This window comes from Cherax quadricarinatus, chromosome 4 (assembly GCF_038502225.1).
Source record: "Cherax quadricarinatus isolate ZL_2023a chromosome 4, ASM3850222v1, whole genome shotgun sequence".
Taxonomy (NCBI): Eukaryota; Metazoa; Arthropoda; class Malacostraca; order Decapoda; family Parastacidae; genus Cherax; species Cherax quadricarinatus.
In genome coordinates this window covers 38641821-38711820 of record NC_091295.1, presented here as the reverse complement: position 1 = coordinate 38711820, position 70000 = coordinate 38641821, and the positions used below count along the sequence as shown (strand labels likewise).

At 38.0% G+C, this 70000-nt stretch overlaps 1 protein-coding gene across 1 annotated transcript; it reads right to left on the bottom strand.

Annotated features, from left to right (window-relative positions):
- Positions 1 to 18614: 18614 nt before the first annotated feature.
- On the bottom strand, positions 18615 to 61290 carry LOC128684563 (phosphatidylinositol 5-phosphate 4-kinase type-2 alpha; the record flags this gene model as incomplete). Its single annotated transcript, XM_053770824.2, is given in 6 exon segments — positions 18615 to 42787; positions 52873 to 53005; positions 54784 to 54897; positions 57407 to 57575; positions 58890 to 59020; positions 61152 to 61290. Coding segments are annotated over 6 exon segments (874 nt in total), but the record flags the coding sequence as incomplete, so codon positions are not given.
- Between the last annotated feature and the right edge of the window lie 8710 nt (positions 61291 to 70000).

Sequence of the window (70000 nt, the reverse complement as noted above, 5' to 3'; positions counted from 1 at the left end):
GAATTAGTGGTAATAGTAGTAATAGTAATAGTAATAGTAGTAGTAGTAGTAGTAGTAACAGTAGTAGTAGCATTTATTTATTTTTTTTATATAATTTTCCTAGTTCTGTCAGTAATTCTGTAAGACACATATGCAACAGTTAGGTATCTTTATTTCGAAACGTTTCGCGTACACAGTAGGCTTTCTTCAGTCGAGTACAGAAAAGATGATAGAAGCAGAAGATACTTGAAGACGATGTAATCAGTCCATCACCCTTGTAGTTTTGAGGTGGTCAGTCCCTCAGTCTGGAGAAGAGTATTGTTCCATAGTCTGAAACAATACTCTTCTCCAGACTGAGGGACTGACCACCTCAAAACTCAAGGGTGATGAACTGATTATCTGTCTTCAGTATCTTCTGCTTCTATCAATCTTTCTGTACTCGACTGAAGAAGCCTACTGTGTAGGCGAAACGTTTCGAAATAAAGATACCTAACTGTTGCATATGTGTCTTAACAGCAACCTGTCGATATTTTATACCATTTCAATGTTCAGTAATTCTGTACCACAGAATTATTGACTTCACAGTCAGCATTTCTGTGACATGTGTGCATCAGCGGCCACCAGCTGTCACCCAACTCTGTCTTCCCACAGCACCACACAGAAGCTTTCATGGTGCAGCTGTCCTGGTGCCTCTCAGAGCCACGAACTCAACAACATGAGTCGTAATGAACGACCGACAGAGAACAAACAGAAGAATGATCGCTGGACCTGACTATCATTTATTACCACTTGAGTTTATATGGCCCTTGCCAGAAAAAAAAATCTAAATTTTCCCCTGCTCGATTTTGTTTAATATCTCCAGTACTTTTGTTTCAAAAGTCGCCTCTTAATTACCCAAATCCCTCATTATTTCCTGTATTTCCAAGCCAAATATTTTTTTCCCGAAATTTCCAGCCATTATTTCCCAGATATCTGGCCGTTGTTCACTAAATTTCTCCTCAGCACCGTGGAAATAAAGATCCCAGCGGAAGAGAAGCGTTTGATGGGGATTCTAATATACCAGTATCTTTATTACCATTTGTCTCACAAACAGTATCTTTATTACCACTTGTCTCACTACCAGTGTCTTTATTACCACTTGTCTCCCAACCAGTATCTTTATCACAACTTGTCTCAGTACCAGTATCTTTATTACCACTTGTCTCACTACCAGTATCTTTATTACCACTTGTCTCAGTACCAGTATCTTTATTACCACTTGTCTCACTACCAGTATCTTTATTACCACTTGTCTCACTACCAGTATCTTTATTACCACTTGTCTCACTACCAATATCTTTATTACCACTTGTCTCACTACCAGTATCTTTATTACCACTTGTCTCACTACCAGTATCTTTATTACCACTTGTCTCACTACCAATATCTTTATTACCACTTGTCTCACTACCAGTATCTTTATTACCACTTGTCTCACTACCAGTAACTTTATTACCACTTGTCTCACTACCAGTATCTTTATTACCACTTGCCTCACTACCAGTATCCTTATTACCACTTGTCTCACTACCAGTATCTTTATTACCATTTGTCTCACTACCAGTATCTTTATTACCACTTGTCTCACTACCAGTATCTTTATTACCACTTGTCTCACTGCCAGTATCTTTATTACAACTTGTCTCACTACCAGTATCTTTATTACCACTTGTCTCACTACCAGTATCTTTATTACCACTTGTCCCACTACCAGTATCTTTATTACCACTTGTCTCACTACCAGTATCTTTATTACCACTTGTCTCACTACCAGTATCTTTATTACCACTTGTCTCACTACCAGTATTTTTATTACCACTTGTCTCACTACCAGTATCTTTATTACCACTTGTCTCACTGCCAGTATCTTTATTACCACTTGTCTCACTACCAGTATCTTTATTACCACTTGTCCCACTACCAGTATCTTTATTACCACTGGTCCCACTACCAGTATCTTTATTACCACTTGTCCCACTACCAGTATCTTTATTACCACTTGTCCCACTACCAGTATCTTTATTACCACTTGTCCCACTGCCAGTATCTTTATTACCACTTGTCTCAGTACCAGTATCTTTATTACCACTTGTCTCAGTACCAGTATCTTTATTACCAATTGTCTCACTACCAGTATCATTATTACCACTTGTCTCAGTACCAGTATCTTTATTACCACTTGTCTCACTACCAGTATTTTTATTACCATTTGTCTCACTACCAGTATCTTTATTACCACTTGTCCCACTACCAGTATCTTTATTACCACTTGTCTCAGTGCCAGTATCTTTATTATCACTTGTCTACCTACCAGTATCTTTATTACCACTTGTCTCGCTACCAGTATCTTTATTACAACTTGTCTCACTACCAGTATCTTTATTACAACTTGTCTCAGTACCAGTATCTTTATTACCACTTGTCTCAGTACCAGTATCTTTATTACCACTTGCCTACCTACCAGTATCTTTATTACCACTTGTCTACCTACCAGTATCTTTATTACCACTTGTCTCAGTACCAGTATCTTTATTACCACTTGTCTACCTACCAGTATCTTTATTACCACTTGTCTCACTACCAGTATCTTTATTACCATTTGTCTCACTATCAGTATCTTTATTACCACCTGTCCCACTACCAGTATCTTTATTACCATTTGTCTCACTACCAGTATCTTTATTACAACTTGTCTCACTACCAGTATCTTTATTACCACTTGTCCCACTACCAGTATCTATATTACCACTTATCTCACTACCAGTATCTTTATTACCACTTGTCTCACTTCCAGTATCTTTATTACAACTTGTCTCACTACCAGTATCTTTATTACCACTTGTCCCACTACCAGTATCTTTATTACCACTTGTCTCACTACCAGTATCTTTATTACCACTTGTCTCACTACCAGTATCTTTATTACCACTTGTCTCACTACCAGTATTTTTATTACCACTTGTCTCACTACCAGTATCTTTATTACCACTTGTCTCACTGCCAGTATCTTTATTACCACTTGTCTCACTACCAGTATCTTTATTACCACTTGTCCCACTACCAGTATCTTTATTACCACTGGTCCCACTACCAGTATCTTTATTACCACTTGTCCCACTACCAGTATCTTTATTACCACTTGTCCCACTACCAGTATCTTTATTACCACTTGTCCCACTGCCAGTATCTTTATTACCACTTGTCTCAGTACCAGTATCTTTATTACCACTTGTCTCAGTACCAGTATCTTTATTACCACTTGTCTCACTACCAGTATCATTATTACCACTTGTCTCAGTACCAGTATCTTTATTACCATTTGTCTCACTACCAGTATTTTTATTACCATTTGTCTCACTACCAGTATCTTTATTACCACTTGTCCCACTACCAGTATCTTTATTACCACTTGTCTCAGTGCCAGTATCTTTATTATCACTTGTCTACCTACCAGTATCTTTATTACCACTTGTCTCGCTACCAGTATCTTTATTACAACTTGTCTCACTACCAGTATCTTTATTACAACTTGTCTCAGTACCAGTATCTTTATTACCACTTGTCTCAGTACCAGTATCTTTATTACCACTTGTCTACCTACCAGTATCTTTATTACCACTTGTCTACCTACCAGTATCTTTATTACCACTTGTCTCAGTACCAGTATCTTTATTACCACTTGTCTACCTACCAGTATCTTTATTACCACTTGTCTCACTACCAGTATCTTTATTACCATTTGTCTCACTATCAGTATCTTTATTACCACTTGTCTACCTACCAGTATCTTTATTACCACTTGTCTACCTACCAGTATCTTTATTACCACTTGTCTCACTATCAGTATCTTTATTACCACTTGTCTACCTACCAGTATCTTTATTACCACTTGTCTCAGTACCAGTATCTTTATTACCACTTGTCTACCTACCAGTATCTTTATTACCACTTGTCCCACTACCAGTATCTTTATTACCATTTGTCTCACTACCAGTATCTTTATTACAACTTGTCTCACTACCAGTATCTTTATTACCACTTGTCCCACTACCAGTATCTATATTACCACTTATCTCACTACCAGTATCTTTATTACCACTTGTCTCACTTCCAGTATCTTTATTACAACTTGTCTCACTACCAGTATCTTTATTACCACCTGTCTCACTACCAGTATCTTTATTACAACTTGTCTCACTACCAGTATCTTTATTACCACTTGTCCCACTACCAGTATCTATATTACCACTTATCTCACTACCAGTATCTTTATTACCACTTGTCTCACTTCCAGTATCTTTATTACAACTTGTCTCACTACCAGTATCTTTATTACCACCTGTCTCACTACCAGTATCTTTATTACAACTTGTCTCACTACCAGTATCTTTATTACCACTTGTCCCACTACCAGTATCTATATTACCACTTATCTCACTACCAGTATCTTTATTACCACTTGTCTCACTACCAGTATCTTCATTACCACTTGTCTCACTACCAGTATCCTTATTACAACTTGTCTCACTACCAGTATCTTTATTACCACCTGTCTCACTACCAGTATCTTTATTACCACTTGTCTACCTACCAGTATCCTTATTACAACTTTTCTCAGTACCAGTATCTTTATTACCACTTGTCTTCCTACCAGTATCCTTATTACAACTTGTCTCAGTACCAGTATCTTTATTACCACTTGTCTCACTACCAGTATCCTTATTACAACTTGTCTCACTACCAGTATCTTTATTACCACCTGTCTCACTACCAGTATCTTTATTACCACTTATCTCACTACCAGTATCTTTATTACCACTTATCTCACTACCAGTATCTTTATTACCACCTGTCTCACTACCAGTATCTTTATTACCACTTATTTCACTACCAGTATCTTTATTACCACTTGTCTCACTACCAGTATCCTTATTACAACTTGTCTCACTACCAGTATCTTTATTACCACCTGTCTCACTACCAGTATCTTTATTACTACTTATCTCACTACCAGTATCTTTATTACCACCTGTCTCACTACCAGTATCTTTATTACCACTTGTCTCACTACCAGTATCTTTCTTACAACTTGTCTCACTACCAGTATCTTTATTACCACTTATCTCACTACCAGTATCTTTATTACCACTTGTCTCACTACCAGTATCTCTATTGCAACTTGTCTCACTACCAGTATCTTTATTACCACCTGTCTCACTACCAGTATCTTTATTACAACTTGTCTCACTACCAGTATCCTTATTACAACTTGTCTCACTACCAGTATCTTTATTACCACTTGTCTCACTACCAGTATCCTTATTACAACTTGTCTCACTACCAGTATCTTTATTACCACCTGTCTCACTACCAGTATCTTTTTTACCACTTGTCTCACTACCAGTATCTTTATTACCACTTGTTAACTCCCGCAACTTAACAGAACTTTGTATTAGCCTCCCAATTTTAGTGGTTCACAGAGAGGAGAGTGTTGCGTGGGAGTGCGTGAGGGAGGACCGGCGTGGGCGTGCGCAGGACGACACCCATAAAAACCCGCCCACCTTGACTCCCGCCCACCTTGACTCCCGCCCGCTGATAAAAGCGTGCTTCAGTAAGGTACTGCGTGACGTCAGTGAACCGGTGACGTCACGACCGTGGGAATGCGTCGGGAGGATGAGAGAGAGAGACGCGGATGAGCGAAGATGAGGAGGTGGATGAGAAGTAGAGAGAGAGAGAGAAAGAGAGAGAGAGAGAGATGATCCGAGTCAGGAACATGTTCGTACAGCATAACGACATCAACGAAATAAAATCAATTAACCAAATGAAATGACTAACCCACAGATGTCTCCAACTTCGTCTTGTTCCCTACTGGTATGTCTCATAACAAGAAGAATGCTAACCCTGTAAAACCCTGTGTAAAAGGGAGAGAGAGAGCTGAACATAAGAACCGGGATAGAGACCACTTTTCTAACTACTGGAGAGAGAGACACTGTACTCGGTATTAGAATGTTAAGAAATGAACCAGACTCTGTCACAATGAGCCTTACTAAGTGTCTAGAAGTAAACACACACAGATCTAAATGTATTGTGAAAACGTGCAATTGCATTAAATTTTATAACCTGCATAAACTGTATCACTGTAGGCAACAAGAGCATTTCACCCCACTACGGAAGATGTGTTCATTTAATATCACATACCTGTAAGTCCCACCCAAGAAGCTCATTGCTAGTAATCCATTCCTTAAATCACTTGTTAAAGCAATTGCTCAAGAAAAAAAATCTCACCTAGCTGGTAGTAATAAGTTATCACAATTATATACACTGATGGATCTAAACAGGAGTCTTGTTGCATGACTGCATCTGCTCTTGTTGTCACCTCCCTAGTTAAGGACGATAATAAATTTGTTGAGTTAGGCATAAGAATTAACAACTGGGCGTCTACATTGCAAACTGAACTGTTTGCAATCCTAATGGCGCTAAAGTTAACTCATGACACTGAGCTTGACTCTATCATCATTACTGATTTTATGTCATCATTGAAGGCTCTTGACTCATATAATGACTAACAACATGCTCATTGGAGAAGTCAGGTATAGATACTCAAAAATCCGGGACAAAAGGATTAATGTACAATTGCTATGGATCCCATCACACACTGGATTACTCCTTCATGATAAAGTTGATATGTTAGCCAAGAAGAGTACCCAGAAGGAGAATGTAGAATATAACTTTGATATAACTGTGTCTAGCATTAGGAATAATATTAGGAGAAAAGTAAATAATGAAAATGATTGTTATAGGAATGCAGTTAAGAAGCCTGAGTAGATCTATAACCAACTATGATAACATGAACGTAGATAAGTATGTTTATGGAGCAACTTGCAATGTGAACAGACTGACTGATGTTGTAGTGGCCAGGCTTAGGCTTGGTTACAAGTGCTTCTGGCAGTTTGGGAGACAGATGATGATCAAACTAAATGCAAATTATGTGCTTAATTGTCCACTTATTGAGAAATACAGAGATAGACAGTATAATAACCTATGTGACATGTCAAGATATCTTATTAATGAAAATAAAATACCAGATATGTAGATATAAACCCATATGTATACCTGTTAACCCTTTTGGGGCCTAGTTCCTAGGCCTTTTGTGTATCCACATGCTCTCGCGCTACCGTCCACAGGATGGATATGGGGTGCACAATAAACTAGCCACTTCGGTGGCAAAATCTAAAATCTAAATCTGGAGAGACAGACAGACAGACAGAGAGAGAGAGAGAGAGAGACAGACAGACAGACAGACAGACAGAGACAGAGAGACAGAGATAGAGAGAGAGATATGTATACACACACACACACACACACACACACACACACACACACACACACACACATACACACACACACACATACACACACACACACATACACACACACACACACACACACACACACACACACACATATACATATACAGAGAGAGAGATTACTGAGTGAACATTTGGTGGAGGTTATTAACGCGGGTTAACATAAAAGATATTTAAAAAGACACAACAGATCTTTTTTATTTTAAACCATATATGAAACTTTCATTGATGTCGGGGATGACACATTGTGTCAGGGACTTTTAAACCAGAGGCTTCCTTTAAAACATTGATGCTCGCGCCTGTGTTTGGAAGCCCTTTAACCTATCAACCACTGAAATGGTTAATCACATCGTACTGTTAAATAGCATGACTAGCCCTCTCCCTCTCTCCCTCTCCCTCTCTCCCTCCTTCTACTACTGAGTCAGCAAACTACAAAAGCAGTCGATAGTAATTTCAGTAATAAATAAAAATTTCAGTTGAAGAGAAATTTAAATTACTCCAATTTGGAAAACCTGAAGAAATTAAAACTATACCGGAGTATAAAGCAAATTCCATCTATTCAATAGAACGAAAAACTAATGTGAAGGACCTGGAAGTGATAATGTCAGAGGATCTCACTTTCCAAGATCACAACAATGTATCTACCTCATCTGCTAGAAAATGATAGGATGGGTAATGAGAACCTTCAAACCTAGGGATGCCAAGCCCATGATGATTCTCTTCAAATCGCTTGTTCTCTCTAGGCTGGAATACTGCTGTACACTAACTGCCGCCTTCAAGACAGGCGAAATTGCTGACCTGGAGAATGTACAGAGAGCCTTCACGGCACACCTAAATGACTGGGAACGGTTGAAGTTCCTTAACTTGTACTCCCTGGGACGCAGGCTGATCAGGTACTGACTTTAGGTGCCTGTCCAAAGCCTTCTTGGAGACAGACACGGTAATCCCATATATGTATGCTGGGAGGCAGTTGAACAATCTGTCATGTGGGGGTTCGATTACATGGACTGGGTAATAACATTCAAGTTGGATGTTCTAGTACGTATATTGGAGGGTAAATATTGGGAGCGCCACGCCTGGCCTGCCTCTCTGCTAACTCTCTCTAAGACTGACTCACGAATTGGGTCCTAGGGGTGAGCAGCGTTCAAAAACATGCTATGGTCAGCAGCAACATGAATAACAGTCAGTGATTCACGCAGACGGTTGGTAGTGAGTCATACTACTGGTAATTGGTTACTGGTAACTGGTACTACTGGGAACTGATACAACTGAGAAATCTTGGGCCCTTGACACTTATTGTGTTGTCTCTTATCGTGCTAATGGCTCCCCTGCTTTTCACTGGGGAAAGGTTGCATCTCCTGCCGAGTCTTTTTCTTTCATAGGGAGTGATTTTCGTGTGCAAATTTGGTACTAATCCCTCTAGGATTTTCCAAGTGTATTTAATCATGTATCTTTCCCGCCTGCATTCCAGGGAATACAAGTTGAGGAACGTCAACCGTTCCCAGTAATTTAGGTGTTTTATGTTACTTATTTGTGCCGTGAAGGTTCTCGTACGTTTTCTAAGTCAGAAATTTTACCTGCCTTGAAAGGCACCGTTAGTGTGCAGCAATATTCCAGCCTAGAGAGAACAAGTGACCTGAAGAGTGTGATCATGGGCTTGGCATCCCTAGTTTTAAAGGTTCTCATTATTCATCCTGTAATTTTTCCAGCAGATGCAATTGATACAATGTTGTGGACCTTGAAAGTGAGATCCACTATTACGGCTGAAACCAGAGTCTGGGGTCATGTTATGGTTGAGACCAGAGTCTGAGGTTATGTTACGACTGAGACTAGAGTCTGGGGTCATGTTATGGCTCAGACCAGAGTCTGGGGTCATGTTATGGCTGAGACCAGAGCCTGGGGATTTTTTCCACTTCTCGTAACAAACAAAAATACCATCCCAGCCTTTCCTACACCTCCTCCCCTCGCCACAACCCTGACTCTCCCCACCCACCCACCCCAAAAAGACGCAGAATGAGGGGTGTTCTGGCTCTAGGTGGAGGAGTTAGGGACTGGACTGGAGGATAGGTTTGCGAGGAGGAAGGATGGGAGGAAAGAGAAGGGGTTGGAAGGATGGTAGTAGCCGGAAAGGGGTCAACCTAAGAAGACAGAGTAACGTAGGGTTAGATGTGTGTGTGTGTGTGTATGTGTGTGTGTGTGTGTGTGTGTGTGTGTGTGTGTGTGTGTGTGTGTGTGTGTGTGTGTTTGTGTGTACTCACCTAATTGTGGTTGCAGGGGTCGAGACTCAGCTCCTGGCCCCGCCTCTGTGTGTGTGTGTGTGGGGGCGGGGCGGTGTGTGTATGTGTGTGTGTGTGGACGGTGTGTGTGTGGTGGGGGTGGAAGGAGGAGGGAGAGTTTGTGGGCGGGTAGGTGTGATAAAGGAAGCAGGTCGGCCGCCTCAGTCACCGCCACCATCGCTTATCACGGAAACACCGCGAATTGTGTTCCCGAGGCTCCTGCTGTTGTTACTACCCCTCTTCTTGCTGCTGCTGCTGCTATCTTGCCTCTTTTGTAACTGCTACTGCTGTTCTACTACCGTTACAACTGCTGCGATTGCTTCTGCTACTGCTGCTTATACAATAGTAGAATATACCGACAGTGTGTAAGACGCACAATACGGATTATGGCTTTCTTTGTAATTATACCCAGGAGGGATAATAACCCAGGATAACCCATGAAACCCAAGCAGTGTGGCTTATTACGTATCCCCGAAGATTTGTTTTCTTTTTTCCTCTCTCTTTTTTTTCTCTTTCTCCAACTTTTCGATTTTATGTCGCTCATAACTCGAGAACGCCTCATCCAATTGGCTTCAAATCTTCCACACTTGTGTACGGTAACAAGGACCAAATTCTCGGAACAACTGTCATGTTCACATGCTCTCTAACCAGAGTTGTTGAGGAAATTCTCAGCATCCAGGACTGGCTGGGATAACTTCTGAAATCCTCGGTGTCGGAGCTTCAGGCGTTCATATAAGGCGCGGAAAGTGAGATTTCAATGATGCAGGAGCAGATCTGATGTGATTGTACGTGTAAAACTCCATAATTTTTTTTTTCAACAAGTTGGCCGTCTCCCACCGAGGCAGGGTGACCCAAAAAAAGAAAGAACATCCCCAAAAAGAAAATATTTTCATCATCATTCAACACTTTCACCACACTCACACATTATCACTGCTTTTGCAGAGGTGCTCAGAATACAACAGCTTAGAAGCATATACGTATAAAGATACACAACATATCTCTCCAAACTGCCAATATCCCAAACCCCTCCTTTAAAGTGCAGGCATTGTACTTCCCATTTCCAGGACTCAAGTCCGACTATATGAAAATAACCGGTTTCCCTGAATCCCTTCACTAAATATTACCCTGCTCACACTCCAATAGATCGTCAGGTCCCACGTATCATTCGCCTCCATTCACTCCTATCTAACACGCTCATGCACACTTGCTGGAAGTCCAAGCCCCTCGCCCACAAAACCTCCTTTACCCCCTCTTTCCAACCCTTTCGAGGACGACCCCTACCCCTCTTTCCTTCCCCTATAGATTTATATGCTTTCCATGTCATTCTACTTTGATCCATTCTCTCTAAATGACCAAACCACCTCAACAACCCCTCTTCTGCCCTCTGACTAATGCTTTTATTAACTCCACACCTTCTCCTAATTTCCACACTCCGAATTTTCTGCATAATATTTACACCACACATTGCCCTTAGACAGGACATCTCCACTGCCTCCAACCGTCTCCTCGCTGCTGCATTTACCACCCAAGCTTCACATCCATATAAGAGTGTTGGTACTACTATACTTTCATACATTCCCTTCTTTGCCTCCATAGATAACGTTTTTTGACTCCACATATACCTCAACTCACCACTCACCTTTTTTCCCTCATCAATTCTATGATTAACCTCATCCTTCATAAATCCATCCACGGACACGTCAACTCCCAAGTATCTGAAAACATTCACTTCTTCCATACTCCTCCTCCCCAATTTGATATCCAATTTTTCTTTATCTAAATCATTTGATACCCTCATCACCTTACTCTTTTCTATGTTCACTTTCAACTTTCTACCTTTACACACATTCTCAAACTCATCCACTAACCTTTGCAATTTTTCTTTAGAATCTCCCATAAGCACAGTATCATCAGCAAAAAGTAACTGTGTCAATTCCCATTTTGAATTTGATTCCCCATAATTTAATCCCACCCGTCTCCCGAACACCCTAGCATTTACTCCTTTTACAACCCCATCTATAAATATATAATAAAAAATTTATTCTCGTTAAATCACGTTAAGCAATTTTCAGTTATCTTAGAAACTTTACACGTATGTTAGTTACTATGTATGATACAGAAATAACAGGCACATAGAAGAAAGGAGGTTACTGTGACGTTTAGGTCCGTCTTGGACCATTTACAGTCTGCCTGGAGGGTATTCCGGCGATCAACGCCCCCGGGGCCCGATCTATGACCAAGACTCCCGGTGGATCAAGGCTTGATCAACCAGGCTGTTACTGCTGACCGCACGTCTGATCCGGCTGATCCAACACTGACTTTTAAATATGTCCAGCTCCCTCTTGAAGGCAGCCAGGGGTCTATTGGTAATTCCCCTTATGCCTGGTGGAAGGCTTTTGAACAGTCTTGGGCCCCGGACACTTATTGGGGATATGTTGCATCGCCTGCCAAGTCTTTTACTTTCATAGGGAGTTATTTATGTGTGTAAATTAGGGACCAGTCCCACTAGGATTTTCCAGATGTTGATTATGATGTGTGACTGTAAATGCTCCAAGTCGGACCGAAACGTCGTCATAAGCTTCTCTCTTCCCTATTGGCGGGTTATTTGTGTATTGTTCCAGCCACGGTATTATGCCTTTTTGTTCTTTATGTATGATGATTGTAGTCCCCCAAGAAGCAACCCATACCAATCGTCTAACGCCCAGGTACCTACTTACTGCTTGGTGAACAGAAACAGCAGGTATAATAACATTTATTTCTACAAGTACATGTACAAGGTATACAGTCCTAGCTGACATGAATGACATATCATTACACAGAAAGCCGCTTGTTATGCATAGCATTTCCGGCAAATTCGGTCAGTTTTGTCCCCAGGATGCAACCTATACCAGTCGACTAACACCCAGATACCTCTTTTACTGATAGGTGAAATGGACAGCAAATGCCTTAAGGAAACACGTCCCAGTGTTTCCATCCATACCGGGGATCGACCCCCGGACCTCAGTTTGTGAGCTGAGTGCGCTAGCACTCGTTTCTACCCATGCTGGGGATTAAACTATGGACACTGTGTGAGGCGAGAGCGTTGTCAACCGAGCCGCGGGACACCGTACTTAAACAAGATGGGTCCTACACAGATGACAGCAAGGAAATGAGTGAGCTACTCAAGTCCCAATATGACTCAGTTTTTAGCAAGCCGCTAACCAGACTGAGAGTCGAAGATCAAAATTAATTTTTTATGAGAGAGCCACAAAATTTGATTAAAACAAGCCTATCCGATGTTATCCTGACGCCAAATGACTTCGAACAGGCGATAAATGACATGCCCATGCACTCTGCCCCAGGGCCAGACTCATGGAACTCTGTGTTCATCAAGAACTGCAAGAAGCCCCTATCACGAGCCTTTTCCATCCTATGGAGAGGGAGCATGGACACGGGGGTCATCCCACAGTTAATAAAAACAACAGACATAGCCCCACTCCACAAAGGGGGCAGTAAAGCAACAGCAAAGAACTACAGACCGATAGCACTAACATCCCATATCATAAAAATCTTTGAAAGGGTCCTAAGAAGCAAGATCACCACCCATCTAGAAACCCATCAGTTACACAACCCAGGGCAACATGGGTTTAGAACAGGTCGCTCCTGTCTGTCTCAACTATTGGATCACTACGACAAGGTCCTAAATGCACTAGAAGACAAAAAGAATGCAGATGTAATATATACAGACTTTGCAAAAGCCTTCGACAAGTGTGACCATGGCGTAATAGCGCACAAAATGCGTGCTAAAGGAATAACAGGAAAAGTCGGTCGATGGATCTATAATTTCCTCACTAACAGAACACAGAGAGTAGTCGTCAACAGAGTAAAGTCCGAGGCAGCTACGGTGAAAAGCTCTGTTCCACAAGGCACAGTACTCGCTCCCATCTTGTTCCTCATCCTCATATCCGACATAGACAAGGATGTCAGCCACAGCACCGTGTCTTCCTTTGCAGATGACACCCGAATCTTCATGACAGTGTCTTCCATTGCAGACACTGCAAGGCTCCAGGCGGACATCAACCAAATCTTTCAGTGGGCTGCAGAAAACAATATGAAGTTCAACGATGAGAAATTTCAATTACTCAGATATGGTAAACACGAGGAAATTAAATCTTCATCAGAGTACAAAACAAATTCTGGCCACAAAATAGAGCAAAACACCAACGTCAAAGACCTGGGAGTGATCATGTCGGAGGATCTCACCTTCAAGGACCATAACATTGTATCAATCGCATCTGCTAGAAAAATGACGGGATGGATAATGAGAACCTTCAAAACTAGGGAGGCTAAGCCCATGATGACACTCTTCAGGTCACTTGTTCTATCTAGGCTGGAATATTGCTGCACACTAACAGCACCTTTCAAGGCAGGTGAAATTGCTGACCTAGAAAATGTACAGAGAACCTTCACGGTGCGCATAACGGAGATAAAACACCTCAATCACTGGGAGCGCTTGAGGTTCCTATACCTGTATTCCCTGGAACACAGGCAGGAGAGATACATGATTATATACACCTGGAAAATCCTAGAGGGACTAGTACCGAACTCGCACACGAAAATCACTCACTACGAAAGCAAAAGACTTGGCAGACGATGCAACATCCCCCCAATGAAAAGCAGGGGTGTCACTAGCACGTTAAGAGACCATACAATAAGTGTCAGGGGCCCGAGACTGTTCAACTGCCTCCCAGCATACATAAGGGGGATTACCAACAGACCCCTGGCAGTCTTCAAGCTGGCACTGGACAAGCACCTAAAGTCGGTTCCTGATCAGCCGGGCTGTGGCTCGTACGTTGGTTTGCGTGCAGCCAGCAGCAACAGCCTGGTTGATCAGGCTCTGATCCACCAGGAGGCCTGGTCACAGACCGGGCCGCGGGGGCGTTGACCCCCGGAACTCTCTCCAGGTAAACTCCAGGTAAACTTAGAAGAGGGTCAGCTTAAATTGCTTCAACTTTCTTAGGTTTGTGTAATTCCCTCTTCAGAAATGTGATACCAAAGATACTCGATTACGTGAATTTTCAGTGCTTCCTTTTTTTTTTTACTTATTACATTATGATCCAGCAGAATATGTATAACTTGTCTAAGCCTACCACATGCTCAGAATCATCTGAACCACAAATATCATTCCAGCAACAAGTGACATCCTCCGCCTTCATAAGCAATTGAGACAAACCCTTGAAAATTACAGTGAGGGTGAAACGCAAGATGGTAACCTTTTAAACTTAAAATAGCCCCTTGTGGGTATTAATCACCGAAATCTCTTGGTTTTCTCATTTCAGATTCCTTGATTCAAGAGCCCTCACCAGAATCGAGGCATCACCCTTGATGGATGGAAGATCCTGACAAAGACATTGAAATGCCCAAATACCAGTTGTGGGAGGCAGTCCAAATTCATCTGCGAGAAAAATGGAATGAATAATGAGAACTTTCAAAACTAGGGATGCGAAGCCCATGATGATTCTCTTCAAATCACTTGTTCTCTCAAGGCTGGAGTATTGTTGTACATTAATGGCACCTTTCAAGGAAGGTGAAATCGCTGACATGGAGAGTGTACAGAGAGCCTTCACAGCACACATAAATGTACAATAAAACACCTAAATTACTGGGAACAGTTCAAGTTCCTTGACTTGTACTCCCTGGAACTCAGGCAGGAAAGGTACGTCATAATATACACCTAGAGACTCCTAGAGGGATTAGTACCAAATTTGCACACGAAAATCGCTCCCTACGAAAGCAAAACACTCGGCAGGCAGTGCAACATCCCCCAGTGAAAGTAGGGGCGCCATGAATACGCTAAGAGACAACACAATAAGTATCAGGGGCCTAAGACTGTTCAACTGCCTCCTAGCATACATAAGGGGGATTACCAATAGACCCCTGGCTGTCTTCAAGAAGGCGCTGGACAGGCACCTAAAGTCAGTACCTGACCAGCCAGGCCGTGGTTCATATGTCAGTCTACGTGTGGCCAGCAGTAACAACCTGGTTGATCAGGCCCTGATACACCGCAAGGCCTGGTCACAGACCAGGCCGCAGGGGCATTGAACCCCAAAGTCCACTCCAGGTATACATAAGTCTTTCTTTAAACACACCGGCCGTATCCCACCGAGGCAGGGTGGCCCAAAAGGATAAATGAAAGTTTCTCCTTTTACATTTAGTGATGTATACTGGAGAAGAGTGCAGCCAGCAGTAACAGCCTGGTTGATCAGGCTCTGATCCACCAGGAGGCCTGGTCACAGACCGGGCCGCGGGGGCGTTGACCCCCGGAACTCTATCCAGGTAAACTCCAGAGGTTACTAGCCCCTTGCTCCCGGCATTTTAGTCGCCTCTTACAACACGCATGGCTTACGGAGGAAGAATTCTGTTCCACTTCCCCATGGAGATAAGAGGAAATAAACAAGAATAAGAACTAGAAAGAAAATAGAAGCCAGAGGGGTGTGTATATATATGCTTGTACATGTATGTGTAGTGTGACCTAAGTTTAAGTAGAAGTAGCAAGACGTACCTGAAATCTTGCATGTTTATGAGACAAAAAAGACACCAGCAATCCTACCATCATGTAAAATAATTACTGGTTTCCATTTTACACTCACTTGGCAGGACGGTAGTACCTCCCTGGGCGGTTGCTGTCTACCAACCTACTACCTAGAATACATAACAGTCATTAAATATAACTTAAAAGAATGGCAGAAATCCCACACTGTAAAGTTCACAAAACGAAATACAAAATTTGTTCCACGTCATCACATATTGGCTAAAATTCCCGAGAAAAATGGGTTGCGTTGAAAATACTTGAGTTGCAGTACAATACTAAGATATAGGAGTAATGTAAGGGACCGTTAGTATTAATCCAAAAAAGGGAAGGATATCACCAACACCTCAGATCAAGAGCTCTCCCAACCATGACTTTGAAGGGCGAGGTTGAGGAAAAAACCTCCCCCCTGCCATTGGTTTCACATCATCCCGGCATTTTATTATTATTATAATCAAAAAGAAGCGCTAAACCACAAGGGCTATAGAGCTGCCCGGCGTTGTATTTGAAAAAAAAAAATAAGGTGGGGAATTATTATAATCATGGGGGAGTGCTAAACCCGTAGGGTTATGCATTATTATTATAATCAAGGGGAAGCAGTAAACCCATAGGATTATGCAGTGCTTGTGGGGGGAATGTGAAAGGTATTCCGGCTTAATTCAAGAGCCCCTCACCAGCGTCAAGGAACCTCCCTTGGGGAGGGATGAAATTAATGGTAATAGGTATGGTTTCACGTGTAGCATAAACATGCTGTCATAAAACGTATTTAATTTTCTTCATTTAGCCCACCACCAAGCTCAGTACAGAAAACTTGACCCCAGGGATAATGAAGAGATGAATGCAAAGAACTATGTATTAAGAGTCTTCTAGTAGTCACAGCACTGAATGATGCACTTCCTCTAGAGCTTAAGGTGGCCCATGGCCTGGTAGGCAATACTCTCACTTCACACACTGAGGGACCATGGTTTGAGTCCCATTTTTATTATTATTATAATCAAAAAGAAGCGCTAAACCGGTTCGAGTCCCAGCAAGAGTTGAAACATTGGGAGTGTTTCCTTACACCTATTGTCCCTGTTCACCCATCAGTAAAATGGATACCTGGATTAGTCAACTGGTGGTCACATCCTGGGACAAAACTGACCTAATTTGCCAGAAATGCTCTGCATAACAAGGGGCATTCTATATAGTAGTATGTCATTGATGTTAGCTAGACCTGTATACCTTGTACTTGTAGAAACAAAGATATTATTATATATTATTATTATTATTATTGTAAGCAGGTGGGTCAACACAAGCTCACTTTTTGATAGGCCTCCAAGCATGGCAAACACACATGAGCATCTCTTAGTTTCTGCAACTGTGGCTCTACTGGCACTGGGATCCCCAATCAGTGTGGCACATGGAATCTACAGAGACTTCAATACCCTTCATACAAGAAGGTAGCTACCCACAGTGTTATGTAATTTAAACATGAGAGTACTAATTTTGTTTGTGAAAAAAAGAATTATATGTAGGGGTTGTCCTAGGAAAGGATGGAGGGATGTGCTCAAAGAGGTTTTGTGTGCAAGGGGCTTGGACATACAGCAGACGTGTGAGTGTGTTAGGAGTGAGTAGAGATGAATGTTTTTTGGGACTTGACGAGGTGTTGGAGTGGGAGCAGGGTAATATGTATTCTGCGAAAGGATTCAGGGAAACTGGTTAGCCAGATTCAAGTTTTGGAGGTGGGAAGTACAATGCCTACACTTTAAAGGAGTTTGGGATATTTGCTGTTTAGAGTGACATTTAAACTGTTGTATCTGTGTGTCTCTTCAAAGACAGTGATAGCGTGAATGATGGTAAAAGTGCTTTTCATTTTTTGGGGTCACCCTGCCTCGGTGGAAGATGGCCAGTGTGTTAAAAAAAATAATCTGAATATAATTAAGTGCTAAACCCAACAGGGTCATACAGCACTGCAGGGAGAAATTCAAAATGAGAAATGTGCAAGAGAGAGGAGGGAATAGTGAATAAAAAATTAAACTTAGTTTCACTGGATATACCCCTTTAGCAAGTTTGGCTAATGCTACAAATTTCACTAAGGTCTTATAATCCTCCTCTTGCAATAAAGCAAACGGTAATGACTATACACTCTGTGTGGGACACCCAGCTTAAACAAACAGTATAGATCACATCAACACTAGCTTTTCTCTTGGATACTTATTAAAATTTAATTTCTTGACTCTTCAGTTTGGAATACATTGTTATAAAAAATGCCAAATTCCTTTTTTATGGGAGTTCAGTACCATAATATCCATCATGTAATTTCTGTAACTTTTTTACTTTTCTGGATGTTTTATCACATCAATTTTCTTCTGTGTAGACAAGGATATTAACAAATAAAACAACAAATAACATGCAGCTTTCAATCCTGTACTTAAGCGCCACTGATGGAACTTGGAAAGTGAGTATGTACATAAAATAATTAAACATATACATCACAGCTCATTATAAAACAGAAAAAATCATCAAAGAAATAACAAAAAGAACATAAAACAACCAAATACTGTAGGTACATGTGAAGTCTGCAAGTACATTCAAAAAGCTGAGTACACTAAAAATTTAAATTTTAACAAAAAGTGTTGAAATCATCTTGCAATATGTAGTCACGTTTTGGATTACACTATTCAAAACAGTCAAGATATATACACACCTGCTATGCAGGCCATAATGAGTTGAACTTATCAGCTTCCTGGGAATACCTCAGGAGTAAATTTATCTAACCCACATTTATCATTGTCAAATTTAAGAGATTCAAGTACATGCCAACTGCACAAAGCATAATGAGATAGTACGTACATGCTTACACAATGAAACTGAACCTTTATAAATCTTGGTTAAGTACTGTAGAGTCATAACTTCAGCACTATAAATGCAATTAGAGAATTTTACTTATGTTTTTTATTAAATTTCTACGTCTGGTTGTAAGCAAGGTGATCGCAAAGTTGTGCACAAGGACAAATTTCAAGAAAAAATAGGTAAGATACATTACTCTTGAGGTTTTGGGTTTTTTCATTGGAGGTACACACACATCTATCTTGTATTAATTCTGTAGACTCATACCTATGTAAAACAAATTACTGAAGTTTATGTCAGTTATACATACTGTAATTCTACAAACCTGTCTCATCCAGGATATTTTTATAGCTACAGTAGTGCATCAGTAATTCGGAATGCTTAGGGTCAAGCTATGTCCGGACTACTGCCCATTCCGAGTATATATAGGAACATCACAGTTATGTACATTGTAAGTATACAAAGCATAAAATTATATACAGGTACATATAACAAAAACATAACAGTATTAAAGTACAACATTCCAAGTTCAACAGAAGATGTAGTTGGTTGAAGACGTGTCATAAGTAACATCTGGGGACATTAAAACAAGTCCGAACAACTCAATACACTGTATTTTCTTGCTTATTTTAACACTGTAGTATGTATTAATTTCCACCAATTTTTCCAAAGAGCTGATCATTTCAAGCAACTGAGCGCCGGATTTCTGATGCTCTACCGTAAATAGAATTTTATTAAGCAAAATATTCTGAAACTAGATTACTGAACTATGGGAAACCAATTAGCAAAAGGAGTTAATACACAATAGTAATGATTACCTCCAGACATTTCAGTTAACCACCTAGACTCACCATGAGTTATTACTTAAGTAGTCTAACATTTAGCCACATTAAAAAAGAAAGAAAGAAGTGAAGAACTGAACATGTGAGTGATTCATGTAGAAAATGATCTTATGGTGTTTTCTCAGCTAATTATGTTCCCATGTTGTGGGTGCCAGAATTATCTTCCATATCTTACACAGTACTACATAAAGCAAGAAGGCTCTTGAAAAAAGCTGTAGTTTTTCCTCCAGATGAATATATTTGCTCACCCAACACAGTGCAGCATTCATGCACCTATCTGCAAGCACTATGAAATTACTTGCAACAGATTGTAAAGCAACATTACATGAATGTACAGAAGTTCTAAATATGAATAATGAATTTTAACCAATTCTAAATTCTAAATTGAATAAAATTTTTGCTTGTTAAATATTCACCAATCATAACAAAATTGTCATGTTTATATCATAAAGTTTGAAATAGCTTGTACTACTAAACTGAACTTCATAATAAAATATATACTGTATACGGTAGAACCCCCATATCCACTGATTTGGTATCCGTGGTTTCAATTATGCACTGTTTACTGTGACCCAAAAATACCTCTTAATTTTTCATAATAATGGCCCCAAAGCACAAAAGTAGAGAAGCCGGCAGTTCTTCAAAGCCTAAGAGAACCCGTGAAATGCTTCCCATCAGTGAAAAAGTTGAAATTATCTGCTTATTGTGCATAATTTATCAATTAAACAATAGGTATGCATAGGACTTATATACAGAGTTTACTATCCGCAGTTTTGGTATCCATGGCAGGTCCTTGGAACACATCCCCTGCGGATACGGGGGTCCTACCATACAAACACTTTTGCTCTATAGGCTTTAAATAATATTTTTTAACTTAATAATTCACATCAAAAATATGAACAGCAATACTCTTGCAAAAACACTACTTCAAATAATAAAATGCATTTTCTTGTGATCGCATAAGAGAAAGCAGAAAAATTAGCTGACTAAATGTCAACGCAATTCTCTGTACTGCAAGTGAATCAAGTACAAAAGAGACAAGCATGTTGCATGTATGCTAGTCACATGCCTGACAAGTCTTCTAAGGCAACTTGCGAGTAGGGTAAACTGGTTAAACTTTGGACGGTGGGGAGAGAGATCTCAAGACCTTAATGATGGGAAGACTGCAACACCACTACGTATATCTACAACCTAATTATATTAATTATGGAAACATTTTATGCCAGTTCAATGTTCTGTGCTAATTGCAAAGTTTTCTTAACATTTTATTGATGAAGAATTATTTTTGGGGCAGTAAAATGCACTTAATTCTTTGTTATAACAAAGAATTAAGATTTTACCAATATTTATTCTCTAGGATAATCTTCAAGAAAAGTATTGTTCGAAATCAGCAAAATAATCTACAGTCTCTTGACCAAAAAGGCATTGAAGTTACCTGCCAGGCAAAAGTTTATACCTTTAACCCATCAATCTTTAAGAAATTTGGGAATCAAAGCACTGGCCAAGCCATGGGCTTGACATCTGCAGCCAATGCAAATGTATATGCATAAGAAATCCATAATCAACCCCTCCACATAAAATTCCAAGGCTGACAATAAAAAAAAGTTTTGTGAAACTTTTTCCCATGTTTGGAGAATTTTTATATTTCAGATTTATGTTCAATTAACCCTTTAGGGGTTGGCAGGTCCTCTCAGACTTGTTCTCAGGGTCGGCCAAATTTAAAAAAAAAAAAAAAAAAAATCTTATGAAAAGATAGAGAATCTTTTCCCGATCATAATGACACCAAAAGTATGAAATTTTATGGAAAACTTATGAAATTATGCTCTCACGAAGTTAGCGGTCTCGATGATGTTTACGCATCGGCGATTTTGCCCACTTTGAGCCCTATTTTCAACCAATTCCAATGTACTAGTCGACAAAAATCATAACTATTTCGCTAGAACTCCATTTTTTCTATTGAATGAGTACAAGAAACCACCCATTTACCGATTTCAACTATCCAATACAGTGGTCAGAATTTAGCAATTTTGCCAATTTCACACAAATTTCAAAAGATGCTAATTTCCGAATAGAGTCTAGAATAGACAAGAGACATTCCTGGCACTAAAATAACATTTCCTCTGTTCATCAGCCACGTTCCCAAACCCCTCTTACATTCTTTTGCTTTCCACTTTGAATTTTCATTCTCACAAAAAAATAGAAGATTTACTGTTATGCAGACTACTGCATTAGTGTAGAAATGGTATAAATAATATCAGCGCACTTGTGAAAGAATATTAGACTCACCAGTTGACGTGTATTAGACGCTTGGCATGATTTGTTTACTTTTGATCTTTGGTAAAAATCGAACATTTTTGCTACTTTGAGCTCACTTTCAAGGTACTTTTCATTGTAAAATCAGTCAAAATTATCTCAATTTCTATAAAATGAGACCAGGAAAACTAAAATACAACAATAAATACCATACGAAAATACAGTGCAGAGTCGCTGTTTTAATCCAAAAACACGGTCAAAGTTTTTTTTTTCTCATTACGCACTGTGTGCTGCAGGATTTTTTTTATACTGCGCACACTGACCACATAGACCCATTCTTTCATATGTAGGCCTACCAGCTTTCTCTCACTAGATTTGACGGTGCAAGAATTTATGCATGTTAGCACGTCAAAACCCCCTGCGCGTAAGCCGTACTAGTACGGCCAAAACCCCGAAAGGGTTAATAATGAGTTATGGTACAAGTACACACAGGCTTTAATGCATAAATACAAAAATCCAGGTGAACCACATTAACCTGATTCAAAATCCAGGTGAACCACTTTAACCTGATTCAAAATTATGTCAGAATAGAACATACTGGTATATAAACTTGAGGTAAGCTAATATTTTCTCACTACAGCAATACCATCACAATGTCAAAGAAATTTTACACCTGTTTTATCTAATGAGAATAACTAGATGCTTTGGCATATTTGAAACAGGCCCATCACTAAGATTCACCTGTCCCAATCAAGTACTACAGCCATTAATGTTACAGTCTGATAACCAAGATTATGATCAAGAATTTATGTATAAATGTATACATACTGAATACTTCCTGTTTACCAACCACTAGTTAATTAAATGGTCAGAAAATAATAACTTTCACAGTACTATTTGCTTGGAATTTCTTTGGGAAAGAAATATAATTTTGTAAAAGCTCTAATGTTGTTTATCCAAATCACTAACTTTTGCACAAAATAAGATTATGAAATAGTTATTGATGTCTGCAAGTCTTTCATATAGCCAGAATAATTATTAATAAATATAAAAGTAGAATTCTTATAATTAATGAGCTATGAAAAAAAGGGGTCTTGAGCTTGACCTTTTGTATGAAAAGTCTGAAAACAACCAGCCTACCTCCTATTACTATTTTTGTCATTGCCTAGGAAAATCATGTGTAGGGGAAAGTGGTGACATTCATAGGGCAGAGCTATAAAATTAATATGAACAAAATCAATGCAAGCTGACTTCACTACTTAAGAGAGTGGTTACTACGTATATACACACACACACGAGCATCAGTAAGTGAAATATGAATTGCCTACACAGCTACATATTCATTATCCATGGATATCTACTTGAAGAGCTAAGGATGGAGGCAAATGTATAATGACTACAGTAACAAAGAAACCAGTCAGATGCAGTTGTCTTCGTCATTCGAGATGAGAATATAAAATTACAAAATGGGAGGAGGGCAGGGGCGAGCACACTTGCTAAGCAGGGCTGGTAAATGGGGTTAGTGGGATTGTGGATTCAGGACACTTAGGTAGACAACTTATGCTTCTGACTGGGCTACCAGGCATATGTTTGAGATGGGCTAATGGTAAATGTTTACACCAGATCTTCCCTGTCAAATTAACAGTAAACTATATTATGTGTTTACTGCACATCATGATTAAATTCCAATGATTAAACTTTAAAGTTCTCATTTATAATTTATATTGAATTAGTTTAAGCATTGCTTACACATGACATTATTTGTTTGTGTTTCTTTAAGAATTTGCATTTCATTAGAAGGGATAACAAACAGTAATACATGCCAATTGATGGCAAAAGTCATACACTAACCACAATTTTTTTTTTTTTTTACCATTTCAGTCTGGCAAAAAAAAAAAAATTTAAGATGAAAAAAATTATGTACATTTTTTTCATGCTTGAGCAAGACATTAATTTAGCTGAGAAGCATAAAAATCAACTAACAATTATGGGAATATAAACTATATAACATTCTGACATCTTAAGATCCATGTTTAAACAAAATCCCACTTATAACCATCCAAATATACCTGGGTGGCAATTATTTGTGTGTTCTCTTGCTATTTAAGAGTAACCTTATCTATGAACATCCAAAATACAGCCAGATAATACAAAATGAGAAGGGACTATACGAATATTGAATAAGAAACAGAATTATATAGACAATATTTACTGTGGAGTTTGGCATTGCTTCCTATGACAAGAATAATATACATCTACTACTCTCATATATATCATGAGCAAGGCAGTTTTATTCTTAAGCATCTTGCATTAAAATAAAAAGAAATAATTCAAAATACAGACACCATTAACAAAAAAAAAAAAAAAATACTTTATTGTAATAACAGACCTTGTTTTAACACCATGTGGGTTGAACTTAATTTCTGCCATGTTAAATAAGAGTTCCACAAAAAAATTAATAATCTACAATGCACAAAATATTCATTTACATTTTCTAGGGATACTTCACTAAATATTATATTTTTAATTAGCCATTATCTAGTGTTTTATATGCCTAATTATTATTAACTAACAATAATCATAAGCAATGAATATAAATTTAATAATTAAAATAGTAGTACAGTAATAAAATTCTCCCATTTTGTGATCAACTGGACTCCACTGATGAAATGTTATTATACAGTGGCAAACTATATAATGTATTTCAAATAATGCTATTCATTCCATTAGAGTATTAAATAGTGAATAAGGTTATACACAAAGCCACTTGGAAATTCTGACACAGAGCAATAAACATGAATGCCTCTTTTTAGTTCTTGAAAGGCCATGCAAGACCTGGTGACATGTGACTTGAAACATCTTAGCTCCTAACTTATGTAAACCAAGACTACACACAGACTGGGCAAAAGATGTTGTGCTCCTATGAAATTAAAGTATAAAAATAATAATGTGAGGCACTGATGCAATACCTGGGCTTATTTAACGTGCCAAATGGCATATTTAAACTCCTTTTAAAATAATATTAACGTGCAGTAATGTGCAGCTCAACTAAGTATGAGTATTACATCAACCATGTATTCCTGAACCTAAATTTAAGTTAATGCTGTAATGCTTTCAGAAGGCCATGAAACTAGAAGAAAGTTAGACATGATGAACCAGCAAACTACAACTAGCAAGTTCTGGTTTAGTGAATAATGTTTTCCATTTTGCAAGTTTCCTCTGAGTTACTAGATGATATACTTCTAATGTGTGCATCTGAACTATACAGGGCAAACTACTAATATTTTCATAAAACCGGTGTACCTGTACTCTACATCATCCAGGATGACAGTTTTTAAGAGACTGTGATATATTTACACTTTATTTACCATCAAATAAAAGTATTCATAAATATTTGATTTGCAATCTATACAATATCTTAATTAGGGTCTGGATGTCCTGGATAATTTTGCTATCAAGTTCTTAATGCAGTTTTCAGGCAAGTGACTCTTGAATGGTGGAACTGTTTGACTACTCTATATGTGGGTGACAGACACACAGGCAAAACAAGCCTTTATTGAAATAACATTGTGAAATGTTTTATTTAAGGCTTGTTCTGGTACATGTGTCTTTGTTGTCATACTCTATATATATTGCTAAGCCATTTATTCAATATCACTTATTCTGTGGGTGATTATTCTCCCTCATAGAAAACTTATCTGTCTAGAGCCTTTTTTTTTTTTGTTATGAGAGAGCAGCTTCTGGCATATAGTTGTAGAATTAAAGCTGCCAGTCTTACAATGTATCCATAATTGAAATACAGTAGTTTAATTGTGGACACAGAATTTTTACTCTGCACAAATTTTTCTTTCAGTATTAAAGATGAATTAATTTATACCTTATGAATAAACAGTTAATAAACATTATCTATTTTCCTGAAATAAAGTAAACTAAGAACTCAACAAACTAAAACATTTGAAAAAAAAGTGCACTCTTCAGTGCAGTTCTTTGGTACAGTATGAATTTATCATCATATACAATATAACAGTTAAAAAAAAAAAACTCAATAGAGTTATCAGATTTACCCAATGCATCCTATATCAAAGATATCGAGAAGCATTTTAGAGATTACTAAAAATATAAATTCCTCCTTTAAAATACAGTAGAATTTCAGATATCCAAGGGTGTTTCAGAAAACTAAATTAACACTCATAATGGCTGTCATTATGGTAGTGTTGCAGAGCCCTGCCATTTCCAGGCCTTAATTATCTCTCTTAACATTATTTCTGCACATTTAAACTATAATATAAAAAATTTCCAACCCCTGCTGGTGCCCAATACACTTCTGCTGTTGCTATTTTATCACAATCATGAGCACACGGAAGACGTGCAGAACACTGCCTCTGATCAGTCATTACTGTGTGGTTAGTGTAATGCATGCTGTTATCCTGGGGTTAGCTAACATTTGATGAACATTTGCAGTTAAAAGTCACTAGTCAGTGAAACACACTTACATAATCACATAGAAAACTGGGTGCAACATACAGTATACTATATGTAAGCAGGAGTAATAGCGGATTACAGTAGTAATTTATAACAAGTAAATATTTTCGGCTTTACACTGCAAATTTATATCCGGTAAAAAAAAAAATGTACGTCTTGGTGCCCCACAAAGGAGGATGTCTAGTTACATGGTGTGAGGATGTTTTGTTGCAAGAGAACATTAGTGTTACTGTATATTAGTATTTCAGACAGAAGAGAGAGTGACACTAGCTGTGCTATATACAACAAAGCACAGTATTACAAAGGTTTAAAAGATGACAGAAAATGAACCATAAAAGAAATGCATAAAGTGAGCAGTAGTAGTACCTTCCAGATGGGAGGCTTTGTATTCTGTGTTGCTGTACTCAGTAAGTACCCCACACAAGCACATAAAGTGATATTTAACATGAGTATAGTGTAAACAGTAAGATAAAATCTTTTACTGAGGCTCATTTTTCAAGTCTATTGTATTTCCCTTAACAGTTCCTATTTTTTTCAGCTAATTTTCAACTAGAGTAAGTTTTATTGAGGGTACATTAATTTAAGGCCACCATCCCTTCTGAAGATAAGGGGTTTCCAAACAGAACTAAGCATTGAAGCTGTGGACAGATATTTATACTTAACAGTACAGTTTCTATCTCCTAAAAAAAAAAAAAAAAAAAAATGCTTCACCAGTAAGACATTAAAATAAAGTGTCTTAAATTTTCTTGACAGTACTATAAAAACCAGTCTGATAGACAACAGTATTCATAACATTACATGAACATACTAACTCAGCGAGTTTTTTTATGCACTTAACAGCACATTAAAACAAAATACAGTGGTTTAACACTTTCCATACTAATGAAAATGTCCAGTTTTGTGAAAAGAAAGGAAAAAACTTAAGTAAGGTGGTGAGGTAGATAATGGGCAATAATACTAGTGTTTCTGCAGCCTGGGAAATATCAGTGATTTACCAGTTAACCCCCACTAACCCAAGCAACTTCATATACAAATTCTTCAAGGAGCTAATAAGCAAATTTTCCAGCTGTTATACAGAAATCCAAATTTTTACTCCTAGATGCTGCATGAGGATTGCAATTCCACACCTATTCTTCATGCTGGTAACTAGTAAGTGACAAAACAGAGTGAATGAAGAAACCAATGATCCAATTATGAGAATGCCACTTCTTGGGATAGGAAATGGCAGGAGAGGTGAGGAAAAAGAGTGAGCATGCAAAAATATTACACCATTCAGACACTGCCAAATGTTATCAGAGGTGGAGTTTCAAGACCCTATCTTAGTTTCAAAACCAGCCTTGAGGCCTTATTTTAACATCTTGGTCTGTGTCTTAATCTAGGACAGTCTGGTCTGTCTTGAATTCAGATGTAGCATCTCAGGTCTTGGTCTTGATAACAGTCAGCAAGCAGATCTTTTGTTCATGAGAAGTCTTAAAATTATTTTTCCTTGATTATACATGTATACTGTACTATATCCCTTTTTACCCGTCATAATTCATACACACTTTTACAAAGCATAGCCACATTCAGAATATAGTATACTCCAATTATAGCAGTTCTAATTAACCTATACAATACTTGTACTCAATAATGGAAAGATAGAGGAGTCATAACACCCTTGGTCCACAGCTGCACCGTGCTAGTGGGAACATAGAGACGGGGCTTAGCCCCATTGCTGTTCGCCTCCCGTTGAAGATTTTTCTTCACAAACATGTGACAGGCAGTATCTTCAGAATATTTCATCTCTACTGAGTCAGTGGAAGGGTCACAATGAGTAAGGTTGACTGAATGAAAATTTTCAAATTAGAAAATAAAAGGAAGTACAGTAATTGCATATTCTGAATAATTAAATCATTCAAGCTTTGTTAAAAAATTATTTTAGGATGTTTCTGTTCATACGCAAATACTTCATGCATGCAAAGTGTTCTTATACACCTATTCAGGATGTGTATAAGCATTACTGTATGACCCTGGTGGTTTAGCACTTAGTTCTGATTATAATTATTATTATAATCAAAAAGAAGCGCTAAACCACAAGGGCTATACAGCACTCTGATTATAATAATAAACAGGATGTGTACATATTCCAAAGTGGATTCATTGTAACTAATTTCTTTTTTTGATTTATTTTCTTTATCACAACAAAAATAACTTTCAAGAATTAGCTATTACCCTTATTGTTGTTGTTGTTGTTCTAGCTTATAAGGCTGGTCACAACAATAATAATGTGGTCTCAGTCTTTGTCTCAGTTCATTAAGTTTTGGTCTTGTATTTTATCTCGGTATGTTTGATCTCAGTCTTGATCTCAGTATGTGGTCTGAATATGTTCGGTCTTGACAAAACCCCTACAAGTCCTTGCTGCGTCATTACTCCCTACCATGTACTTATCAAAAATAAAGTTGTAGAGAGGACCCAAACATTGAAAACTGACTTTTGTGGACACCTGCAAGTTTATAATTAGCACTGTACTGCTGCAAGCAGTAGCATTAGGCTACAAAAATACATAAATCTTTCACTGGCAGCATTAGCAGCAGCCTCCTCCTTCAGTGGTCACTAACTAAAATGAAACAAAGACATGTAAGATGGTGATGCAGATATACAATGTCTCATAACTTTCCTCACAGTAATAATAACAATCAAATTAAGTACTTAACCCAAAAGGGTCATACAGCACTGTCATGAAATATACAGGGAAGCCTCACTCACTGATGGAATGGATTCCAGAAATTGACCCATTTAGGGAAGGCAGCATTGAATGAGGTTTATTTTCTCATTGTACCTCAATACAAACAGCATAAATAAAGTTGGTTCCAGACAAGATATACTATTTTACCCTATATTTAGTCAAAAGTACATAAAATTACTTTTAACTCACTGTATATGTGCCAGGATCCTGTATGTCATGTTTTGGCACTAAACGTTTTACTTTTTATGTTACTATGTTGGTGGGCAGGAGATGGGAGGAATCACCATCTCATTCTGATGAAGCAGCTAGAATAGAACTCATTTAAGTGGTGTTACTTGCAGAAGGGTTTAGTGAGAAATGCCTGGCTGTGCACATTTGTAAGTTTCATTATTTTTCTCTGTACAGATTCCTGTAGCATTGAAGCAAATGCTGAGATGCCTCAATGACCCCAGTGTTGTGTGCTTGGTTAGGATCAGTTTTGTAGTGTGTTAAGGTTGACTATAAGCTCAATACCCTTCTACAATCTCTGCAGACTGTATTTACAAGGGGCTGGCATAATTTCAGCACCTTCCATATTTAGCAGTGCAGCTCCCTCTTGATTAAGGTGCAACAGCCTGGTCGAATTTATGGCATACATGACTAGGCAGTGCAATATTAATTTTGTTGGCGTAAAAATATTCAAGTGGTGGTAACCACCATCCTAGCAATCAGTTGGCTCCATCTTTCCTCCTCACAGGTAGTAATAGTAGAATTATGGCTTGATAAAGTTCATGGAGAGCAAAACATTGCCACAATAAAATGTCACATTAGTTGCAATTGTGTCCATTTTTCTCACAGAAAGTATTTTTCTCTTACAACATCTAAAAAAGCAGCTTTATCCACATTGTTCCACATTACATTCTCATTATTTCCAGTAAAATGTGATGTTGCACTAATCTGCTTCGTAAATAAATGGTCAATAAATGATTGGCATGAGAAGACACAACTATTGCTGATGCTACCTCTAAAACAATACTAATAGTTGACATGCAATAAGCTGTCCTGGGTTACTGAGACATATACTGAGGATTGGGCCAGTTGTAAGAGGCTTTGAACAATACTGTACATTGTCCCAAGCTGATTAAGGCACCATTAACCCTTAAACTGTCCAAACATAGATCTACGTTTTTTCAGCATTTGAAAGTGTAAATTTTTTTTTTTTTTTTTTTTTTACATTTGAAAGCGTGTAAAAAAAAACTTTGATCTACATTTTTGTTATTTTTGAAAATATGTATAAAAAGTAGATCTACTTTTGGAGCACTACGCATGTTAACGTAGATCTATGTTTGGACAGTTTAAGGGTTAAAGCAGTCAGCATTGAACAAGACTTCCCTATGCTTGATAATTGTTACATCTTAAAAAGAAAAAAAAATCAGAACTAACCGAAAAACACAAAGTCTGAACAAGGCCAGGAAAATCGTAAATCACTGTAGATTGTGTACAACATAATTATCTCTTCATACCTGCCAAATACATTTTAATTAAGAACTAGCAAGCTACTCTTATCTTTTAAAATACAATGTTTTAAATCACAAACATCCAAAAACTTTTAAGTAGAAATTTTTCTCATGAATTTAAAATATGACCAGCTTTTATAAACCAAATCTTACATATGAACTAGTAGCCAAATGACATTAATACCAAAACTAGAGAGCAAAACATATGGTCATGCTGCAATATTTTATGAAATAGCTTAATGTGACTATTTAACTGTAACCAGTGTCAAAAGTTTTGCCACTCACAGCCATCACAACATAGTTGATCAGACACCTCAGGAGGAACTTAGACAAGTGTATCTATAACAACTTTCTTCACTCCATCAATATTTCTTATATGTGCTGGAAGGTTCAAAAGTCATGGGCCACAGATGCTGACACTATTTTCCAGCAGGGCTTATGGCACCTAAGGTTCATTTTAGTGTGCAGTTCAGGCACCAGGCCTGGAGAGTATTTTCCACTATCAGGTGTACAGAAGACAAGACATGTTATTGTGCATTATATACATAGTATTGTATTCACAAGGAAGCGCTAAGCCCGTGAGGGTAATAAGGCGCCTAGGGAATGGGAGATAACAGATTTAATCCAAGAATGAGAGCAGCTTCAATTCTTTGGATCAAGAAATCTACAGCAGAATCAAGCACCCCCTTGTAGGGGGTATATTAGTGGCAATGGTATTGTGAGATGTAATAAGTTAGTTTCCATAACAGTTATGTGTTTTGTGTTCCATTGCCTGGTATTAATCTTTCACAACTTTACTATCTTTCACTGTTTTTGCTTAGCCAAGAACCTATTTTCTTGATAGCTTTTTTTTCTGTTTATCTCTATAATTAAATTCATTTTGCAGTTTAAGTATTATGTATAAGCCTCCACAAGAAAATCTGAGAATTAGGATTTCCTTTTTTTTTACTTCATTAGTCATGCACATTTCTTTATGGTAACACTATACTGGTAATTGTTTCTAAAGCAATGGCCTCTTATTCTTTTAGGTGGAATGTGAAGCACAGATTTTTGCAACTGTATACAGTAGTGGCCTTCATAAACAATAAGCCTTACTGCTGTTTCCAAACATTCATTATTTTCTCATGTAAATAATAAAATTACCAAAAATTTGACTTTTCAAATTAGAAACCAGAGATAATATGCAAAAAAAGTTTCACATGCTACAGTGAGAAAAATCATACAAAAACTGTTATAAAAATAATTACAGAATAGTATCCCCAATACTTATTATAAATTGATCTGCTTGTTACATAGTAAAGTCTACATGAATTTATCTTCAGCCAAAGAACCCATCGCTTAATTTTCGATTTGCTAACATGACTAAACTGTTTTGTAATTCTGATTCTGTACCTGGAATCAGACTACAGGTCCACATCGCTTTATCCAAAACCCTTGGAGCCAGTATTGCTTCGAATTTCAGAATTTTTCGAAGTTCAGAATGATTCTCAACACCGCCATGTGATGGTGTGACCCAGCACTGAGATGACTAACACTCCACACTCCATGAAAAATCTTCAGTTTTTGGAATTTTTCCAATATCAGAATTTCGGATAAAGGGTTGTGGACTTGTACCATATATTACCAAACGTAAACTGACCTGAGCCACAAGATGGAAGGGAAAGGGAGTTACAATTTTATTAGGTTTAAGACAAATATATTTTCATTCCTCACAAACGTGAGCTAATAAGTTCTCTCCAGCATCAGCAGTCAATGTATGCATCATTATGATGCTGATGGTAATGTTTATACAGTATATAAGCCATCACCATGTGAGATGCAGGCCTAAACAGATGGGACTAAATTAGCCCATTTCCTGCATAGCACAATTAAAATGAGAAGATGCTGAAGATAATGCTTACATATGTACAATTTTTTTTTTTATCTCAGTCACAGGGTATAGCTGCATCTATGTAAGAGTTACCCCACCAATGACAATAGTCGTATTTCCAGGCTTGTAATTTAAATTTTAAATTCGCATCAGTAAAGCAACCCTCGAATTATAATTAACACTGCAGTGCCATTCATGTACTCAGATATGTAATCAGCAATAACTCTTGAATAGTTAGAACTGCAAGTTTTGAAGGTACAAAGTCAGTGGAGAGTAAATCAGCTAAATCTTGCCTGAGTAGTAAAGCTAGCTGTGTTTATATGCTTTATCCTCTGCTTTCCTCTATTTTCATGATGAAAGTTAAAATGAGAGGAAAATGACCATAACATCAGTACAGTACCTACTTATATGCAGTGTACATTAGTTCAGTTGTTAGACTCATACTGTATGTCTGCCACTATTAGCAATGTTTATATATGGGTACCTCCCACCATCCCTTTCTTTATTACTATCATTGTTGAAAATGAAGAAAATAAAATTTCATTATAATTTTTTATATAAAAAATATGCATTTAACAATTTTATATTTAGAAAAGCATATTGGTAGCCAATTTGCACAGCAGAGTCACTTTGGGCCATCACAGCCCTGTAATCCAACAATAACATGGTGATGACGATAACTTGAGTACTTTATTATCATTATTCTGATAATTTTTTCATATTTTTTGGTAGTTTGCATTCATAACAAGTATATTACTCTGAGGTTACTCAAGAAATAACCTCATTTTATGGCCAATAATTAACGATATGGAATTATTTCCAGGCTTGTTCCATTTCTTTCCTAATCTCCCTCATTAAATACCCTATCCTTGTCTACCTAGTCTATGCCCCACAGCATATTTTATTATGTAACAGTATCTCTAGTGCTGCATTCCTCCAGAGTCATGAGTTTAAGTCAATAAAGTAATTCCTTAAGGCAATTACTTCTCATTACAGGTTGGCCATCACTAATCCGGCACACTACAAGTCCCAATGATGCCAGATCAGTAATGGCTGACCTGTACTAGTCTTGTGGTAAATCTTGCTTCCTTTATGCTTGGGTAGGGGCAAGTTTCACATATTAGTGCAGGAACTATCTCCTCTATACAGTTCCTCAATATAAAGGAAAAGTGCATGCTTTGCATACCTTATACCTTTACCATTGATGAGTTTCGAGAGTCTCACTATTCTTGGAGCCCGGCCATGGGCCAGGCTCATCCGGTGCTTGCCTGGTCAACCAGGCTGTTGCTGCTGGAGGCCCACTGACCCACATATCCATCACAGCCTGGTTGATCTGGCACCTGGTGAAGATACTTGTCCAGTTTCCTCTTGAAGACTTCTACACTTGTTCCAGCCATGTTTCTGATATCTTCTGGCAAGATGTTGAATAGTCTGGGGCCACGAATGTATGGTCTGGGAATGAAGATTTAAAGAAAGAGAAGACTATTCAGCCTACACTACTAAAATATTTTAAATGACAATATTGATGCTTCTGTTATACTGTTATACTATTCAATAATTTTTTATTTTTTAAATTTTTCTTTGTATAACTATTTGTAATAAACTTGAATCAGAAATACATCTTTCTTTTCCTTTGTTTTTATATTATCTTAGATAAAGAAAACTTGTTTAAAATTTTTACTGCATATTTTCAATGAGCTCAAACCAATTACTATATTTTACATATAACTTCGAATAGTGCGAATTTGAACAGTGCGACCACTTCACAAGATTCATTATTCACATTAATCAAGACCTAGCTGTATATGAACTGTAATATGTAATGTCAGTGAATACATTAACAGTAGCAATAAATGTAAATTAAACATCAACATCCATTTGTACAATGATCACTCATCAAAATTCACTGATGACATCCCAGGCAATGGAGTCACACATTGGACACTACAAGACCTTCAGTAATATCCTGGGTGATGGAATCACACACTGGGCGCTACAAGACCTTCAGTAATGAGAGCCTGAGTTACTTCGGGCACTGCAATAGTATAGGTACCATCGCTGTGGTGTTCCAGCGCATCCACAATGACTTCTGAGTACTTGGGAAGAAGCTGGCCAATTCTTGCTGCTGCTGGCTTTTGTACCCCATGCTCAGATATGCCATGAAGAATGCAGTGGAGAGTTAGACAAGGCAGCTCTAGGAATGACTGCGGTACCTGGCGTATACTGCTATAAGACATTTCCTACAAGATTCCATAATCGATGAAGAAAACCAGTGCTGACTCCAGCTCTGGCCTGATGCATGATGCTCTGCACTACCTGTGATCTTCACTGAACATGGCCAGGCATAGCTACCCAAGTATGGGTCTGTAGAAGCACCCAGGGAGACTCTCACAGCACTTGTACATGTGATCCATCATCTCCTCCAGCTTTTCAATGAGATGTAGAGAATCTTTTGGAACCACAAATATACTGTGAGGGTTGCATGTTTCAAACACAATAACTGACACAACTTTGGCTATAGGAAGCTGTGTACTCTTGCATGTAGCATACATTGGCACCTTACTTGCAACAACCATGCTTCATCATAAGTCCTATCTGTATTTACTCCTTCATTGGACAGTAGGGTTGATGTCACACTTATCACAGGCAACACTGGAGGTGTTGCATATACTGTATATACTTGAGTTTCTCATAGTGTGGCCTGTGTGTGTTTCCGCAGGTGGAAGCTGTGTGTTGGCAGGGTACTCTCCAACAGTTTTACAATTTGCTGGAATTTGCAAGAGAGAAGGAATGGGTGTAATTTCTAACCGAGTGAATGACTCTGATACTCTGGGAAACTCTTCAATTCCTGCAGGATTTTTCCTTGATAAAAATGATATAGATTTGTCTGAAGGGTTGCTGTGATCTTCTTCTGTTAACGTATTGAAGAGAAAAGAAGTTTCTGCTGATGGTCCTCCTTACGATCCACCATTGTCTTACTTGATGACAGTTGATCATTCAACAACAATATATGTTTCCTGGGGTCATAAAGTTCAAACTCTGAACTGTCAGCTCCAAGAGAATGCATTAACAGTGGCACTGATGAGTGAACTAGGGACAACATCTTACTTCTTGACATTACATCATCTTCTCATATTCCTTGATGTAAAAACATAGCAGCTGCATTAGGTAGGCAGCAAATTCATAAATATTGGTTTTAGGGACAATTTCAGTTGCTAAAATCAACCATGTATAAGTGGACACAATTGGCATCAACCTTCTCGACCTGGGCATGATACCACACTCTGTCACTCACTACAAAGCCACACACCATCTCCCCAACTTGAACATCACACACTCTACATCCTCTTGCACAATGTTGCACTAGATTTTGCTTCAACTTCTGATACTCATGAGTAGACTTCTCAGATACTAGTCGAACACACAGTTTGTTGTGCTCATCAACCCACACAGGCAGCACAGTATACTCTTTCATATTTTTCACCACAGTCTCTCTGAGGTCTACAGCCCAGAACCTTTCTCTAGTGTCAACATCACCCATACTCAATAACGATGAAGCCAAGGGTGCTCTTGTAACTTCAGAGTACCTGTGGGAACTTGTAGGTATATCTACTTTCCTGGATTTGGTAGCTTCAATAGTGCACTGATAACGCGAGACTTTTTCTCCATGAGAAAAATCTTTAGGTTTCTGCTCAAAGTTCCTCTTACACGAATCAACATAAGTATGCTCTTATCTTGTGAGAGGAGAGATTCTGTGGGACCAAGCTTTCAGCCAAGGCTTGAAAGATGGCCCAAAGTTGGACACGATGGTGTACCCTCAACATCATGTAACAAAGGTAGAGAGTTGTACCATGGTCTTAGGATATAGTCAGCCATCACACTAATTGAATCACTACTTAACAGAGAAGCTTTTAAAGGCTTGGACTTCTTGCTTATAACCTTGAAGACAATTTTCTCTTCTAGTATGCTCATTTTCTGCAATTGCATCTTAACTTCTGGTTCTACTGCAGAGTGAATCTTAGCTAATATGGTAAAGCCCAGCAACTCAGAGAATGGTCCAATGGGAAGTGGTTTAACCATTTCAAGTGTCTTCATGTTACCCAAGTCGATGTAAATTATGACCCTCTATTTTATAAATGTATGCACGATACCAAGAGCTGTCGGATAAAGAAGTTGCAGCCACTTGGCATCCCATGCTTGGTTTAAATTTTTGATCAAAGGGAACACTGGGGAATACCTCGTGTGCTTCAGAATAAAATGCTCTAGCACAAGTGTCATTAACAACAAGTGCAAACTGGTTGTAGCTCTCAACCAGCATGATGAAGCCTCCCTATATTTGATCAAGCTTTAATTCATCAAAGACACAAGGTATATTAAGTAGGAATGATGGTTAAACTGAAGCAAACCAAACATGTTTGTCTGACATAAAACTGAAATCTTAAAAACTTTAACTCATAAATCAATGTAACTGTTCAAATACACAGTTAATATAGAGTACACATAATCCTATCACTACAAAATTTCTTTGGATACATTTATTCCAGAAATCAAATCCTATTTTTCACAAGAAATGAAAGTACTTTATTAAATAAGCATCTGTTTCAGGATTATTATTATAATCAAAAAGAAGCGCTAAGCCACAAGGGCTATACAGCGCTGCAGGGTAGGGAAGGAAGTGAGGGTATTGGGCTGTAGAAAGGGGGAGGGATGATCAGTAGGTTACAGAAAACAGCGGGGCAGGGGATAGTGTGGGGGTAGAGGGCAGCAAGAGATTGAGGTAAAAAGGGCTGAAGGTATCATCAGAGTTTGTGAAGTAAGTCAGTTGTTGTCAAAAAGTCAATGAGAGAGTCCGGATGAAAGGTAGGTCCATCAGCGAGAAGGGAAGGTAAAGAGAGAGCAGCGGAGCAAAGACGACGTTGGAGGTATATTCTGCGTGCTCGTTGATAAAGTGGGCAGTCTAATAGAATGTGGCTAACCGATAATGGAACCCGACAATTCTCACAGAGAGGAACAGGGCGCCTCTCCATGAGATAACCACGAGTAAGACGAATATGGCCAATGCGAAGACGGGAGAGAGTAGTCTCCCAACCTCGACACTGGTGACAAAAAGACGGCCAGTAACCTATATTCGGTTTAATAGATTGAAGTTTGTTACCGAGCAGAGTAGACCAACGCTGTTGCCAACGGGTGTGAAGGTGGGTAGCTATTGCAGCAAAATAGTCCGTAAATGGAACACCTCCATACGAAACTGGTAGGTCATGTACTGCTGACCGCGCAGTAGTGTCTGCCTGTTCATTGCCCTGTACGTCAACATGACCAGGGACCCAACAAAAACAATATCTTTATGCTTGGAAGAGACGCGACGTAACCAAAGTTGGATACAGAGGACTAAGGGGTGAGGTGTATCAAATTTCTGTATAGCCTGTAAAGCACTAAGGGAGTCTGAGACAACCACAAATTTTTGACATAGGCATAGACGCAATACAGATAAGTGCTGCAAGAATGGCATACAATTCAGCAGTATAGATACTAGCCGAAGATAGTAAATGCCCTCGTACGACGCTGTCCAGAAACACTGCTGCGAATCCTACGCCATCAGAAGACTTAGAGCCATCTGTGTACACTGCAATGGCATGAGAATGAGAGTGGAAGTGGTCAAGAAAAAGAGAGCGGGAAGCTACCGTAGACAGTTGGGCTTTCGAGCAAGGGAGTGAGAAAGAACAGACTCGAACAGCTGGAACTTCACAGGGATGTAGGGAAAAGTGAGATGCTACATGAACATAGAGAGGTGGTAATTGAAGAGAAGACAAGAGCGAATGTAGGCGAAGGGAGAAGGGACGAAGCAAACAGGGGCGGCGAACAAATAAAGAATGTCTACTAATATCGGTGACCATTCTATAAATGGAAGGATTGCGGTGATCATGAGAGTGTACATAGTAGCGAAAGCAATGGGCATCACAGCGATCGGATAAGGATGGAACAATGTTTCAGGATTAGAAACTTCTTAAAAGTGGTAATGGGAAGTAATCATGTACAAGTCAGTGATGTTGGTCAAAATAATCATTTGTTTGTTCAACCCCAAGAACATCATAAACAAACATTATACTGCAACTGATTGTATTTATTACCCCTAGAGGCCCTAGCAGACATTTCTATTTCTAATACTACACAGCACCACAAACTCCTTGATACAAGTACGTACTTCTCAGGATCATATTATCTACTTTTGCATCTTATTTTTAAGGGAAGTACAGATTGAATGACACAGACCATTATGATCTACTAGTGAAATTTTCTTTTAAACATATTTCTTCAAATAAAACACATTGAAAAATTGTATAAGCACATTCATTTCTCAACAAGCAATGTAATGGCAAAGAAAAAATCCACTTTTATAAATAAAGATCCACTGTCTTCAACTTTTTTATTCTGGATGAAATATAAACTTTATCTCAATATTATACACTTCCGAGATGATACTTTGATAACATAACTGTACTGTTAAGTAGCTCAGAAATCGTATTTTCAAATATCCGAGAATCCATTTACTATTTATTGTGTGTGATACTAAATATCACATTTTTGTTTATATAAAAAAATCTTAGTACTTGCATGGATGACTTAATTAAATTAATCTTTGAATATATCTAAATATTGTGCATAGCTTAATTATACATATTCAGGTTTTTTTTGTGGGGGGGGGGGGGAGAGTTATACACTTCTACCACACATTTTAGCATTTTCAGGAAAAATGCCAAATTTACTAAGACTTACCAAGTAACTTCAATCATGATCTTAACATACTTATTAACATCAATCATGACCTGATCAATTCTATTTAATGTAAATACCTATGATCTATTACAAAATAAGTAAGCCACTTATGCATCTATTGCACAATATTTAAACAATATAGTGTCTTAATGCATGAATAAACAACTGAGTCTTAATGAACGATAAAAAAAAATTAAGATGCCTTATATACAGGTAATTATGGAGGTGTAATAAAGTTGGTAGAATTACCGACAATATGTAAAGTAAAAGGACACAAGTGCAACTTACGTGACATTTATTGTGGCAACGTTTCGCTCTCCAGGAGCTTTATCAAGCTTGATAAAGCTCCTGGAGAGCAAAACGTTGCCACAATAAATGTCACATTAGTTGCACTTGTGTCCTTTTACTTTAATTATGGAGGTGATGAAATTGACAGCCTCACACACACCATTATAATCAAATTCAACACAGCCACAGGGAGACCAAGCCTGGAATTAAGTCTCATAAATGGCCTTCTCTCAATAACTATTTACCTATTTTTCCTCCCAGTCTCTACTGCATTTGACTTGTATCCATGAGATTCATGTCCAGATATCCAACAATAGCCTATTCATTGAAGAAGCTAGTCATTTATGGCAGCACTGCTTGAAATGCATCTTATCCTTTAAAGGCAAGAAATATTCAGTCTAATTTACAGTTATTTCTTAAGTACACTTGATTAGCTTTAGGAATACTACTGGGTATGTATACAGCTCAGATACGAACTAGTGAGGCAATCTGCATTTCTAAATGAAAATTTTGTTCTGAATTATAAAGGAAACTCAGGGAACAGGAGCAAAACCTGAATTTAATTAAATTGAAATAATTTAATGAAAAAGCCTGTACAGTCTTTGGCTTAAATGTATTTTATTATTATAATCAAAAAGAAGCACTAAACCTACAAGGGTCAGGCTTAATTGTATGTGTCTTGAAATATGCAGCAAAATGCTTGAAGCTGCTATTAAATTCTGACATACTGGTAGATTATACTAATTTCTTTAAATAATTTTTAAATGATGGTCTATTACCCCTTTCAAAGTAAACAAATTCCTGAAGTTTATAAGATATATGTATACTGTAATAAATATATCACAAGCTAAACAAATGTATTAAAAGAAATTAAAAATTTCATAAATATTTTTAAATCAAATAAATATTCTTTTATAGAAACAAGGCAGTTTTAAACAATAATATACCCCTTTTCTCCTATTATATAAAGAAATTATTATCATATTTAATATGAAATCAATCCTCACCTGAATAACTAAAAGTTTGCTGAGCATTCTTCTATTTTTCAGGCATTTGTCTACCTTTGGGTGACTGTGTAGAAACTCCTTCCAAAAGCTGGTGTTCGTATATTCTCTGTTCACATACAATCAAATAACATGAATGGTTTTTCTCAGTAGCAACAGATTTTGTTCATAGTGCACATTTTATGGAGTACACAATACCCAAAATTAGATTTCATGCATTATTTTTCAGTCTACTAACATACAAAACATTTTTTCAACCATCAATCACATACAAACACACACATTACTCAACATCATTCAGTAATCATTATCACTTCTAGTAAAGTCACAGATTTTCACATGTAAAACCTAAATAGTTGTATTTCAATCCTCCATGTAGAGGTTCCTCTTCCCTTAGAGTCATGTCCCTCTCCTAGTCTTGTACAGCCCATGACAAGGCAGTATGAGTGTTTGAAAAACTTCATTGTCTTAAAATTAATGCATGCTTTTAATCAAAATAAGCTTATTGATTACATATGCTTCACTTGCCTGTGATTGTTATACTCTAGAGAGAAGAAGAATTTTCATTTCAAGGAGGGCAGGTGCACCAAATTGACAAGTCTACTATTTTTTTTAAAGCTCTTAAAAGGGCAATGCATCACTACAATATTGTTAATGGACTAGTATGGCAATTCCACAGACTGTATTGGCAAGCCTTTTTGTTATCCACCTACATCTGATAGATAGATAGTCTGCCTTTTAGTTCTAAAAATAACATACAAATTTCTAAAACTACATTTTCAGATTCTTTTCTTGCTTTATTCCTCTAAGACATTTATCCTTTGAGCTCTGAAGGCTGATTCATGTAAAGTTTATATATCCCTTTTATGATCAACATTATCCCAATCATTAAGAGATTTGGGCCATAAAATGGGAAATACTGAGCAGATAGGCACAATCAATGTGAAGAAAATGAATATTGTATCTATACCTACATGTCTTGAGGATACAAAACTGCAATTATTTCCTTACTATTTACCGAGAATAAGACAAAAACATAACATGAGTATTATTTAAAATCACTATGAGTCAGTCCTTTTGTAAATCAGTAAACTCCATTCTGCTTAGAAAAAAAAAGTAATAGAGAAAAAAAAAATGTAAATAAACACTCAACTATTGGTAGCCTGGACATCACTTACTCTGGTGTGAGTGATCAAGCAGTTCAATAGTTACCATGACCACTGAAACCTTCTCAAAGACTGATATGACTAGCCAAACATACTCTTGAGGTTTAAATGATGGGCCTGAAATCTCAAAAGTATGACTGGTTGAATGGATTCAGAAAGTTGAAAGAACTGGCTAAGTATATTGAGTAAATGCTTGGGTTTCCAGATTTGATCCAGTGATTAATAGCTATGTTTCAATACAGCCATTATGTGAGGAAAATGTTGGAAAATTCCTGAAGTAATCATAGTTAATATGCGTGTATGTTTCCACATAATACATAATCAATTATATAAATACATTACTCTATCCATATCATCCTGATCATCATAACCATTTTTTCCAATAAAACTGATTTGTAATGAAATAATAGTGATTAATGCCCATGCATCCAGAATTAATTTAATTTGAATGCATTATTAATGCAAATAAAAATACAACGAAAAAAAGCAACCTTAATAACAATTTAATGCAAAACAAATCTAGTAAAGTCTGTATTTGATGGGTTAAAATCTGGAGCATACACAAGTTTGGGCAAAGAAAATCTACACAGCTGAGGATACAAGGGTCTCTTCACACCCACCAACTTTACAACTGTATACACCTACACAATGGCCTGGTTCATGAAGTCCAAAAACCGCCGGCCATACTGATCAGGTTCCACTGTAGATATGCCATCTGCATTTGATCCATATTTCACAGTCTTTGCAGCCTTGGCTGCCTGCTTTTTGACACCATAATGTGTTAGGACATCAATGAGTGCCATAAAATAGATTTCACGACGAGCTGCACCTGAAAGTAAAAATATCTGCTCTGCAACTACACTCTTTAGAACAAGTTAATACAGAGTACTTTACTAAAAACTATACCAGCTCCCTTTGCCTCCAAAAACTCATACAAATTAATTACAAATAGGTAATTAGCTAATTATAGTGCAATGCATTTACAAATACTCATTCCCTAGCTATTTTTCCAGAAATGCATAGACATTATAGTAGATTTTGCTGTAAACACATGGAGATAGTGACTGAACATTGCTTATACTTAATGCATTATTATGTCTCAACAGTCAATTTTTGAGGTACAGTATGTCAAAGCAGCATTTCCACAAAAATACTTTCTTCACAACACTCATTGGCACAGTGCTCCCTGCAGAGTATGTCAAGCTGGTGATGGTAGCACCTCAATGGTGACTCTCACCAACTAGTCACACCCTCCTTAGTGAACATCTTAGGGAATTTTATAGAGGAAAATATAATCCCAAGTTTAGAGAAATAAGTAAAACAGTGACATCATCCCAGTCAACACCTGTGGATGTGAATGTGGACATACATGTAGACGACAATTCTAGTATTTTTTTCTTTTTAACATAACGGGTTTTCAACAAAGACAGTAAAAACTCTTGTGGTTTAAATATGCTATCTCAAGGGAAATAGTTATATTGAGAAAGGGAATACATTAGGGTCCCACTTTATGGTGTTTCACCTTATGACATTCCACTAATACAGACATTTCAAATTATGACCAACACTCGCTATATGCCTCCCCCGCCTGACTTTCTAATATGGTCACCACACCCCACCCGTTTTGTTTACATTCTCCGTGAGCTCCACGAGCACCACGTCTCTCCATTATGTCTGGAAACTTTCCAAAATTTCAAAGTGTTTTAAAGTCATTTCATGTTTTATATACATATATAAAATATATATTCTTTCTTTCAACACACCGGCCATATCCCACCGAGGCGGGGTGGCCCAAAAGAAAAAACCAAAGTTTCTCCTTTCAAATTTAGTAATATATACAGGAGAAGGGGTTACTAGCCCCTTGCTCCCGGCATTTTAGTCGCCTCTTACAACACGCATGGCCTACGGAGGAAGAATTCTGTTCCACTTCCCCATAGAGATATGAGGAAATAAACAAGAACAAGAAACTAGAAAGAAAATAGAAGAAAACCCAGAGGGGTATGTATATATACGCTTGTACATGTACGTGTAGTGTGACCTGAGTGTTAAGTAGAAGTAGCAAGACGTACCTGAAATTTTGCATGTTCATGAGACAGAAAAAAGGACACCAGCAATCCTACCATCATGTAAAACAATTACAGGCTTTCGTTTTACACTCACTTGGCAGGACGGTAGTACCTCCCTGGGTGGTTGCTGTCTACCAACCTACTACCTAGAAAATATATGTACATATACATATATACAGTGGACCCCCGGTTTACGATATTATTTCATTCCAGAAGTATGATCAGGTGCCAGTACTGAAAGAATTTGTTCCCATAAGGAATATTGTGAATTAGATTAGTCCATTTCAGACCCCCAAACATACACGTACAAACGCACTTACATAAATACACTTACATAATTGGTCACATTGGGAGGTGATTGAAGGATCAGTTATGGAAGGACAAAAGAGAATATGAATGTGTAAATTCAAGAATTATGTGGATTAAAGTAAAGGTTGGATGCGAAAAGTGGGTCATAATAAGCGTGTATGCACCTGGAGAAGAGAGGAATGTAGAGAGAGAGATTTTGGGAGATGTTAAGTGAATGTATAGGAGCCTTTGAACCAAGTGAGAGAGTAATTGTGGTAGGGGACCTGAATGTTAAAGTAGGAGAAACTTTTAGAGAGGGTGTGGTAGGTAAGTTTGGGGTGCCAGGTGTAAATGATAATGGAAGCCCTTTGATTGAACTTTGTATAGAAAGGGGTTTAGTTATAGGTAATACATATTTTAAGAAAAAGAGGATAAATAAGTATACAAGATATGATGTAGGGCGAAATGACAGTAGTTTGTTGGATTATGTATTGGTAGATAAAAGACTGTTGAGTAGACTTCAGGATGTACATGTTTATAGAGGGGCCACAGATATATCAGATCACTTTCTAGTTGTAGCTACACTGAGAGTAAAAGGTAGATGGGATACAAGGAGAATAGAAGCATCAGGGAAGAGAGAGGTGAAGGTTTATAAACTAAAAGAGGAGGCAGTTAGGGTAAGATATAAGCAGCTATTGGAGGATAGATGGGCTAATGAGAGCATAGGCAATGGGGTCAAAGAGGTATGGGGTAGGCTTAAAAATGTAGTGTTAGAGTGTTCAGCAGAAGTTTGTGGTTACAGGAAAGTGGGTGCGGGAAGGAAGAGGAGCGATTGGTGGAATGATGATGTAAAGAGAGTAGTAAGGGAGAAAAAGTTAGCATATGAGAAGTTTTTACAAAGTAGAAGTGATGAAAGGTGGGAAGAGTATATGGAGAAAAAGAGAGAGGTTATGAGAGTGGTGAAGCAATGTAAAAAGAGAGCAAATAAGAGAGTGGGTGAGATGTTATCAACAAATTTTGTTGAAAATAAGAAAAAGTTTTGGAGTGAGATTAACAAGTTAAGGAAGCCTAGAGAACAAATGGATTTGTCAGTTAAAAATAGGAGAGGAGAGTTATTAAATGGAGAGTTAGTGGTATTGGGAAGATGGAGGGAATATTTTGAGGAATTGTTAAATGTTGATGAAGATAGGGAAGCTGTGATTTCGTGTATAGGGCAAGGAGGAATAACATCTTGTATGAGTGAGGAAGAGCCAGTTGTGAGTGTGGGGGAAGTTCGTGAGGCAGTAGGTAAAATGAAAGGGGGTAAGGCAGCCGGAATTGATGGGATAAAGATAGAAATGTTAAAAGCAGGTGGGGATATAGTTTTGGAGTGGTTGGTGCAATTATTTAATAAATGTATAGAAGAGGGTAAGGTACCTAGGGATTGGCAGAGAGCATGCATAGTTCCTTTGTATAAAGGCAAAGGGGACAAAAGAGAGTGCAAAAATTATAGGGGGATAAGTCTGTTGAGTCCTCCATGGGGAAGTGGAACAGAATTCTTCCTCCGTAAGCCATGCGTGTTGTAAGAGGCGACTAAAATGCCGGGAGCAAGGGGCTAGTAACCCCTTCTCCTGTATATATTACTAAATTTAAAAAGAGAAACTTCAGTTTTTTCTTTTGGGCCACCCCGCCTCGGTGGGATACTGCTGGTATGTTGAAAGAAAGAAGAAGTCGTCTGTTGAGTATACCTGGTAAAGTGTATGGTAGAGTTATTATTGAAAGAATTAAGAGTAAGATGGAGAATAGGATAGCAGATGAACAAGGAGGCTTTAGGAAAGGTAGGGGGTGTGTGGACCAGGTGTTTACAGTGAAACATATAAGTGAACAGTATTTAGATAAGGCTAAAGAGGTCTTTGTGGCATTTAGGGATTTGGAAAAGGCGTATGACAGGGTGGATAGGGGGACAATGTGGCAGATGTTGCAGGTGTATGGTGTAAGAGGTAGGTTACTGAAAGCAGTGAAGAGTTTTTACGAGGATAGTGAGGCTCAAGTTAGAGTATGTAGGAAAGAGGGAAATTATTTCCCAGTAAAAGTAGGCCTTAGACAAGGATGTGTGATGTCACCGTGGTTGTTTAATATATTTATAGATGGGGTTGTAAGAGAAGTACAGTGGACCCCCGCTTAACGATCACCTCCTAATGTGACCAATTATGTAAGTGTATTTATATAAGTGCGTTTGTACGTGTATGTTTGGGGGTCTGAAATGGACTAATCTACTTCACAATATTCCTTATGGGAACAAATTCGGTCAGTACTGGCACCTGAACATACTTCTGGAATGAAAAAATATCGTTAATCGGGGGTCCACTGTAAATGCGAGGGTCTTGGCAAGAGGCGTGGAGTTAAGATAAAGAATCACACAAAGTGGGAGTTGTCACAGTTGCTCTTTGCTGATGACACTGTGCTCTTGGGAGATTCTGAAGAGAAGTTGCAGAGATTGATGGATGAATTTGGTAGGGTGTGCAAAAGAAGAAAATTAAAAGTGAATACAGGAAAGAGTAAGGTAATGAGGATAACAAAAAGATTAGGTGATGAAAGATTGGATATCAGATTGGAGGGAGAGAGTATGGAGGAGGTGAATGTATTCAGATATTTGGGAGTGGACATGTCAGCAGATGGGTCTATGAAAGATGAGGTGAATCATAGAATTGATGAGGGAAAAAAAGTGAGTGGTGCACTTAGGAGTCTGTGGAGACAAAGAACTTTGTCCTTGGAGGCAAAGAGGGAAATGTATGAGAGTATAGTTTTACCAACGCTCTTATATGGGTGTGAAGCATGGGTGATGAATGTTGCAGCGAGGAGAAGGCTGGAGGCAGTGGAGATGTCATGTATGAGGGCAATGTGTGGTGTGAATATAATGCAGAGAACTCGTAGTTTGGAAGTTAGGAGGAGGTGCGGGATTACCAAAACTGTTGTCCAGAGGGCTGAGGAAGGGTTGTTGAGGTGGTTCGGGCATGTAGAGAGAATGGAGCGAAACAGAGTGACTTCAAGAGTGTATCAGTCTGTAGTGGAAGGAAGGCGGGGTAGGGGTCGGCCTAGGAAAGGTTGGAGGGAGGGGGTAAAGGAGGTTTTGTGTGCGAGGGGCTTGGACTTCCAGCAGGCAAGCATGAGCGTGTTTGATGGGAGTGAATGGAGACAAATGGTTTCTAATATTTGACGTGCTGTTGGAGTGTGAGCAAAGTAACATTTATGAAGGGGTTCAGGGAAACCGGCAGGCCGGACTTGAGTCCTGGAGATGGGAAGTACAGTGCCTGCACTCTGAAGGAGGGGTGTTAATGTTGCAGTTTAAAAACTGGCAAGACAGTGAGGGAGTGAATGATGGTGAAAGTTTTTCTTTTTCGGGCCACCCTGCCTTGGTGGGAATCAGCCGGTGTGATAATAATAAAATAATAATAAAAATATATATATATATATATATATATATATATATATATATATATATATATATATATATATATATATATATATATATATATATATACAGTGGACTCTCGCACACCGTTGGCATCACATAACGTTAAATCCGCATACCGATACATTTTATTGCTAAAATTTTGCCTCACATACAGCTAAAAAACTCGCTCAACGCTATTGGTCCGAGAGGCGTCTAATGTGCGGCCTGAGCCAGCCTCACATGTTCCGCCGGTGGCATTGTTTACAAGCCAGCCTCCGTGGTAACATCCAAGCATACAATCGGAACATTTCGTATTATTACAGCGTTTTTGGTGATTTCATCTGCAAAATAAGTGACCATGGATCCCAAGAAAGCTTCTAGCGCTAACCCTGTGGTAAAAAGGGTGAGAAATACTATCATACCACAGTCAACTGCTGCTACACCATGGTCAGCTGTTGCTGGACCAGTCAGCTGCTGCTGCACCACGATCAGCTGTTGCTGGACCAGTCAGCTGTTGCTGGATCAGTCAGCTGCTGCTGCACCATGGTCAGCTGTTGCTGGACCAGTCAGCTGTTGCTGGATCAGTCAGCTGCTGCTGCACCATGTTCAGCTGTTGCTGGACCAGTCAGCTGTTGCTGGATCAGTCAGCTGCTGCAGCACCATGGTCAGCTATTGCTGGACCAGTCAGCTGTTGTTGGATCAGTCAGCTGCTGCTGCACCACAGTCAGCTGTTGCTGGGCCAGTCAGCTGTTGCTGGACCAGTCAGCTGTTGCTGGATCAGTCAGCTGCTGCTGCACCATGATCAGCTGTTGCTTGACCAGTCAGCTGTTACTGGATCAGTCAGCTGCTGCTGCACCATGTTCAGCTGTTGCTGGACCAGTCAGCTGTTGCTGGATCAGTCAGCTGCTGCTGCACCACGGTCAGCTGTTGCTGGACCAGTCAGCTGTTGCTGGACCAGTCAGCTGTTGCTGGATCAGTCAGCTGCTGCCGCACCACGATCAGCTGTTGCTGGACCAGTCAGCTGTTGCTGGATCAGTCAGCTGCTGCTGCACCACGTTCAGCTGTTGCTGGACCAGTCAGCTGTTGTTGGATCAGTCAGCTGCTGCTGCACCACAGTCAGCTGTTGCTGGGCCAGTCAGCTGTTGCTGGACCAGTCAGCTGTTGCTGGATCAGTCAGCTGCTGTTGCACCACCATCAGCTGTTTCTGAACATGACTCGTCCCGAACCTGTCCGTCCAGCCTGAGCGCCTGCCTTGCCGTCATTGTTTACAAGCCAGGGTGGCTGGTTGCATGCATACATTCGATACATTTTGTATTATTCCATTATTTATAGTGCTTGTTACTGCTAAATAAGCCACCATGGGCCCAAAGAAAACTTCTAGTGCCAACCCTGTAGTAAAAAGGGTGATAAATACTATCATACCACAGTCAGCTGCTGCTGCACCAAGGTCAGCTGTTACTGGACCAGTCAGCTGTTGCTGCACCACAGCTGCTGCTGCACCATGGTCAGCTGTTGCTGCACCACAGCTGCTGCTGCACCATGGTCAGCTGTTGCTGCACCACAGCTGCTGCTGCACCATGGTCAGCTGTTGCTGCACTACAACTGCTGCTGCACTATGGTCAGCTGTTGCTACACCACAGCTGCTGCTGCACCATGGTCAGCTGCTGCTGCACCATGGTCAGCTGCTGCTGCACCACAGTCAGCTGTTGTTGTTGCTGCACCACCATCAACTGTATTAATCGAAGATGTGGAGAGTGTGTTGTTGGTGTGGCTTAACGTGAAACAATTACCGAGAAACGATTAACCCCGGAGGGTTAGCCACCCAGGATAACCCAAGAAAGTCAGTGCATCATCAAGGACTGTAACTTATTTCCATTTGGGTCCTTAATCTTGTCCCCCAGGATGCGACCCACAACAATTGACTAACACCCAGGTGAACAGGAAAAAATGCCTGGAACTAGTGCTCATATTGGTGAGGTTAGTGGGGAGGATGTGGAAGAGTTGCTGGAGGAGGACAATGAAGAACTAACCACTGATGAGCTGCTAGATCATCTTCAACAGTAAGAGGCCACACCTGAGGAAACTGCTCCGGAGGAGGGGATAGAGAAATTGAAGAAGTTGCCTACTTCAAAGATTAAGGAAATGTGTGCAATGTGGCTTAAAGTGCAAACCTTTTTGATGAAAATCACCCTCACACAGCTATTGCAAGCCGTGCTGGTGACTATTACACTGACAATGTTGTGAAACACTTTAGGAAAGTCATAAAGGAACGAGAGGTACAGGCCTCTATGGACAGATATGTTGTGCGACAGAGGTCCTGTGACTCTCAAGCTGGTCCTAGTGGCATTAAAAGAAGAAGGGAAGTAACCCCGGAAAAGGACTTGACACCTCAAGTCCTAATGGAAGGGGATTCCCCTTCTAAACACTAACACCATCCACACTCTCCCCTCCTCCCATCCCATCAATCATCACCAGATCTTCAATAAAGGTAAGTGTCATGTAACTGTGCATGTCTTCTTCAGTTTATGTGTATTAAAATTAATATTTCATGTGGTAAAAAAAATTTTTTTTCATACTTTTGGGTGTCTTGCACAGATTAATTTGATTTCCATTATTTCTTATGGGGAAAATTAATTCGCATAACGATAATTTCGCATAACAATGAGCTCTCAGGAACGGATTAATAGTGCTATGCGAGGGTCCACTGTATACATATACATATACATATATACATATACATGGATTTATGAAGGATGAGGTTAATCATAGAATTGATGAAGGAAAAAAGTGAGTGGTGCATTGAGGTATATGTGGAGGCAAAAAATGTTATCTATGGAGGCAAAGAAGGGAATGTATGAGACTATAATAATACCAACACTCTTATAAGGGTGTGAAGCTTGGGTTGTAAATGATGCAGCAAGGAGGCGGTTGGAGGCAGTGGAGATGTCCTGTCTAAGAGCAACGTGTGGTGTAAATATTATGCAGAAAATTCGGAGTGTGGAAATTAGGAGAAGGTGTGGAGTTAATAAAATGTATTAGTCAGAGGGCTGAAGAGGGTTTGTTGAGGTGGTTTGGTCATTTAGAGAGAATGGATCAAAGTAGAATGACATGGAGAGCGTATAAATCTGTAGGGGAAGGAAGGCGGGGTAGGGGTCATCCTTGAAAAGGTTGGAGGGAGGAGGTAAAGGAGGTGTTGTGGGCAAGGGGTTTGGACTTCCAGCAAGCGTGAGTGAGCGTGCTAGATAGGAGTGAATGGAGACAAATGGTATTTGGGACTTGACGATCTGTTGGAGTGTGAGCAGGGCAATACTTAGTGAAGGGATTCAGGGAAACCGGTTATTTTCATATAGTCGGACTTGAGTCCTGGAAATGGGAAGTACAATGCCTGCACTTTAAAGGAGGGGTTTGGGATATTGGCAGTTTGGAGGGATATGTTGTGTATCTTTATACATATATGCTTCTAAGCTGTTGTATTCTGAGCACCTCTGCAAAAGCAGTGATAATGTGTGAGTGTGGTGAAAGTGTTGAATGATGATGAAAGTATTTTCTTTTTGGGGATTTTCTTTCTTTTTTGGGTCACCCTGCCTCAGTGGGAGACGACCGACTTGTTGAAAAAAAAAAAAAAAAAAAAAAAAAAAATACTTCTAAACTGTTGTGTTCTGAGCACCTCTGCAAAAACAGTGATTATGTGTGAGTGAGGTGAAAGTGTTGAATGATGAAAGTATTTTCTTTTTGGGGATTTTCTTTCTCTTTGGGTCACCCTGCCTCGGTTGGAGATGGCCAACTTGTTGGAAAAAAAAAAAAAATTATACACTGTGCTGGCATGCAGGTATACATTAAAATCACTAAGAGCGTCTGATTAGTCTTGAGAACACCATATTAATAATAATAATGATATGCAATAAAAATCACTGAGGCCCACTGAATGTTGTATATTATGTTAATATAGACATTGAGGCCCACTGAATGTTGTATATTATGTTAATATAGACATTGAGGCCCACTGAATGTTGTATATTATGTTAATATAGACATTGAGGCCTACTGAATGTTGTATATTATGTTAATATAGACATTTTCTTTAATCCATCTATGATATTTTTTTCAAAATTACTTAATAAACACACTATGTAACATATAAACATGATAAATACACCCACAATAGAATAAATTAACATAAATATGAGACGTTTTTCCAGTTGTCTTGTTGGAGCGTTGGAAAGAATAACGTTTTCTCTAGTTCAACACGAAAGAAAATGTGTACACAATGGTATTACTGTAGAAAATTATTCCTTTCGTATGCTTTCACTCAGAGTGTTATTCCTCTAAAAATGGTGTATTATGTGAATATGGGAGTGTTGCTCTTTATTTATTCTACTTAACCAACATGAGGACAACTTGTACATAATGTAAGGTGTTTGTATTATGGTATAAGATTCACAGACATGGAAATGAACATGCATCAACCATAACCAGACCTGTTCGTCTGCTTGTTTACATACTACGTGTCTCACCCTACATTAAGACTACAAATATTTTAAGGTATGTAATGAGTTTACCGTATGTGTATTTTACTTTGTTTTTTTAAATGTCTACTGCTAACTTAATATACGTTAGCATAAACTTGTTATCTGGCATTTATATGCATTTAAAAGTGGAAAAAATGGCTTTCTGCTTTCCGGCGATGTCCGCTTTCCAGCAGTAGCCTGGAACCTAACCTGCTATGTAAGTGGGGCCATACTGTACATGAATGCTGTTTCTTTCATGTGGAAAAAAATTAAGAACAAAGCAAGTCAATTTATTTACCTACTCTCCGTTCACATGGACTGGTAAATAATGACATAAAAACTGTCTAGATCCTGTACAGCATCATGATGGGTCATAAATAAATGATCTCATGAAAATAAATGAGTAGGCTGTATAGTGTAGGGCTAACCATAAAGCAGATATAAAGCTCTAAACAACAGACTGATTCCATATTAATTGAAGAGAAAACTCAATTTAAGGTATCTCAAATTTGAAAACTTAAGTGAAAAATAAATATTATGATGAAGGGCCTAAAAGGGCTGCATTGGGGACATAACCATTTTACTTATCAAGATACAGTACAAAAATAAAGATATTTACTTTCATTACTCTCAATAGCATATATTTCAACATCAGGATCGATGGCTCCATTACTGGTCGCTCGTTCTCGGGCAGCTGTATTTGGCGAGTCAGGTGGAGTTGGTACACCACTACACTCATCATCATCTTCTTCCTGAGATGGACCAAGAAGAAGTATTGTACAGTATATAAGAAATATGTAACTTAACACAACTTCCACTACTTGCACACTGATTACCCGACAAATATCTTAAAATCTCACAGATGCTTAATAATTCTTGAGCGTGCCCCTACATACAGTCAGGAAGTACAAGTTACAATATTTTGACTGAAACAATTCACCTGTAACCCACAATATGGAAATAAATGTTTTGACTTGACACTTAACTTGATAATGGTCGAGAACAGACTGAAGCATTGTCTAAGCATTTATCTTCATATCATGGGTTACCAATAGTTGGAAACTAAAAATAGTACACATACATTTCTTTAACACAGTGGCCATATCCCACCAAAGTAAGGTGACCCAAAGAAGAAGAAACACTTTCACCATCATTCATTCAATCACTGATTTGCCAGAAACATGCTGACATCAAAGTTGGATAACCCTACAAACCACAACATCCTCACTCCTCCTTCAGAATGAAGCCAATGCTCTTCCCACCTCCAGGACTCATGTCTGGCTAATCATTTTCCCTGAATTCCTTCATAAATGTTAGCTTGCTCACACTGATGGAACGTCAAATCATCAGAACCACTTGCCTCCATTCATTCCTATCTAACACCCCCACCCCTCCTCCCTTTCACCCCAGATTTATACACCCTCCTGGTCATCTTATTGTGCTCTATCCTTTCAAAATGTCCTTAACACCTCAGTAACCCCTTTTCAGCCCTTTGGATAGTATTTTTAGTAACCCTACATCTCTTCCTAAAAACTATGAATTCTCTGCATAATACTCACACCACACATTGCCCTCAGACACTTCTCCACTGCCTTCAACCTAATTCTCTCTCCAACATTTAACCCTTTGAGTGCTGAGACCCATGCTCGCAAACTTGCTCAGTGTCGAAGAATTTTCAAGAAGAAAACAAAAATTCTTTTTTTCTTATGAAATGACAGAGAATCTTTTTCTGAAGATATTGATACCAAAAGCATGAAATTTGATGGAAAATTTATGGAATTATGCTCTCATGAAGTTAGCGGTCTCAGCGATATTTACACATCGGTAATTTTGTCCACTTTGAGCCCCATTTTGGGCCAATTCTTTGCTCCACTCAACCAAACTCATAGCTATTTTGCTAGAACTTCTTTTATCGACTGAGTACAAGAAACTGACCATTTACTTACTTTAACTACCCAAAAAAGTGATCAGAAATTACTAATTTGGCCAATTTCACACAAAATTCAAGAAAGGCCAATTTAAAAATAGGGGTCAGAATAAACAATGCAGACATTCCTGGCACTAAAATAACATTTTCTCTGTTCATTAGTCACATCTCCAGGTCTATCTTATATTATGCTTGCTTTTCATTTTGAATTTTTATTCACACAAAAAATAGAAGATTTATTGCTATGCAGACTACTGCATAACTGTAATAATTTTATAAATAATGTCAACCATTCATGACTGCATCTCAGACTGGATACCATATGATATATACAAATTAAAATACAAACATTCTCTATTAATAAGTATGCAATGATTTAATTTAGTGTCTTTACATTTATCTTGACTATTCTTTGTACTGAATATTTATCAATGATATTGCATGAACCATCTCCAGACTTGCCTCCTCTACTCATCTTTGAGATTGTATTGATTCTTTACTATTTTTCTATTCTTCACCTTTGCTTTGAAGTGTTTTTATGAAAATTGGTCTATTCATCTATCGTAATAATCTCTGGATTTTTAACAATATTGAAACACTTACCTCAATTGCATCCTCTTCAGATTCATTCTGCGTAACTCCATCCATCTCTGCTCGAGCTATATCATGGATTCCCAGGAGGAGTGAATAATCCATCAAATGTAGCCTCATCAAGAACTGTGAAGAAGTACCACATTTACATACAGCATACCATAACTTGTAATCAAGACTGAACATGTAAGGCTAAATTTAGTGAAAACTTGTACCATAATTAATTATACTACTCTACCAAATTGCAAGTCCTTGTTACAAAATCATTCATGCATCTCATTCTTTTTATAAAAGAATTTTTAAGTAAATATGGTTTGAACACATTAGCGACTGAGGGATACATCCTCAGTCCTTTTTTCTGCTTAGCCTCAAAACATGAAAACTACAAAAATTTTTTAAAAACAATGCTTCCTGCCTTCCAATTCCCTTCCCTCTCTTTCTCCCCTGCTGCAGAATAGTACAGTATATAGCACTTATACCTGGAACTGAGGTGTGGAGATAGTACACTAAGTGTGTTACTGGAATGGTGCAATACAGTGGACCCCCGGTATTCGATGGCATCGGTATTTGATAAATCCGGTATTCGATGCATTATATCGCAAAAAAATTTCCTCTGTACTCGATACGATTCATACGAGACCTGTCCATGTGTGGCCAGAACTGCCCCGTGTTTGCCAGTGTTTACAAGCCAGCCAGTGTGCACGCATCTAGGGATACATTCAGTACATTCCATATTATCCATATTATCACTGTGTTTGGTGCTTGTTTCTGCAAAATAAGTCACCATGGGCCCCAAGAAAGCTTCTAGTGCCAACCCTGTGGTAAAAAGGGTGAGAATTAGTATGGAAATTAAGAAAGATTTTGAAGGGTTTGGGGCTAACCCTGAGAAGCCTATGCCAGTTGTGGAATCCATTGTGTCTACTTCAAAAATTAAGGAAATGTGTGCACAGTGGGTTGAAGTGCAAACCTTTATGGATGAAGATCACCCTAACACAGCTATTGCAAGCCGTGCTGGTGACTATTACAATGACAATGTTGTGGCCCATTTTAGACAAATAGTAAAGGAACGGGAGGTACAGAGCTCTATGGACAGATTTGTTGTGCGACAGAGGTCCACTGACTCTCAAGCTGGTCCTAGTGGCATTAAAAGAAGAAGGGAAGTAACCCCGGAAAAGGACTTGCTACCTCAAGTCCTAATGGAAGGGGATTCCCCTTCTAAACACTAACACCTCTCCCCTCCTCTCATCTCATCAATCATCACCAGATCTTCATTAAAGGTAAGTGTCAATTATTTTATTGTTATTGTAATCATTCTATTGCATTAAACTTAATATTTCATGTAGTAAAATTTTTTTTTGGCATACTTTTGGGTGTCTTGCACGGATTAATTTGATTTCCATTATTTCTTATGAGGAAAATTGATTCGGTTTTCGATATTATCGGTATTCGATGAGCTCTCAGGAACAGATTAATATCGAATACCGGGGGTCCACTGTAATGTCCAAGAGAAATTCGGAAAGCTGTCGCAATTTTACACCTTCTACCTATGGAACTTTTATAACTTTTAAAATACACTAAAACTTCTCATTAAAAACAAATTGGCCAGACAAACATTAATTATCGAACATAATAATAAAAAATTATGTAATCCCATATTTTGTCTGGAGCGATAGTGTCTGGTTGTCTTTTGAAGTACCAAACTAAGTCTGCTAACTCTGACATTTATCAAATAAGGGCCAAAGAGGCCACATCCAGGACCTGTCTGTTTTAAAAGTTCCTTGAGCTGTAGACTACCTATGCTTGCTCACACATACACTTGTCATTCAGTCTCTAATTATCCCTGGATTTAAGAGAATTTTGTGTGACCTTATTAATATATTAAGTAAAGTGCAATTAACACTGGTTTTTAAAACTAGTGGTACTGCAAAGAGAAAATATGTGGTTCTCAGAATTCTACGTCTTCTCAGCCATTTGTGGCTTCTCAGCCCTTACATCTTCTCAACCATCTACATTTTCCCAGTCATCCACATTATTTTCACTAGTAGAGCTTAACAGTTCAATCAGTTCCTCTTGACTCAAAATAAAAGTTATTCTGAGTCACCACTATCAATCACAGCAGTTTGCACCTCATCTCTCCATGAAAAGATATGTAAAATTACTGTAAATTACATAGAGTACTATATAATTACTATACAGTACAATACTGTCCTGTAGTACTACAGGTTACAATACCCATATTCTTAAGTGTCCAGCTGCCTTCTGCATTAGTGGACCAAGTCCAGTACTTCAGAAGAGAACAGGACAATAATTAAATATTAATTTCATAATTTCGGATTTATGGACAAACAGCATTATTGTACACCCTTTTCCCCTATTAGTCAATGAGAGGTTTTCCTGTACTACACCATGCAGGAATAATCATGTTGGAAGATCTCATTTTTTTCCACACCAACATGGCCATACTCAACACCAGTGTCACTAAAGACCAACTGATCAACTTAAGCAGCAACAATTGAACACAAAATTTCTTAGTTACTGGTATAGTATACGAGTGCCAAGCTTTTCAGGCTACATATGTTACCAATTTATCTTGACTTCCAGTTGAGCTCAACATATGGCTACAAGACTGCCATACCTCTACATCAGCTGTAAGTGTCTCCATAAGCTGCTGTTTTGCTTCCTCACCAATGTATATTTTTGTACCATCCTTCATGAAGTCATTATCCTTTAACGTTGGTAGGTCCTTCTCAAGCTCTTTAACGGATGCTTCACGGTCAACTGTCGAGCCCTTAAGATCGTATTTCCTGAAGAAAATTGAAGCAAATTAGCAAAAAGATTCTTGATTATTAACAGTAGTTTTTTTAATATTAACATATCGGCTGCTTTCCCACCAAGGCAAGGTGGGTATATACTGTGTATACATTTTTTTACTTAATGACCTTCTCCCACCAGAGCAGGGTGAAAAAAAAAATTGAAACTTGTTCTTCATCATTCTTTCATTTGCTACCTTGCCACAAGTGGGCTGACATCACAATTCAGATTACCTGCTGACTAACATCCCCCCACCCTTCCTTCAGAGTAGCCTTAAGCCCTACCTATATTTTGGAATACTAGCCCCTGTGCTTCCCACTTCCAGAAAACAAATCTGGCTAAATGATTTCCTTATAGCATTAACCATTTTCTAGGGTTCTTTTTCCCTTGCAGCTTGGAGTTAGGCCAGCCTTCATTGCTGATTACCTGGTCAACCAGGATGTGCCTGCTAGCAGCCTGCATACCCATATAGTCATTACAAACTTCTACTCATATTCCAGTATTTTTGCTGTTAGGAGGGTGAAGAGTTGTGGGCCAAGGATGTTGACACAACATTCTCTGACTATGCCCCCGTCTTTTCACTTGGCTTATTCGACACTTCCTCCGTATCAGTCATTCCAGCAGATTTGAGAAAACTGGCAGTGAACTGAGAGTAGGTGTCACTCATATGTATGTGTACAAAATAAAATTAAAATATTTGAGAGAAAGAAAGAAAGAAAAAAAATAATTTCTGGAAAATAATTTACATCTGAAAGTTTAAAATGTTCACGTATATGGATCAGCATGTGAGAGAAATTAATGGGTTTCAAAGTGAGACATTCCTAAGTGAAAATCACAGTGACTCAGATATTCATAATTTGGGAACCTCCTGTATAGGGGTAAGGCTTAAGTTAATACTGTAATTAGATAAATTGGTGAACTTAAAACAGGATGGGAAAATTAATGGCAGGTTATGAGCAAACTGTGGGAATGTATGAGCAAAAGACAGTACTTAAATAATTAAAAAGCAGAGATCTGAAAATAAGAAAAATAACTAAAAAACTTAAGAATAAAAATTCATAGTACCATGACTGAAGCAATACACCAAAATCCCAGAGAAGAGGAACCTCATAAGATATTTTGTTAAATCTTGTACCATTCTCATGTCACAACCGGAGCAAGAAAAGCAGAAAATGCCATAAGACAATACAAACCAATAAGTCGTCATGAGGCTCCTCTCCTAAGCGCAGATTTTTGGTGAAAAAACACTTAGCATTTTTCACAAGAGACCTTTATTACAAAGCATAAGTTAGGAGCATCATAATTACTTGTGTATTTGGAGAAAAGTAGAAAAGACATTTCTCATGACAACACAGTATGTCTCAATGTTGTCTACTGTAAGGCGATACATGGCCAGATACTGCGGCAACAACGTCTTGCCATGACGGTTCACAACATACTGAAAACAAAAAATATATTAAGAATGTGCCACCTTATTCTTGAACAATATCTGATCCAAAATCATTTTTATACCATATTTAAAACAGTATGGTATATAATGAATGGTCTCTACATTTTGGCAGGCCATTTTATGACAACACTTGATCTTGTAAACATTTATGTATTAATTTGCCTCTAATCTTTCTTTCCTCTCACTTCTCATATGACCACACTGCATGCACTTCAGTGCTCTATTGTTGTACTTTTGTTAAGTCCCCTGATTATGCCACAACTTTCTAAAATAATGCAAACAAATACTGTATATCATGCAGAATAAATAATCTATACATAATGTATTATACCTTTAAATTAAATCAAATATTAACTCATGAATTATTTCATCATAAATATGAGGGGACTGATAGCCAAAATAAATCATACAAGTTTCTTCTTTCACTAACATATCAATTTGGTTTTGCCTATTGCTAAAATTTTGCACTTAGATTCATATAGCTTATGACAAGGTCAGTTAACTACATCAATTTAATGTTCAGCCAAAGCATTTATCCTCTAATGCTAATAATTTTTTTTTTCATTCTATGGCCAAATTCATACTCTGTATAAACATTATAGAATTAACAATAAACTTAACCACATGTTTTTAAAGTCATTCATTTCATGCCTAATATTAACAAAGAATAAATTAACCCTTTGACTGTCGCAACCCCAAATCCTAAAGTCTCTCTCTCTGTGTTGCAAGATTTTTGAAAAAAAACAAAAAAATTATTTTTTCTTATGAAAAGACAGAGAATCTTTTCCCAATATTAATGACACCAAAAGTATGAAATTTGGTGGAAAACTTACGGAATTACACTCTCACGAAGTTAGCAATCTCAGGGATGTTTACACATTGGCGATTTTGCCCACTTTGAGCCCTATTTTTGGTCAATTCCATTGTTCCAATCAACCAAACTCATAGCTATTTCTTTAGAACTCCATCTGTTTTATCAACTGAGTACAAGAAACCACCCATTTACCAATTTCAACTACCCAATAAAGTGGTCAGAAATTGGCAATTTGGTCAATTTCACACAAATTAAAAAAGATGCCAGTTTCAAAATAGAGTCCAGAATGAACAATGCAGACATTCCTAGAACTAAAATAACATTTTCTCTGTTCATCAGTCACATCTCCAGGCCCCTCTTATATTACTCTTGCTTTCTATTTTGAATTTTTATTCACACAAAAAATAGAAGATTTACTGTTATGCAGACTACTGCATTATTGTAATAATTGTATAAATAATGTCAACCCATTCATGACTGTGTATCAGAATGGCTAGTTGGACACTTACTGGACAAGGATGTCATTTGTTTACTCTTGAACATCGGCAAAAATTTAACATTTCCGCTAATTTGACTTCAATTTCAAGGTCCTTTTTATCGTGAAAGCAATCAACATCATCTCTAGTTCTGTAATATGTCTTCCATTCTATCAAATGAAATCAAGAAAACGAGAATACAACCATAAATACTATACAAAAATACACCTCAAAAATGGCATTTTAATCCAAAAACAAAGTCAGAGATTTTTTTTTTCATTTTGCACTGCGTGCTGCAGGATTTTTTTTTATACTGCGCACACTGACCACACTGACCCATCCCCTCACATGTGGGCCTGCTTGATTTGAAGCAGCTAGAATTTTGGAGTATAAATACGTCAAAAACGCTGGCTCGCAAGACGTATGTAGTATACATACGACCGAAACAGTCAAAGGGTTAATGTGCATGTAACATATACACCTCTGTAATGTGATCAACTTTATCCCAGGTCCTCAGGAAAATATTCATCACAGCTCTGTCTTACTCACTCACCACATAAGTCTGCTTCACTTACCAGGTAGTATACTGTACTTTGATCAGGGCATGTGGTTGATCTACTTCATCACCTATTGGATAGTATTCTTTGAACAAGTCGTATGTTTGTCCCACTTCATCCCTTACCAAATGGTATTCTTTGAGCAGGTCTTATATTTGTTCTATTTCACTTACTGGAGGGTATTCTTTGAGCAGAGCATACATTTGTTCTACTCCAATCACCCAACATTATTCTTTGATCTGGGTTTACGTCTGTTCTATTTCTTCACTTACCGGATGGTATTCTTTGAGCAGGGCATGCATTTGTTCCACTTCGTCACTAATTAGTGTTTTCACAATGTACATCTTGTCACAGGAGTTGTAGAAGCGTGCACCACTTCTCCCTGGAGAGTCTATTGCCACAGGTTGTGACCTTGGGGAGATTATCAGTCACAATTAGCAAGTAAATCTTCTGCCTCTCATATAAACAAAATACTATGCTAAAATCATACAAAAATGGCAAAGCCAACTAATTTTTTGCCCCCCCCCCAAAAAAATGCAGTGCTGACAAAATAATTATGAAATATTTTGAGAAATCTATGTTGCACTACAAATGTGTGTGTACATATATATATATATATATATATATATATATATATATATATATATATATATATATATATATATATATATATATATATATATATATATATATATATATAATATATATAATATATATACTATTTTTTTTTTTTTTTATTATCACACTGGGCGATTCCCACCAAGGCAGGGTGGCCCGAAAAAGAAAAACTTTCACCATCATTCACTCCATCACTGTCTTGCCAGAAGGGTGCTTTACACTACAGTTTTTAAACTGCAACATTAACACCCCTCCTTCAGAGTGCAGGCACTGTACTTCCCATCTCCAGGACTCAAGTCCGGCCTGCCGGTTTCCCTGAATCCCTTCATAAATGTTACTTTGCTCACACTCCAACAGCACGTCAAGTATTAAAAACCATTTGTCTCCATTCACTCCTATCAAACACGCTCACGCATGCCTGCTGGAAGTCCAAGCCCCTCGCACACAAAACCTCCTTTACCCCCTCCCTCCAACCCTTCCTAGGCCGACCCCTACCCCGCCTTCCTTCCACTACAGACTGATACACTCTTGAAGTTATTCTGTTTCGCTCCATTCTCTCTACATGTCCGAACCACCTCAACAACCCTTCCTCAGCCCTCTGGACAACAGTTTTGGTAATCCCGCACCTCCTCCTAACTTCCAAACTACGAATTCTCTGCATTATATTCACACCACACATTGCCCTCAGACATGACATCTCCACTGCCTCCAGCCTTCTCCTCGCTGCAACATTCATCACCCATGCTTCACACCCATATAAGAGCGTTGGTAAAACTATACTCTCATACATTCCCCTCTTTGCCTCCAAGGACAAAGTTCTCTGTCTCCACAGACTCCTAAGTGCACCACTCACTCTTTTTCCCTCATCAATTCTATGATTCACCTCATCTTTCATAGACCCATCCGCTGACACGTCCACTCCCAAATATCTGAATACGTTCACCTCCTCCATACTCTCTCCCTCCAATCTGATATTCAATCTTTCATCACCTAATCTTTTTGTTATCCTCATAACCTTACTCTTTCCTGTATTCACCTTTAATTTTCTTCTTTTGCACACCCTACCAAATTCATCCACCAATCTCTGCAGCTTCTCTTCAGAATCTCCCAAGAGCACAGTGTCATCAGCAAAGAGCAGCTGTGACAACTCCCACCCTGTGTGTGATTCTTTATCTTTTAACTCCACGCCTCTTGCCAAGACCCTCGCATTTACTTCTCTTACAACCCCATCTATAAATATATTAAACAACCACGGTGACATCACACATCCTTGTCTAAGGCCTACTTTTACTCGGAAAAAATTTCCCTCTTTTCTACATACTCTAACTTGAGCCTCACTATCCTCGTAAAAACTCTTCACTGCTTTCAGTAACCTACCTCCTACACCATACACTTGCAACATCTGCCACATTGCCCCCCTATCCACCCTGTCATACGCCTTTTCCAAATCCATAAATGCCACAAAGACCTCTTTAGCCTTATCTAAATACTGTTCACTTATATGTTTCACTGTAAACACCTGGTCCACACACCCCCTACCTTTCCTAAAGCCTCCTTGTTCATCTGCTATCCTATTCTCCGTCTTACTCTTAATTCTTTCAATTATAACTCTACCATACACTTTACCAGGTACACTCAACAGACTTATCCCCCTATAATTTTTGCACTCTCTTTTATCCCCTTTGCCTTTATACAAAGGAACTATGCATGCTCTCTGCCAATCCCTAGGTACCCTACCCTCTTCCATACATTTATTAAATAATTGCACCAACCACTCCAAAACTATATCCCCACCTGCTTTTAACATTTCTATCTTTATCCCATCAATCCCGGCTGCCTTACCCCCTTTCATTTTACCTACTGCCTCACGAACTTCCCCCACACTCACAACTGGCTCTTCCTCACTCCTACAAGATGTTATTCCTCCTTGCCCTATACATGAAATCACAGCTTCCCTATCTTCATCAACATTTAACAATTCCTCAAAATATTCCCTCCATCTTCCCAATACCTCTAACTCTCCATTTAATAACTCTCCTCTCCTATTTTTAACTGACAAATCCATTTGTTCTCTAGGCTTCCTTAACTTGTTAATCTCACTCCAAAACTTTTTCTTATTTTCAACAAAATTTGTTGATAACAGCTCACCCACTCTCTCATTTGCTCTCTTTTTACATTGCTTCACCACTCTCTTAACCTCTCTCTTTTTCTCCATATACTCTTCCCTCCTTGCATCACTTCTACTTTGTAAAAACTTCTCATATGCTAACTTTTTCTCCCTTACTACTCTCTTTACATCATCATTCCACCAATCGCTCCTCTTCCCTCCTGCACCCACTTTCCTGTAACCACAAACTTCTGCTGAACACTCTAACACTACATTTTTAAACCTACCCCATTCCTCTTCGACCCCATTGCCTATGCTCTCATTAGCCCATCTATCCTCCAATAGCTGTTTATATCTTACCCTAACTGCCTCCTCTTTTAGTTTATAAACCTTCACCTCTCTCTATATATTTTTTTTTTTTTTTTTTTTTTTTTTCAACAAGTCGGCCGTCTCCCACCGAGGCAGGGTGACCCAAAAAAGAAAGAAAATCCCCAAAAAGAAAATACTTTCATCATCATTCAACACTTTCACCACACTCGCACATTATCACTGTTTTTGCAGAGGTGCTCAGAATACAACAGTCTAGAAGCATAAACATATAAAGATACACAACATATCCCTCCAAACTGCCAATATCCCAAACCCCTCCTTTAAAGTGCAGGCATTGTACTTCCCATTTCCAGGACTCAAGTCCGACTATATGAAAATAACCGGTTTCCCTGAATCCCTTCACTAAATATTACCCTGCTCACACTCCAACAGATCGTCAGGTCCCAAGTACCATTCGTCTCCATTCACTCCTATCTAACACGCTCACGCACGCTTGCTGGAAGTCCAAGCCCCTTACCCACAAAACCTCCTTTACCCCCTCTCTCCAACCCTTTCGAGGACGACCCCTACCCCGCCTTCCTTCCCCTATAGATTTATATGCTTTCCATGTCATTCTACTGTGATCCATTCTCTCTAAATGACCAAACCACCTCAACAACCCCTCTTCTGCCCTCTGACTAATACTTTTATTAACTCCACACCTTCTCCTAATTTCCACACTCCGAATTTTCTGCATAATATTTACACCACACATTGCCCTTAAACAGGACATCTCCGCTGCCTCCAACCGTCTCCTCGCTGCTGCATTTACCACCCAAGCTTCACACCCATATAAGAGTGTTGGTACTACTATACTTTCATACATTCCCTTCTTTGCCTCCATAGATAACGTTTTTTGACTCCACATATACCTCAACGCACCACTCACCTTTTTTCCCTCATCAATTCTATGATTAACCTCATCCTTCATAAATCCATCCGCCGACACATCAACTCCCAAGTATCTGAAAACATTCACTTCTTCCATACTCCTCCTCCCCAATTTGATATCCAATTTTTCTTTATCTAAATCATTTGACACCCTCATCACCTTACTCTTTTCTATGTTCACTTTCAACTTTCTACCTTTACACACATTCCCAAACTCATCCACTAACCTTTGCAATTTTTCTTTAGAATCTCCCATAAGCACAGTATCATCAGCAAAAAGTAACTGTGTCAATTCCCATTTTGAATTTGATTCCCCATAATTTAATCCCACCCCTCTCCCAAACACCCTAGCATTTACTTCCTTTACAACCCCATCTATAAATATATTAAACAACCATGGTGACATTACACATCCCTGTCTAAGACCTACTTTTACCGGGAAGTAGTCTCCCTCTCTTCTACACACCCTAACCTGAGCCTCACTATCCTCATAAAAACTCTTTACAGCATTTAATAACTTACCACCTATTCCATATACTTGCAACATCTGCCACATTGCTCCTCTATCCACTCTATCATATGCCTTTTCTAAATCCATAAATGCAATAAAAACTTCCCTATCTTTATCTAAATACTGTTCACATATATGCTTCAATGTAAACACCTGATCTACACATCCCCTACCCACTCTAAAACCTCCTTGCTCATCCGCAATCCTACATTCTGTCTTACCTCTAATTCTTTCAATTATAACCCTACCGTACACTTTTCCTGGTATACTCAGTAAGCTTATTCCTCTATAATTTTTACAGTCTCTTTTGTCCCCTTTCCCTTTATATAAAGGGACTATACATGCTCTCTGCCAATCCCTAGGTACCTTCCCCTCTTTCATACATTTATTAAACAAAAGTACCAACCACTCCAACACTATATCCCCCCCTGCTTTTAACATTTCTGTCATGATCCCATCAGTTCCAGCTGCTTTACCCCCTTTCATTTTACGTAATGCCTCACGTACCTCCCCCACACTTACATTCTGCTCTTCTTCACTCCTAAAAGATGGTATACCTCCCTGACCAGTGCATGAAATTACTGCCTCTGTTTCTTCCTTAACATTTAAAAGTTCCTCAAAATATTCTCGCCATCTTCCCAATACCTCCATCTCCCCATCTACTAACTCCCCTACTCTGTTTTTAACTGACAAATCCATATTTTCCCTAGGCTTTCTTAACTTGTTTAACTCACTCCAAAATTTTTTCTTATTTTCATTAAAATTTCTTGACAGTGCCTCTCCCACTCTATATATACTATATATACTATATATACTATATATATATATTGGCAGTTTGGAGGGATATGTTGTGTATCTTTATATGTGTATGCTTCTAGACTGTTGTATTCTGAGCACCTCTGCAAAAACAGTGATAATGTGCGAGTGTGGTGAAAGTGTTGAATGATGATGAAAGTATTTTCTTTTTGGGGATTTTCTTTCTTTTTTGGGTCACCCTGCCTCGGTGGGAGACGGCCGAATTGTTGAAAAAAAAAAAAAAAAAAATATATATATATATATATATATATATATATATATATATATATATATATATATATATATATATATATATATATATATATAGTATATGTAGTATATATATATATATATATATATATATATATATATATAGTATATGTAGTATATATATATATATATATATATATATATATATATATATATATATATATATATATATATATATATATATATATATATATATATATATATATATATAGTATATGTAGTATATATATTATATGTAGTATATGTAGCATATATAGTTTATATAGTATATGTAGTATATATATATATATATATATATATATATATATATATATATATATATATATATATATATATATATATATATATATATATATATATATATATATATATATATATATATATATATATATATATATATATATATATATATATATATATATATATATATATATATATATATATATAGTATATATATCTGTATATATAACCAGTATAACATTATGAATTAGATTTCATATGGGAGCATTTCACAAGTAAATGCTTTTTGTGATAATAGCAAATATCAATCACAATGTATTTGGCTGACACAACATTACTGCACTCATATTAAGTCAAAACATCCACTTAACAATACAGTATTAATGAAATTAATGAATAATGCGGTCAAGCAGTCACAGACCTAAAAATCTTGAAAATTGTCATGTTAAAAAACAGCTCTAGAAATTGTCCTTACTTTTGGCCACACAATGATGTATGTATGATGTATGTTCTAGGAGTCAATATGTGTTTATTTTGTACAACTTCAAAATATATACACATGCTATTTTTTGTGAGCACTGCCATACACATTACATAGAAATCCTTCTATTTTATGCTTTTTTTTCTTCATACTACCGTCTATTTCATCCTTTAATGTAAGCCATGCGTGTCGTAAGAGGCGACTAAAATGCTGGGAGCAAGGGGCTAGTAACCCCTTCTCCTGTATATATTACTAAAATTAAAGAGAGAAACTTGTGTTTTTCTTTATGGGCCACCCTGCTTTGGTGGGATATGGCCACTTTGTTGAAAGAACAACAACAACAACATATTTACAAAAATTACATTAACCCTTTGACTGTTTCGGTTGTATATGTCTTACGCGCCACTGTTTCTGACGTATTTATACGCATAAATTCTAGCGGCTTCAAATCAAGCGGGAGAAAGCTGGTAGGCCCACATGTGAGAGAATGGGTCTGTGTGGTCAGTGTGCACCACATAAAAAAAATCCTGCAGCATGCAGTGCGTAATGAGAAAAAAAAAAGCTGACCATTTTTTTGGATTAAAACGCTGCCTTTGAGGTGTATTTTCATATAGTATTTATCATTGTATTCTCGTTTTCATGGTCTCAGGTGATAAAATGGGAAATATATTACAGAAAGAGAGATGATTTTGATTACTTTCATGATGAAAACGACCTTGAAATTGAGCTCAAAGTAGCAGAAATGTTCGATTTTTACCATTGTTCAGGAGTAAGCAAATCACACCACACATCCAATACACATCAACTGGGGAGTCTAATATTCTTTCACTAGTGCACTGATATTATTTATACCATTTTTACAATAATGCAGTAGTCTGCATAACAGTAAATTTTGTATTTATTTGTATGAATAAAAAATCAAAATAGAAAGCAATAGTAATATCAGAGAGGCCTAGAGACGTGGCTAATGAACAGAGGATATGTTATTTTAGTGCCAAGAATGTCTACACTGTTTATTCTGGACCCTATTTTGAAATTGGCATCTTTTTTAATTTGCATGAAATTGGCCAAATTGCCAATTTCTGACCACTTTATTGGGTAGTTCAAATCGGTAAATGGACAGTTTCTTGTACTCAACTGATAGGAAAAATGGAGTTCTAAAGAAATAGCTATGAGTTTGGTCAACTGGAACAACGGAATTGGCCAAAAACAGGGCTCAAATTCGGCGAAATCGCTGATGCGTTTATGTCGCCAAGACCGCTAACATCGCGGGAGCGTAATTCCGCGAGTTTCGACCAAATTTCGTACTTTTGGTGTTATTACCATCAGAAAAAGATTCTCTATCATTTCATAAGAAAAATAATTTTTTTTATTTCCAAAAAGGGTATTAGAAAGATTATCTTGGCAAACAGTGAAAGACTACTAGTCAGGTATCCAAGTGTATAGTATAAAATGCACTACAACCACTGCAAACTTTTAAAAACATTATGACAAATTAAACACTTGAGACAGGACACCATGAGAATAGCTCTGCTCCTGACCACATTAGTGGGTACAGCACCTTGCAATCAAAAACTGTAGGCAATTACTGTATATGGAAATTGCCAATTTCAGTAAATGGCTTTTGAAATGTAATGTCTGTGCACTTATCCAAAAAAGTTATTGAATAAATGATAACGAATTCTGCTTTTTTGGGAAACTGATGATGTAAAAAAAAGGGTCTGAATGACAAAATTCTTACAAGGGAAGAACTATTTTAGGAAATCATGATTGTGCTGTCAAATGATGAAATACACAAATGTTACGTAAAATATTTAAATTGACCCTTACGCTTCCAAGGTTATCAAATATTTTAAGCACTGATTATTTTATTTTTTCATGTGGCCTTCCTGAAACTTCTGTCATGTCATGGATATACAGAGGCCTTACTTAAGTTTTCCTCGAACAAATCTGCAAACGTTTTCTGAATGTTAGGTCTGTGACTGACTTGCCCCCATCATGTAAATGAATAACAAAATAGTATGACTTCACAAAATGTTTAGGGAATATAATGCTGTATGTACAGCTTTCAAATTACACACTAATTATGGATGCTGATAATGTGTAAATGAAAAAAATCGATACATCAACTAAAATTTGTGTGGAGACTTCTCTGCTAACAGCACATGAAAAACATGAATATTACAGTGCCATAGAGATTTCACAAATGCAACATGTACAGGAGTTCAAAGAGAGAGAATCATGAAGTCTCTGGGGCAGGGTTTTATCAACTTAAATAACTTTATATTCTATAACATAAAGAACAAAAAGGCAAAATAACATGAACCGAGTACCAAAAAGTCCACCTACACTACTATTCCATATTTTCTGTATTACACACCAGCAATTTTAGTAGAAGCAAGCATAACAGATAGGTTATGAGAAACCTTAATAAATTAGGTGCAACTGAAATTATCAACATATTGCAAGTAACTGTGCACAAGCGACGTGAAGAGGAAAAGAAAAGTATCCAGGAAAATGTTTGGTTTTATTGTCTGCTTACTAAAACACTTCTTCAGTTGTTCAACACATTTTACTGCTTCAAAGACTGATTGTTTAGATCATTAGGTCAGGTTTGCAACAAGACTATTGCCAGAGCTAAGGGGATTGTCCTACAAAGAGAGGTTAAAGGAAATCAGCCTGACAATACTGGAGGACAGGAGGGTCAGGGAAGACATGATAACAACATTTAAAATACTGCAAGGAATTGACAAGGTGGACAAAGACAGGATGTTCCAGAGATGGGACACAAGCAAAGGGTCACAAATGGAAGTTGACGACTCCTATGAGTCAAAGGGAT